General features: G+C 37.4%; 2 pseudogenes across 2 annotated transcripts; both read right to left on the bottom strand.

The window, feature by feature from the left end:
• Positions 1-14,185: 14,185 nt before the first annotated feature.
• LOC308266025 (heat shock factor protein 1-like) lies at positions 14,186-39,509 on the bottom strand (annotated as a pseudogene). The gene is made up of 2 exons: positions 39,424-39,509; positions 14,186-15,690 (listed from the first exon to the last, which is right to left on the bottom strand). The product of its transcript is annotated as a heat shock factor protein 1-like (transcript).
• A 17,876-nt stretch (positions 39,510-57,385) lies between these two features.
• Positions 57,386-59,087, bottom strand: LOC308266024 (annotated as a pseudogene). The gene is made up of 2 exons: positions 58,282-59,087; positions 57,386-58,061 (listed from the first exon to the last, which is right to left on the bottom strand). The product of its transcript is annotated as an uncharacterized misc_RNA (transcript).
• Positions 59,088-72,089: the final 13,002 nt, after the last annotated feature.

Here is a 72,089-nt window from a genome sequence, read left to right as displayed (position 1 = left end):
CTGGGGCCAACGAGGCCGGCATCGGAGCCTGCCTTGAGGCATGACCAGTGCTGGGGCCTCCGAGTCCGGGATTGGAGCCTACCGAGGGGTTAGGCCGGTGCTGGGGCCAGCGAGGCCGGCATCGGAGCCTGCCGTGAGGCAAGGCCGGTACTGGGGCCTCCGAGGCCAGGACAAGAGCCTGCCGAGTGGTTAGGCCGGTGCTGGGGCCAGCGAGGCCGGCATCGGAGCCTGCCATGAGGCAAGGCCGGTACTGGGGCCTCGAGGCCAGGATAAGAGCCTGCCGAGGGGTTAGGCCGGTGCTGGGGCCAGCGAGGCCGGCATCGGAGCCTGCCGTGAGTCAAGGCCGGTACTGGGGCCTCCGAGGCCAGGATAAGAGCCTGCCGAGGGGTTAGGCCGGTGCTGGGGCTGTTGAGGCCGGCATCGGAACCTGCCTTGAGGCATGACCAGTGCTGGGGCCTCCGAGGCCGGGATCGGAGCCTGCCGAGGGCTTAGGCCGGTGCTGGGGCCAGCGAGGCCGGCATCGGAGCCTGCCTTGAGGCATGACCAGTGCTGGGGCCTCGGAGGCCGGGATCGGAGCCTGCCGAGGGGTTAGGCCTGTGCTGGGGCCAGTGAGGCCGGCATCGGAGCCTGCCGTGAGGCAAGGCCGGTACTGGGTCCTCCGAGGCCAGAATAAGAGCCTGCCTAGGGGTTAGGCCGGTGCTGGGGCCAACGAGGCCGGCATCGGAGCCTGCCTTGAGGCATGACCAGTGCTGGGGCCTCGGAGGCCGGGATCGGAGCCTGCCGAGGGGTTAGGCCTGTGCTGGGGCCAGTGAGGCCGGCATCGGAGCCTGCCGTGAGGCAAGGCCGGTACTGGGGCCTCCGAGGCCAGAATAAGAGCCTGCCGAGGGGTTAGGCCGGTGCTAGGGCCAACGAGGCCGGCATCGGAGCCTGCCTTGAGGCATGACCAGTGCTGGGGCCTCCGAGTCCGGGATTGGAGCCTACCGAGGGGTTAGGCCGGTGCTGGGGCCAGCGAGGCCGGCATCGGAGCCTGCCGTGAGGCAAGGCCGGTACTGGGGCCTCCGAGGCCAGGATAAGAGCCTGCCGAGGGGTTAGGCCGGTGCTGGGGCCAACGAGGCCGGCATAGGAGCCTGCCGTGAGGCAAGGCCGGTACTGGGGCCTCCGAGGCCAGGACAAGAGCCTGCCGAGGGGTTAGGCCGGTGCTGGGGCCAGCGAGGCCTGCATCGGAGCCTGCCTTGAGGCAAGGCCGGTACTGGGGCCTCGAGGCCAGGATAAGAGCCTGCCGAGGGGTTAGGCCGGTGCTGGGGCCAGCAAGGCCGGCATCGGAGCCTGCCTTGAGGCATGACCAGTGCTGGGGCCTCCGAGGCCGGGATCGGAGCCTGCCGAGGGCTTAGGCCGGTGCTGGGGCCAGCGAGGCCGGCATCGGAGCCTGCCGTGAGGCAAGGCCGGTACTGGGGCCTCCGAGGCCAGGACAAGAGCCTGCCGAGGGGTTAGGCCGGTGCTGGGGCCAGCGAGGCCGGCATCGGAGCCTGCCGTGAGGCAAGGCCGGTACTGGGGCCTCCGAGGCCAGGATAAGAGCCTGCCGAGGGGTTAGGCCGGTGCTGGGGCCAGCGAGGCCTGCATCGGAGCCTGCCTTGAGGCATGACCAGTGCTGGGGCCTCCGAGGCCGGGATCGGAGCCTGCCGAGGGCTTAGGCCGGTGCTGGGGCCAGCGAGGCCGGCATCGGAGCCTGCCGTGAGGCAAGGCCGGTACTGGGGCCTCCGAGGCCAGGATAAAAGCCTGCCGAGGGGTTAGGCCGGTGCTCGGGCCAACGAGGCCGGCATCGGAGCCTGACTTGAGGCATGACCAGTGCTGGGGCCTCCGAGGCCGGGATCGGAGCATGCCGAGAGGTTAGGCTGATTCTGGGGCCAGCGAGGCCGGCATCGGAGCCTGCCTTGAGGCAAGGCCGGTACTGGGGCCTCCAAATCCGTGATCGGAGCCTGCCAAGGGGTTAGGCCGGTGCTGGGGCCAGCGAGGCCGGCATCGGAGCCTGCCGTGAGGCATGACCAGTGCTGGGGCCTCCGAGACCAGGATCGGAGCCTGCCGAGGGCTTAGGCCGGTGCTGGGGCCAGCGAGGCCGGCATCGGAGCCTGCCTTGAGGCAAGGCCGGTACTGGGGCCTCCGAGGCCAGGACAAGAGCCTGCCGAGGGGTTAGGCCGGTGCTGGGGCCAGCGAGGCCGGCATCGGAGCCTGCCTGAGGCAAGGCCGGTACTGGGGCCTCTGAGGCCAGGATAAGAGCCTGCCTAGGGGTTAGGCCGGGGCTGGGGCCAGCGAGTCCGGCATAGGAGCCTGCCGTGAGGCAAGGCCGGTACTGGGGCCTCAAGGCCAGGATAAGAGCCTGCCGAGGGGTTAGGCCGGTGCTGGGGCCAGCGAGGCCGGCATCGGAGCCTGCCGTGAGGCAAGGCCGGTACTGGGGCCTCCGAGGCCAGGATAAGAGCCTGCCGAGGGGTTAGGCCGGTGCTCGGGCCAACGAGGCCGGCATAGGAGCCTGCCGTGAGGCAAGGCCGGTACTGGGGCCTCCGAGGCCAGGACAAGAGCCTGCCGAGGGGTTAGGCCGGTGCTGGGGCCAGCGAGGCCGGCATCGGAGTCTGGCGTGAGGCAAGTTCACTCCTGCGGCCTCCAAGGTCGGGACCAAAGCCAGCTTAGGGGTTAGACCGGTTCAGGGGCCAGCGAGACCAGAACTGGGGCCTCCCATGAGGCAAGGCCGCTGCTTGAGCCAGCGAGATCTGGATCAGTCCACTGAGTAGCCAGGCCACTACTGGGACCATCAAGAGTGGGATTGGTACTTGCAACGCAGCATGCACAGAGAAATATCGCAGAAAATATAAATCAGACTCTTCTCTTAATCAGCAATAACTAGGAGGAAAAGGGCAACAGGAAGAGGTTGAGCTATAGAAAGGGCCCTATAGTGAAGCAACTAATGTGACCAATCAGAGGGTATGTAATACTGGAGGACGGAGCCTCTTTAAAACGCAGGAGGTACATAAACAAATGTATCAAAGTAAATCACCAAAGAAGTGTGGGATGGAGGGAGGGGGAGGGAATGGGATGGGGGCTGGAGGAGGGCTAATTGGATGATGTGTGCTTGTATATCCTCTCAAGTCTTGTACTCCAATGTGATTGATATATGACTACAATGCACCAATTTAAAAAATAAATTAATTAAAAAAAATTTATGAAAAGTTTTGATTTTACCAACATAATTAACAAATTTAAATGAATAAGATTAAAATAAATTTCATGGAATAAATATATTACAAATTATGAATTATGTATGTCTTTTTTAACAAATTTTTATTGAACATAAATGGTATACATTTAAACTATATTTGGTGCCCTCTCCCCCCCGCCCCCATTTTCCCTTCCCCCCTCCCACCAATGGTTGTCCAGGTTAACCATGTCATATTCATAATTTTACACATATTCAGATGTCAACACTCATTAATCAGGATCAGCCTTCCTCCTCTCCTATGTTTCCATTCAAACTTTGCTTATATTTCCCCTCCATTACTGGAGTCCCACTGGTATCCTCTGTGTTTCCTAGTTTGGGCATATTAGAGGAAACATATGTACCTTCTCCTTCTGTGCTTGGCTGATCTTACTTAACATAATGTTCTCCAGAGCTTTCCATCTTCTTGCAAATGATATAATTTTGTTCTTCTTTATGGCTGAATAGAATTCCATTGTGTGTATTTCCCACAGTTTTGCTATCCATTCATCTGTTGATGGAGATCTGGGTTGGTTCCATATTTTGGCTATTACGAATTGTGCTGCTATGAACATAGGTATGCATATGTTGCTGTATTTCTCTGAATTCAACCCCTTTGGAAAGATACCCAGGAGTGGTATAGCTGGATCATATGATGGATCTATTCCAAACTTTCTTAGGAATCTCCACACAGATCTCCATAGTGGCTGAACTAATTTGCACTCCCAACAACAGTGTAAAAGAGTTCTTCTTTCCCCACATCCTTGCCAGCATTTGTTGTTATTTGATTTCTTTATGCTTGCCACTCTGACTGGGGTTAGATGAAATCTCAGTGTAGTTTTGATTTGTATCTCCTTCATGGCCAGTGATGTAGAACATCTTTTCATTTATCTATTGGCCCTTTGTATCTCTTCTTTTGTGAAGTGTCTATTTAGTTCATTTGCCCATTTCTTGATTGGGTTGTTTGTTTTGCTAGTGTAGAGTCTTTTGAGCTCTTTGTATATTCTAGATAGTAGCCCCCTATCAGATTGGTGGCTGGTAAAGATCTTTTCCCATTCTGTAGGATTCCTCTTTAGGATATTAATAGTTTCCTTTGATGAGAAGAAACTTTTTAGTTTGATGTTATCCCACTTGTTTATTCTTGCTTTAATTTCCTGAGCTTTGGAGGTTTTGTTGAGAAAGTTACTGCCTGTGCCAATATGTTGTAGTGTTGAACCTATGCTCTCCTCTACTAACTTCACAGTCTCAGATCTAATTTCTAAGTCTTTGATCCATTTTGAGTTGATTCCTGTGAATAGTGAGATATAGGGATTTAGATTCATCTTTTTACAAATGGTTAGCCAGTTCTCTCAGCACCATTTGTTGAAAAGGCTGTCTTTTCTCCAGCATGTGAGTTTGGCCCCTTTGTCAAAGATTAATTGACTAAAGATGTGTGGGTTTGTTTCTGTATCTTCTATTCTAATCCACTGGTCAGTATATCTGTTATTGTGCCAGTACTATACTGTTTTTTACTACTATTGCTGTATAGTATAATTTGAAGTCTGGGATTGTGATGCCTCCTGCATGTTTCTTATTGCTGAGAATTGCTTTGGCTATTCTGGGTCTTTTCTTTCTCCATATAAAGTTCATGATTGATTTTTCTAGGTCTCTGAAGAATGTTGCTTGTATTTTAATGGGAATTGCATTGAATCTATAGATCAGTTTTGGCAGAATGGCCATTTTGATGATATTTATTCTGCCTATCCATGAGCACGGGAGATCTTTCCATCTTCCAAGATCTTTTTCAGTTTCTTTCTTTAATGTTTTATAGTTTTTGTTGTAGAGGTCTTTTACATCTTGGGTTAGGTTTATTCCTAGGTATTTTATTGGTTTTGAGGTTATAGTGAATGGAATTGTTGTTTTTGTTTCTTTCATTGTGGATTCATTGTTGGCGTAAAGAAAAGCCACTGATTTCTTTAGGTTGATTTTGCGACTTTGCTGAATTTGTCAATCAGCTCCAGAAGTCTTTTGGTTGAGTTCTTTGGGTCTTCCAGATAAAGGATCATGTCGTCTGCAAATAAGGATAATTTTAATTCCTCTCTTCCTATGTGAATTCCTTTGATTTCCTTCTCTTATCTTATTGCTGCAACAAGAGTCTCAAGGACTATATTGAAAAGGAGTGGTGATAGTGAGCATCCTTGTCTTGTTCCTGACTTTAGCGGAAATTCTTGCAGTTTTTCCCCATTCAATATAATGTTGGCTTTGGATTTACAGTATATTGCCTTAATGATGTTGAAGTACATTCCTTCTATCCCAATTGTTTGCAGTGTTTTTAACATAAATGGGTGTTGGATTTTGTCAAATGCTTTTTCAGCATCTATTGCTATGATGATGTGGTTTTTGTACTTGGTTCTATTTATGTGGTGAATAACATATATTAATTTGCATATGTTGAACCAGCCTTGTTTTTCTGGGATGAAACCGACTTGGTCATGATGTATTATTCTCTTGATATAGTTTTGAATGCGTATAGCTGGTATTTTGTTTAGAATTTTTGCATCTATGTCCATTAAGGATCTTGGTCTGTAGTTTTCCTTTCTTAGGTATCTTCATTTGGTTTGGGGATTAATGTGATACTGGCCTCATAGAAGGAATTTGGGAGAGTTCAATCTCTTTCAATTTCCCAGAACAAGTTCTGAAGTCTTTTTAAAATTTCTATTTTTAGCATCCTCACAATGTTTAACAAAATATCAATAAAATACTCAATTGACAATGAAAATTAAATTTTCTAGTTCTTATATTTTATTTTACTTTTAATTACAAGAATTCATTGCCTACAGCATATTTTCTTTTTGTGTGTGTGTGTGCTACTGTAGGTGGAACCCAGGGGCTTTTGTACCTTTGGGCTATACTCCCAGACATATTTTATACTTTATTTGGAAACAGGGTCTCACTAAGCTGCTAAGAGCCTCACTAAGTAGCTGAACCTGGCTTTGAACCTGTGCAATCCTACTGTCTCAGCCTCCCAAGCGCTGAGATTACAAGCATGCACCATCACGCCCAGTTTACCTGCAGCATTTTAATTTGTTGGTATTTTATCACAGTGGGAAAATAAAATATAATCTAAATAATAGTTTTCAGCTTGATTTATAAATTATAAATATAAAAGTTCACATATATATATATATATATATATATATATATATATATATGTGAACTTTTATACTTTGTGGTACTGCTATGAGATAGGTGAACTTTTATATTTTGCGGTACTGGGGATTGAATACAGGCACATTCTACCTCCAAGCTACAGCCTCAGTCCTTTTTTTATTCTTTATTTTAAAATTATTTTTAAAAATTATTTTTGTTGTTTTTATGCTTTTATTGGTAAATTTTAGTATCAAATCATAATGTAAGTCATATTGACAGTGGCATACACACACAGGGTCTCACTAAGTTGTGGAGGTCCTTGGTAAGTTACTGAGGATGACTGTGAATCTGGGATCCTCCTGTTTAGCCTCCTCAGTACTGAGATTACAAGCATGTACCATACACCTGGATTGTGTGCTTCTGTTTATACCTTGCACTGGGCTTGATGAAATGAGAGATAAATTGTACACTTTCTAAAGAACTGAACTCACTTCTTCTGAATCTTGAGTTATAAAGGTGTATGGGGTCTTGAGAAGTTACTATATAGGGGTAAATCCATAAATTCGTAGGCTGCATTTTATCTACTTTTGTGCTACCTGTGAACGACAGGTATGAACTCTACCAAGGCATGAGCTTTAGAAAGAAGCAAATGTTGGAGGCTGGACTTCCGGGAAGATGGTGACCGAGAAAAGCGGGGCTTAAGAGTCCCGCTAACAACCAATCTCCATTACCACAAAAAGAGCGCCTTTCAGAGCCAGAAAACACCATCACCAGAAAAACAAAAAAAACCACCAGGCTCCAGAGAGAAAGCGGACTGAGAACAGAGCTCAGGGCCACAGAGGAGACACACGAGCCCGAGGACGCGGCAGCAGCGCCATACTGCCGGCGGCAGCGGCGAACTCAACGGACGGCTACAGCAAGCCAGGTGAGCCGCTGTGGAACAGCCAGGCGGGATCTTTCGGCGCAGACAGCATTTAAAGCTCCCAGTGGCTGAGCTCAGCACACGCTGCAGGGATTCAGAGTGGAAATCAAAACCAGAGAAGAAAAAATATGCCAGCCTCATGGCCGAGGGCGTGGCAGAGGCGCCATATTGCCACCGGCGGCGGCAGCAGCAGTGAATTCACCGAGTCCAGTACAGCTACATCTGCGTACTCAAGAACAGTGAGTCAAATTGCAGGCCACAGAGGAGAAATCGCAGTATTGGGCCTCCTGGGACTTGACCCAGTGAGGGAGTGGTGGTGGCAGAGATATCACACCATAGGAGAACGTGCAACCTGGCACCCCCCATAGTTTAAAGCAGCCTCTATCGACTCCCTGGTTCGGAGACTCTGTGATACAACCCAGTAAAGGAGTAGTGGGGTCTGAGATAATACAGACTCGAGATCCAGAGCACCTTAAGTGAAGCCATAGTGACCCAAGGGAAGAACCCAGAGAAGGCACAAACCTCCGAAATCATGGGAAAGAGGAATAACACTGGAGTAATGAATGTGCACAACCCCACAACATCAGAACCTGATAAAACAGAAAATCAGAGATTTCTAGAAGATCAAATCAGGAAAATAACTGTAGAAATAATAGAGGTGCTTCGAAAAGAACTCAGAGAGAGCCAAAAAGAGATAAAGGATGCAATTAATGAAGTAAAGGCCTCAATTCAAAGCACAAACAACCGATTAGACCACATGGAGAACAGAATCTCGCTTTTAGAAGATGAGCAATCCAAAAATGAATGCATAGTTTCTAATCTAGAAAAAAATATCCAACAGCAGGAATCTGACATTGAAGAAATATGGGCCCATCTTAAGAGAGCTAACCTAAGAATAATTGGAATAGAGGAGGGAAAAGAAAGTGATACCAAAGGGATCAACAATCTCTTAAAGGAAGTAATAGCAGAAAATTTTCCAAATATAGAGCAAGAGGTTGATACACAGATCCAGGAAACTTATAGAACTCCCTTTAGACAGGATCGGAGAAGAGGATCCCCACACCATATAATTGTCAAAATGACCAATGTGGAAGCCAAGCAGAGAATCTTAAAGGCAACAAAAACAAAGGGCCAACTGACATTCAGAGGCAAACCAATTAGAATCACTCCAGACTTCCCAAACCAAGTCATGAGAGCCAGAAGGGCTTGGAGTAACATATTCCAAACTCTGAAAGAAAACAACTTCCAGCCAAAAATTTCCTATCCAGCAAAATTTTCTATCAAATTAGATGGAGAAATAAGAAGCTTCCATGACAAACAGAAACTGAAGGAATTTATGTCTTCAAAACCAGCGCTAGAGAAAATACTCAAAGAGATTAACTACATAGAAGAAATAGGTAACACACTCCAGAACTAGAGAAACAAGATTTTCCATCCAACAGACAACTAAGATTGGTTATCTGTGGAGATTCATTATTTATGTTAGTCTTTTACCTATCTCTAAGTTGTATTGTTTGCCTTTATTGTTGTTAATTTTTAGGATTTCTAGTTGGAATATTAATATACCTTCAGATATAGCATTTGGAAATATTTTATCCCATTCTATTAGTAACTATTAACTCTGTTTACATTGTCTTTGGATATACAATATTTTTTTTATTTTTTAGGGAGTTTGTATACTCTTCTGTTGCCTGTGCCATTGAAATCATATCCAAGAAATCACTGCCAATTTCAATGTTGTGAGGTTTTATGACCCAGATTTTCTCCTAAAAGTTTATAGTCTTAAGATTTATATTTAGGTCTTCATCTATTTTGAGTTAATACTTGTATATGGGATTAGGTAAAGGTCCAATTTTATTCTTTTCCATGTAATTATTATTTTTCAATAATATTTAGTTAAAAGATTATTATTTCCACCACCAAATGTTCGTGGAAACCTTGTCAAAAATAACTTGACAATATAGGGAAGAATTTAGCTCTAGGCTTGTATTTAACTCCAATGGTCTATATATCTGCCTTTAGAACAGTACTACACTGTTTCAATTATTGTAGCTTGAAATCAGAAAATATATATCTGCTAGCTTTGTTCTTTTTCAAGATCGTTGTGGGTATCTAGAATTCATATTCCATATTAGGATAGATTTTTTTCTGAAAAATAAATATATAAATATATGATAGTTTCACCTAAAAAACAGAAAAAAATATGCTCTAGTAAGAAAGAAAGCAAAAAGAAATATTGAAATGCTATCTTTAAATCATCAAACACTTGGTATCAGACAAATGAAACTGTTATGTGAGATTATCATTTTTAATTTTGGATAAATTGCTATAATACTAGATGTCAACCACTAAGCCAAGCATGGGAAGGAGGGATGGGGAGAGAATGGGGTGGGGATCGGGTGGGGGCTGACTGGGCGATGTGTGCATGTATGTCTACAAAAGTTTGTATCCCACTATGATGTATGAATACAGTGCACCAATAAAATAAAATTAAAAAAAAATAAATTGCTGAAAAAAAAAAAGAAGCAAATGTCACCACCACAAACGAGCCAATAAAATATTAGATATTTAGTGGGGAGAAGGAAACTGACATTCACTGAATACATCAAGCACAGCTCTCCTGTGAATTACTACGTAATTGGAAATTTTCTAAGTGCAATATGTGTGTCATCCAATTTAACCTACGAAGTAGAACTGACTGTTCTCTCTTTTAAGAAGAACACACTGAGGCCTAAAATGGCAAGTAATTTTGAACCTCATAACTCCAGGATACATTTTCTTTCCTTTCTTTCTATTCCACAGACCTTGGTGTCTCATTTGTTTCTCTCCTCTACGTAAATGTTTCACAAAAGAGATCATTCTATCAAGTCTCACTGTGTAAAATAGTGAAACTATGGAAATAGTAAGACATAGTATCTCAGACCTCCTACGTTTTTATCTATCTTTCCTCTAAGCAAAAGCCCACATTCTATTTATGTCAAGAGAATAACTAAATTGTTATGTAGAGATAAAAAAGTGGCAAAATGAATCAATGGGGAAAGTCTACAAAAATTATAAAGATTGTTCTGTTACTGTCATGAACCTGGCTGACAGTACTTGATTATTTTGCAAGGCACAAAATGTTAAATTTCTGTCTTCAGCTTTTTATTTTTTAATGCTTTTTCTGAAGGTGAACATCTACATTCAACATTCTTCACGGTCCTCTCACCCTTTAACCATTGCCTTGGGGGGAAAAATCATTGGATAATTTATCTTTGTAGTAGAACTTGTCACAGGGTATGCAAATTATCAAAGGAGACTTTGAAACAATTCCAACAGTAAAATCGGTGCTCCTACTGTCCATCTTGGGCTGCATGGGTTCAGTAAACCCCTGTAGTAGACCACTCCATATCCTCTGGCCCCCAGTCTTCTCCAGGAAGTGTGGGTGCCTCCAGGGCATTTCCTCACAGCCACTCAAAACACTAGTGGGCAGAGCTGAAGAGAATATTGGGCCACCAATCCCAAAAGCGATTTTATTTCTTCCATAACACCAGGGTCTCCTGTGCTTCTTCTCCCCAACCCTTCAGGCCAAGTCGGAGCCCATGGCCTTAGTCGAGAGTTGCCTGTCTCAATGTCAGTTCCTGGGCCTAAAATAGGAAACACACCAACACCAAAGCAACCTCACAAAGGGGCTTGGCAGTGTTCTTATTATACTGTGGTAAATACTTATGAATAATTGTAGGACTCCATGGAAAAGTCCATACCCTAAGTACAAAGAAAGTACAAACCCCTAATAGGAAAGAGCTACACTGAGAGAATAATATATTTTCTAGAGTAATCCAGATTTGCAATATTAACTCCAGTGCTGCCATATAGAGAAAGTGAAAGCTGGGGAGCTCCCACTGTGCTAAGGCTGCAGGGCTTAACCCTCTGAGGGTGATTGTTCCTAAAATAATTTTTCATTTGATTCCAAAATGAGATTGAGTAACAGTGGTAGCAGAGAGCGGTACTGTGACAAAAAGACAGAGCATGGCTCCAGGAATCAGCCAAGCAGCCTCCATCAGACTCACTGCACTGCCCCTTCTACCAGCCTGCTTCTCTAGGTTACCATGAGGCTGCTGTTGTGATTTGGATTTAGAGTCCCCCCATCCCTACAGAGACAAGGTCGCAATGCTGGAAGCCTCCCTCTCTCCCTCTCTCCACTTCCTGTCTTCTGAGCCTGGATTCACATGGACTGACCCCATCATCTCCAAATAAATGTGAGCGAATAAATCTTCCTTGTTCAAAGTTGTGTGGACAGTGAGAATGTTGATTGACATAGCGCACCTTGATAGGCTGAGCAGCGTAGTTCCTGTGGTCATGATGCCAATGAGCATTGTTAACAGAGGAATTCTGTAGAGGTGGTTCAAATGATGTAGAGGACAGGACTTGCTGATGATTGCATTAAATGCATTCTAGGTGCTTCAGAAATAAATAGGGGTGGGCCAGTCATATATTTTGTAGAAACATGTGAGGTTCCAAATAATTCACTGATGATAAATTTCAGTGAGAAGATCTTTCGTGTTTCTGAAAATTTTTTTTTCTATTGGTGCATTGTAATCATACATTTTGATTAAGTTCAGGTTAATAGAGATATATATGCACAGCACTCATTGAACCCTCCCCAGTTTCTGCTTAATTTCTTCCCTCTCCCCTCCTTCCTATGCTCAGCACAGTGACTTTCATTGATAAATTTGTGTATATACATCATGACCATTGAGGTGTTTCACTCTATTCCCCCCATCTCCCCAAGTTAGGTCACCTTCTTCACTTAACTGAACTTTCTTCTTCTTTGGAGTCCCTCCTGTGTTCTAATTTTTCTCTAGCATCCACATATGAGGGACAGCATCCAACTTTTTACATTCTGTAATTTATGAACCTCAATTAGCATAATATTCTCCAGTTTGATCTATTTCCCTGCAAATGACATAATTTTGTTCTTCTTTATGGCTGAGTAGAAAATATATATTATGGAAGATTATACACATATAATCTCCTTTAGTTTTGTAATCTATTCATCTCTTGGTAGACATCCCAGCTGATTCCATAGTTTGACAATTGTGAATTGTATAGCTATAAACATATAAACACTTGTATTATCAGAGTAGTTTGGTTTTCATTTTTGGGGTAGATACTCAGAAATGGTATAGCTGAATTATATGGCAGGTTCATTTCCATTCTTATGAGGATCCTCCATACTCTTTTACAAAGTAATTATACTAATTTTCAATCCCACCAATATTGTATCAGAATTGCTATTTCTCCACATCCTTTCCAACATTGTTATTGTTTGTGTTTTTAATGATTGCCATTCTAATTGAGATTAGGTGAAATCTTAAGGTAGTTTTGATTTGCATCTCTCTGATTGCTTAATGATGTGGGACATTTTTTATACATTTATTGGCCATTTGAATTTATTCTTTTGTGAAGTGTCTATTTAGTTCATTTTCCCTTTTTTTTTAATTGGGTTATTCAGTTTTTTGTTGGTGAGTTCTTGACTTGTGTTTTCTAGATACTAATCCTCTATCAGAAAAGTAGCTAGCAACAATCTTCTGTTGACTTTCTTTAGAGGTTCTTGATAGTTTGCTGCACAGAAGCTCTTTGGTTTAATGTAATCCCACATGTTTATCCTCATTTTAATTTCCTGTGTCTTTAGGGTATTATTGAGGTAGTTTATACTCATGCCTGTGTGTTGGAGTGTTGGATCATTGTCCTCCTCAAGTAACTGCAAGGTCTCTGGTCTAATAAATTCCAAGTGTTTTATCAATCTTAAATTGACATTTATATAGGATTAAAGTGGGGTTTATTTTCATTTTTATGCATATGGCTTACCAGTTTTGCCAACACCATTTGTTGAAAAGGTGATTTTTCAGTTTTTTGTTTTTTGTTTTTGTTTTTTGTGTTTTTGGTGGTACTGGGGTTCCTGGAAACCCTTCTAACTCTGGGCTACACACCAAGACCTATTTTTTATATAGTTTTTAAATTTGGAAACAGGGTCTCATAAGCTGGCTTTGAACCTGCATGATCCTCCTGTCTCTGCCTCCCAAGCGCTGGGATTACAATTGTGCACCACCACGCCTGGCCCTCAGTGTATGCTTTTGACCCCTTTCTCAAAAATCAACTGGCTGTTAGTGGATTTGTTTCAGATTCTTTTAGTCTGCTCCATTGGTCTTTGTGTCTGCTTTTGTGGCAATTTTATTTTGATAGCTCTGTATTATAGTTTGATATCAGGTACTATGATGCCTCCTGCATGGTTCTTATTGCTGAAAACTGTTTTGGCTATTCCGTTTTTCCGGTTTTTTGTGTTTTTTTTATTTTGCCCAAATAAATTTAAGAACTGATTTTTCTATATCTTTGAAGAATTCCCTTGATATTTTAATTGGTATTTCATTGAATCTGTAGATCACTTTTGGATGGATGGGCATTTTGATTATATTTATTTTGCCTAAACAAGAGCATGGGAGTTTTTCCACCCTCTTCAATTTCTTTTTTCAGTGTTTGATAATTTTCCTTTTAGAGTTCTTTTACCTCCTTGGTTAAGTTTATTCCTAATTATTTTATTGTTTAGGGGAGTTATTGTGAGTGTAAATGTTTTTGTTTTGTATTGTTTTGTTTTTAGAGCCTGTCCATTTAGAGATCTCTGCCTGTCCTTCCCATTCGTCTGTCCATCTACCTGTATTCATATAGTTCTCTGTGAAGGGGGAAGGAGGTCCTGCACATAAAACTCCAAAATACAATTCAATGAACAACCTATAGTCAGTCCAGTTACACCTGTGAGTCCCCAACCATGCCACTGGCTGCAGGGCTGGGGTGAAGATAGCAGGTGCACAGGCTCTGGGACCCTCATTAGAAACTGGAGGTGCCGCTCTGCCTCAGGCCTTAGCCTGTCCTGCCTGACCAAGACCTGCCCTGATGGTGGGGCAGGCCATAGGCCAGCCTGCTCTTCCTAAGCCCTCTTGGACAGTGGGGTCCTTAACTTTGGGGTCTCAGAGTCTGTCAGCAGGGAAATGTTGGGATCATCTGTATAGTCATCTCCCTTGGAGAAGTTGGAGCCCGCCCCAGCTCAAAGAGCACAGGCAGCTCACTGTTGCCTATGTTTGTGGTGTCTGGGTACAGCAGAACAGGGCTTGTATCTACTACTCCAGCTGCTCCAGAGGCCTGGGGGCTCCTGCAGAGACAGGAGATCTTGGATGCTCGCCAGGCTGCTGTCAAGGTCAGGCAGACTCATGTTGGGCATGGTCACCAAAGGGCTGAACAGGTCCAGAAGGGCTGGAGTCTATGCTGATGCAGTGTCTGGTCACAATGGTTTGCAGGTTGTCCAGGTTGGAGTTCATGGCATCCAAGTGGTAGCTGAGCTCATTTTTGTCCAGGCTGGTTATGCTGAGGCACTTCTAAGGGGTGGAGGGCAGCTGGAGTGAGAGGCATGGTTTCCAGCGTAGGTGGGGGCTGCAGCTGAGGTGGTGGGGGTGGGGGGAGGCAGGCTTTCTCTCCTTTCCTGCAGGATGGAGTCCAAAAGGGTGGTCAGGGACAAAGGAGTGTCAACAGAGGATGGGTGCCTGGGACTTGCTTCCTCCACCCAGAAGCTCTGAGGATCTCCTCCTTGACACCCACTCGAGGGCCTCTCATCTGTGCCTCTGCCTGGGAAGGCCAAGGGACTGGCAGGGGCCAACTCAGTGATGACAGAGATGATGGGACTGGAGCTGATGGTAGTGCTGGGGCAAACAGGCTAGAGCTGCTATGGCCAGGGATGGAGCTGAGTACTGGCCTGGGTCCTAGACATGCTCCAGAAGTGCTGCCAGTCATTCTTGGGCATGAATTGTGCAGAGCTGCTGTCACTCAGCAGCAGGGTGATCTTTCTCTTCATTACTAAGATCTGGTTTGACTGCACCAGTAAGATCAGCAATAGAAGAAGGAGCTTGTTGATGAATTTCTGTTGCCGGGCATGCTTCTGCTGCTGGGCATGCTTTTGCCGCAGGCTGGCCACTTCTCAACACAGGGCCTTGCTCTCCTGATTCGTGGCCAAAAGCTTGGAGTCCAAACACTCCTGCTTCCCCTTTGTTAACTGCATGTCTGTCAACAGCTTGGTGACACTACCCTGGCAGATCTTTATATCCTCACTCTTTAGGGTGGACATGCTGGTCACCTTTCTCTCATCTAGGAGGTGTTTCTGGCTGTGCAGAATGCATGAGTGCTGTAACTTGGTGTCATCTCTTTCAAGCTTGATCAAGCCACCTTGCTCAACGTGGACCACCTTCTGGAAGGTGCAGGTTGAGCTGCTTTATGATGTTGGCCATGTTATTGTGCTTGAAGTACTTGGGCAGCCCCCTTGGTGAAATGGCCCTGGTTGAACACATAGAAACAATTTCCATTCAGGCTCCTGGAGATGAGTGCATAGGTTCTGAGTCACTGAGCTCACTAGAGTTCAGAGCTTCGTTAGAAAAGCTGAGCCATTGCTAAGCCCCGGTCAGATTGGATGAGGCAGCAAAGGCAGAAGTGGCTCCAGTGAAGAGGCGCCAAGGCCAGGGTAACCATGATGGGGCCAGGGGCCACCCTGTGCACACAACTGCCCCAAGGCCTCACTGGCTCATGCAGGCACTGTGGCTCCTGTGGACACCAACCCCACCCTGATCTGGAAATGTTTTCTGGATTTCTTTCTCAGTGAATTTATGATTGGCAAATAGAAAATATTCTAATTGTTTAAGATTGATTTTTGTATTCAGACACTTGGCTGAATTTGTTGATCAGTTATAAAAAGCCTTTTGCTTGAGTTTATTGGGTTTTTAAAGTAGATAGCATGTCATGATTTCTCAAAAAAAATTAAAAAGATAGATAAACAATTAGCCAGTGTAATAAAAAGAAAGAGAATTTCCTGTTACTAAAAGAAGAGATAAAAAAGTGATATTACCACAGACAGGATAGACATTTGGAGGATTATCAGAAACTACTTTGAAAAACTATACTCCAACAAAATTGAAAACTTAAAGCTGGGCATGGTGGCGCACGTTTGTAATCCCAGCACTTGGGAGGGTGAAACAGGAGGATCGCACAGTTTTGAAGCCAGCCTCAGCTACTGAGTGAGGCTCTTAGCAACTTAGTAAGACCCTGTTTCCAAATAAAATATAAAATAGGTCTGGGAGTAAAGCCCTGAGTTAGAAAAAGCACCTGGATTCTACCCCCAGTACCACACACACACACACACACACACACACACACACACACTCGAATAAATTAACAAATATCTAGACACATAAACCTTTCCTAAATTGAATCATAAAGATATAAAAATGTAAACTAACCAGAAGCACTCAAAGAGTTTGAAACAGCAATGAAAGCTTACCATCAAAGCAAAGCCCAGGTCCAGATGGTTACCCAGTCAAATTCTATAAAATAGTTAGAGAAAATCTAAACAAAACATGTCTCAATCTATTCCAATAGAAATAGAAAAAGACAAGATTCTCCTATATACATTCTATGAAGACAACATCGCATTAATATAAAAACCAAATAAAGACAGTTCAAGAAAAAGAATACTAAAGACTAATATCATTGATGAACTAGGTGCAAATTTCTAAACAAAATACTAGCAACATGCATTTAAAATAATGGCCAAGTAGGGTTCATCTCAGAGATGCAATGTTCATCTCAGAGATTCAACATAGTTGAAAATATCCATGTAATTCACCACACAAATAGAACTAAGGACAAAAATTCCATGATCATTTCAATAGATGCTGAAAAAGCATTTGACAAAACCCAACATCCATTCATGCTAAAAGCACTGCAGAGAATTGGAAAGGAAAGAACATACCTCAACATGATAAAGGCAATATACAATAGGCCCACAGTCAATATCATAGTGAATGGGGAAAAATACAAGAATTCTCTTTAAAATCAGGAACAAGACAAGGATGCCCACTATCACCACTCCTTTTCAATATAGTACTTGAGACTCTAGTTAGAGCAATAAAGCAAGAAAAGGAAATTAAAGGTGTTTCTAAAAATTTGAATAATTGTAATTTATTAAAATTCCCATCTAAGCTAGGCATGATGGCACATGCTTATAATCCCAGGATTTGGGAAGCTGAGACAGGAGGTTGTTCATTCACTGACAGCCTCAGATACTTAGTGAGGCCCTTTGCAACTCAGTGAGACCCTGTTTCTAAATAAAGAATAAAAAATAGGGCTGAGGTGTAGCTCAAAGGTAGAATACCCCTGGGTTTAATGATCCCCAGTATCACAATAAAATAAAATAAAATACCAATTTAAAACACAGATTAAAGTCTTTTAATATATTTGTGGAAGATGTTGCCAGGGACACTATTGAGCTGCCAATCATATGAAGAAAGTGGAAGCTCTGATGACAGAAAGGACCTAATAAAGCAGCTAGCAGCCATCTTCCATTAGGATCTTCAAAAAAGACGAGATTTAAATTTGCATTCTTCATTCGTAAATATCAGCTTCTCAAGTATCTGGCCTGGCCCTATTGACCAAGGTTTTGAAGTTAGGCTATTTTGAAAACAGAAAAGATTGGGAGAGTGAAATTCAAAGCCTTTATCTATCTGTTTTGCCTAACCTCCCTTGGAGGTTACACTCTGTCTCAGTCAACATTCTCACTGCTATAATCCAAAATATCTGAATGCAAAACTTAGAGGACGCATGATTTATGTGCTCTACATTTGTTGGTGACTTGGGGTTCAGTTCTCGTGAGACCAATGCCTGTGAAACTCAGGGCATGGCAGCCAGAAGTAGAGAGAGGGAGAGCACAAGGACTCTGATCCTCACATCACAAAAGCCAGAAAGAGATAGAACAAGCAAGCAAGGGGATTCAAAGACACAAGCACAATCCCTATTACCACATCCCCAGTACCCGCCTTCTCCACCCACACCCCACCAGCCTAGTTAGTCACTCAGATAAACCTATCATAATAGATTTAACTATTGATGAAATTACAATGCTCATAGCTTAGCTATACCAACACTGAGTTCTTCATGGGATATGCTATACCTGACCATAATACACATTTATTAACCATATTCCCTTTGTACACATGACCTTGCTGTTGGAGTAATCCTGAGTTAATCCTCCTCTCTTCAACCTATTTCTGAACATTCCCTAATGAACATCTTCTAGCTTGCCTTCCATCACCAGTTGGCTTGCAGAACTTCTCATCCTCCTAATATAAGTCCTGCTTGCAAAATCCTCTGCTCTCTCTCCTGACTTGTGGCTGCCAAATCCTCCAGCTCTTGCTGAGGTTAACTTTTTGAATGATGATAGACCTCAAATGTGCTCACAGAAACCACAGCAGATACTGCCTGCAGTCTTTATATTCCGTCCCACTTGTAAGTTTTGAAATACACACACACACACACACACACACACACACACACACACACACACACACAATACCCAACAACAACAACAAAAAAATCAGCTCTGAGGTAATGTATTTTAAATATAAAAGTGAAGCTATTTAGAATAAACAGCCAACATGAAAGACAATTGTACTGGTGACATTGTTGAAGTGCCAACCTGTGGTGGTTCTCAGGGTTCTAGGTTTTCATGAACACATGGAACATGTAAGAGATTAATGGCTAAAATGATTCTGTTTTACTGAGTTGGCCTGAATTAATTGTGTTTTTGAACCATGTGTCACTGAAGGGCCTCAGGCACTAGTAAATACACAAACACTGAGGCCATTATGTGTGAGATAGTCATTAGCACTTTATGAGGTACTGAACAGAGTGCATTAGGCTTCAATTCATGCCCAGGCTTCAATGTGGTGAAATATAGATATCCCCTTTACAATATGGAATGTGCCATTATATTTATTTGTACATATTTAAAATAGTTTAAATTTAACTACAGCTGGCTTTGATTACATTATGCAAATTAAGAACTTTAGCTCGTATTCTTAATTCCCTTTGTAATGATCAAATAAAATCCAATTTATTTGATCATCATCCTAGGACAATAAATCCCTAAACTTAAACAGTCATTTTGTTATGCTAATTAAGGGCTTTAAATAGGAAATTGTACTGAGCTTAAATTAGTGCAATAAGTCACTCAGAGAAAATATCCAAAGCAGTAGAAGATTGATGCATGGCCAACAGAAGTGTATTTGGGGTTTATTTTAAGTACAAATCTGCTTTTAATAATAAGAAACTTATTTAAAATTAAACATTATAGACATCTGTACTATTCATCTAAACATTTAAACAGCCTTTTGTTGAAAAAAATCCCAGCCTAGTTACCATATCTATGCTTCTCTTTACTTATCTCATCCCAATACAGTAAAAGTTCATACTACTCCTTATTGGAGAAGTCTATAATCTAGCAATAAAACATGACTTCAGTGCAACAGCATTTTTAGTACCCAGTGAAATAAAATGAGGCATTTATGTTCCATGTGAAAAAGTCTTATTGGTAACCTCAGGACACTGCATTTAGAAGTTCCTCATTAATAGAGTCTTTAAAAATTCACTAGCTCTAATGAAGCAATGATTAGAGAAAATATATCTCATATACAAAACTTAAAAGCAGTTTATAAGGCAATTAAAATTGAGTTACTGGGTAAATATGTAACCAGTGCCTATACATGTGTTACAGTTTATTAAGGAACCAAAAGGAATCATAATTGTTGAAAATAAGTAAAAAGAGATTCTGAGATACTCTTTAGAACTTATGTATTTTCCACAATTAAAATCATTTTCCTTCTCCCATGATCAAAAGTAGAATAAATCTATCACATATCAGTAACACACTATAATTTTCTTTATTAATCAGAAACAACCTTTTATGACATAATGGATACAAAATTGCTAACAGGAGGAACAGATGAATAAGACATATAAAAAAGCTAAAATCTTGCCTATAGTAGACAGTATACAATATATTTTCTCTTGCTTATTCATTTCTCCATAAAAGTATTTTAAAATTATATTACCATGCATGTGTAACCTTGCCACAACTGATCTTGATTTTATCATCTAGAAGTTGTGTATTTCTAGATACTATAGTAAAATTAATTTTTATTAATTTATTCTTATGAAATTTGCTTTTGCATTTTTTAAAATGTTGATGTGGTTGCCCTTTGCATCAATAAATTGGCCTCATATAAAGTCATACTATTAAAAATTTTATTGGCATTTAGTACTTGGAAGAAAAATATTTGGAAAACCCTGAATCTCCTAGTTTCTGATGATGATATATCTTACTATATTTCTCTTTCTGCCTTAAAATCAAAGAAGCTGAGTCCATGTGAAGTTCCATCACAAAAACTGGCTAAAGCCGAATAACCCCTATGACCTCTCCCCCATTCTGATAGTCACTCCTATTTTATTTTATAAGCTAAGATGTGCTTTCCATTGAAGATCTCACCTCAAAATCTTTTTTAATTAAAGCAATATGAATAAACTAAACAGGAATAGATTTTAACAAAAAATAAACTAGAGTTTAACAGAAGAATACAGTAATCACATTCAAATTTAACTTAATGTCAAAAAATAAGAGAAAAGGGGAAGAACGAAAAGAGAAAATTGAGCCAGGCATAGTGGTGTGAGCTTGCAATTCCAGTACTTGGGAGGCTGATACAGGAGGATTGTAAGTTTGCAGCCAGCTTTGGCTACTTAGGCCCTCTGCAACTTAGTGAGGCCCTATTTCAAAATAAAGAATAAAAACTAAGGCTGTGGTTGTAGCTTGGAGGTAGAATGTCCCTGGGTTCCATCCCAGTACTGAAAAAAAAAAAAAATGAAATAAAAAGAAAATTGACAAATTTTCTCCAAAAAATAAAAAAATAAATATGTAATTTATAGTAGTTGATAAAATTATTTTTCAGTGCTTACTTTGGGGGAGGGAGGGACAAGTTATCAAATACTTTAACCAGCCAAACTATCTGAAATGCCACTTTTTAGAGGGTTCTAGTTTAAGGTCACGTGAGACATGGTATATAAAAATGTTTGATATTTAGATTGTGCTTTCTCGTGTGTTCTTCACAATCAAAGCTATAATGGAAGAGGGTGAAATTAAACTACTTTTTTAGAAAATTAAAGTGAAAACATTTGCAAAGCCTAACAGCTGCAATTAACATCAAGAACAAAACAAATTTACCTATTAGTCAAAAACAGCATTGGTGTGTGTAAAGTCACTTTCTTGGTTAAGAGCCTCACCATTACTAGTAGGAAAATCCCCAAATTCCTTAACTCGATACTTAACAGCATCTAAAATCTGACCTAGTCTGCACTCTGGTCTTCTTTTCTGTTCTCTTGCCACCTCCAACAGCCTTTCCTGAGACCTTTGGACTCTAGAAATACTCTGGGCTGCTCATTTCTCTGATCATATCAAATCCCAATTGATCTGTATTTTTTATTTATTGTCTTTCACTCTTAGGGCAAAATTCTTCCACATCGATTCCACCCCTGTTGAATTTGGGTCCCTCTGTACATCATTGGGGTCATCATCGGGATCCTCCATTAAGACTCATTAGAAGAGGATCAGCCTTCTTTCTATTGCAGAATAGAAAGATTTTAGATCCTTGCTCTTTGCCTTTGCATCACAAATATAGACACTCACAATAATCTTCCATGCTTGTACGGTACAAATGGTACTTAACAAATTTTAATTTTATTTTATTTTTGAACTGGGGATCGAACTCAGGAGCATTCCACCTTCCAGCTTCACCTGCAACCCTGTTTTATCTTTTATTTTGAAACAGGTCTTGCCAAATGAGGATCTCACTGAATTGACAAGGCTGGCATCGAACCTTCGATTCTCCTATCAGCCTCTCAAATTCTGGGATTATAGGCATGTGACACCACACCCAGCTATCGATTTTAATCTTGGAAAAATTATTTTATGATCCCATGCTTCAATTTTCTGCTTTAGAAAGGAGGCAAAGTAATGATATTTACTTCACAGGAATTTTGAAATAACCAGGCATTTTCATATAAATAAAATATTATTGCTCTAATAAGTAGTTTCAGGAGATTAAATATTTCATGCTTCTTAGCCAACATCACCACTGTGATCATGGTGCTTTACCTAATCTGACTCCTGTCTCATCTCCTTTGCCACTGTGACCCCAACAACCCCCCGGCCATGCATTCTCTTATCCTGTAATTCTGCTTTTCCAGAAGCTGCTGCAGCCTAGAGAGTTATATTCTCACTGTGCAACATTGGCTAGATACTGTTGGAGACCTAGATTGGTAATTTAACAGCCAATATTTGTACAAAAAGGACTCATGCTATAAAGCATTGATATAAAATTTCACTTTTTATAAATGCCAACTTTGTTTTCTGGTGTGTGGAGGTAAAGGATAGATGTGTGTGTAACTACAGACTGCAAACAAAGTTTGGATGAGCCATGAATGTGTTTCTCTTTGAAATAAAGTGGCACTTATGCAAAAGGAAAAGAGTGTCTAGCAAAATAATCTTTAAGATGCTCTAGGTGTTCTCAAAAAGAACCATTCCTTCCATTAAGTTAGTTTTGAAATAGTTTTGTGAAGTTGTTCATAAGAAGAAAGGCTAAACTTACTCTAGATACAAATCACAGAAAAGCATTATTTTCATAAAAGAATTCTATTTTTTCAAAAGAAAAGTGAAACAGCTGTTATTTCTACCATATTATGTGCAAAAGCATCTGTTAAACAAAATTAAAATGATTACTGACTTTTTGACAAATTTATGGCTATAAAATTCATTTTTTTGTTTTGAGCAAAATAATTTGGAAGTTATTTGGATGCCAGTTCCTGTATTTGCAGGACATTCCGTGAGGATCAATTACAAAAGGGCAAATAGTAACTTCTGCATTCCTTCTTATTTTACATCAACCCTTGGTTAACGATATTCAGTGACTTGCAAGCAATTTTTTCCCAAGTCTAAATTTAATTCTTAGTGTGCTGACAATGTTGCAGTCTGGTATCATTTATTGGATTATCTTTGATGCCCTAGATATGTTGCTCCCCACGTGAAAAGATATTTTGCTGGCATCACAAGCATTAAATCCTAATGCAACCACAGTAGGAGATTTGTATTTACTCCATTTAAATTTTTTAATCAAATCATTGACACTTAAATCAAGTTAATAACTGAGTTATATTAAAGAAAACCAATGTTTTTACAGAGAAAATCATTAATGTCTTGTGGTAAAAAATACCACAAGCAGAAACATTCAACTATTAATTTATATAAACACTTTAATTCCAGTATTAGTTAATAAATTTTAAGCAAAATTTTCCCTCAGTAACAATATCAATTTTTCTTTCTTTATCAACACCTATAATTGATGTGATATAGTTTTGGAATTTTACCTCTTTTTTTTGCATTAGGGCTTGAAAACAAGGGGCAGTCTACCTCCAATTTGTACCTCAAGCCATTTTTAATTTTAAACAGGATCTTGATAAGTTGCTGAGGGTCTCCGTAAATTGCTGAGGCTGGTCTCAAACCTGTTTTATCTTCCTAAGTACTACAATTACAAGCATGTGCCCAGCTTTCCCTCAGTGTTAGTAATTATGTGTAAAATAATTAAAATATCCAGCATAAACGTTGAACCAGAAATATTGCAAAGTAAATAAATACCCTCTAGACCAAAAGTTAAATATTCACCATACAATTAACAAGTAATATTAATTAACAATTACTTAACATAATTCCTTGTAGGGAATATAATGGAAAGGAAAGAAATATGTATGGTACATCCAGTGTTTTAGGAGTTTTGCATATGTTATTTTATTTTATCTTTGTCAAAATCCTTAGTTGGCATTATTTTTTATTTTAAAATAATTGGGAAATATAAAAAGGAAAGAGAAAAAACAAAGAAAGAAAGAAAATGGCATGGGATGTAGCTCAGTGTTACCTAGCATATATAAGGTCCTCAGTTTGATATCAGAGAAGGAAGGAAGGAAGAAAGGAAGGAAAGAAGGAAGGAAGGGAGGGAGGGAAAGATTTAGCTAAAGTTATGAAAGAGATTTACAAATTTTCTATTGCACTCAGTAATTGGCAGAGATGATAATGTCCTAGAAATATGCATAACTGGAAATCCAAACATATATTCTCTGCTTTGTTTCATTTTAAAAGCAGAGAAAATGAACCTTACTTAATTGTCTGATACATTGCCCTGTGTGAATTGCCCTTATCTACATCAACAGTGTGAGGAAAAAAAAACATTTTGGCAAGAGTAGTAATATCAGTGACTTTAAACACCCCATGTGGACGAACTACATAAATTCTAGCACAAAAGCAGATACTTTAATGAAGAAAAAACTATTTTTTTGTTTGCTTTTGCTACCATTGTTTAAATCAATTATATAATTAATAGTAACATTATAGACACAAAGATTATTTCCCTATGTACCATATTTTCAATTTTGACATATTCTAAATACTCTTCTTTTGATCTATTTAATGATAGATATAAGAGGAAATTATTTCAAGATTACAGACACTGAAAAGAAGAAGAAAGGGTAGGAATTGGGTTAGCTAATTGGGTGATGTGTGCATGTTTGTCTCCACCATCTTTTATCCCATTAAAATATATGACTACAATGCACCAAAGCCAGGTGTTGTGGTGCACGCTTGTAATCCCCGTGCTTGGGAGGCGGAGACAGGAGGACCACGCAGGTTCAAAGCCAGCTATGCTGGCTTAAGAGACCCTGTTTCAAAATAAAATATAAAATAGGTCTGGGATTGTAGCCCAGAGGTAGAAGGGGTCCATCCCCAGTACCACAAAAAAATAATAAATAAAATAAAATAAAAAATAAAAAAGAAGGAAAATGTCACTGATGGCAATACTGTTGGGTATATAATGTTTCTGTGAAGTCTGGAATGGAGAAATAGGCTCTGCCCTTTGTAATTTTAATATAAATAACTAAAGAAATTGTTCCCAAATCCTTCCTTAGATCTCATCCCACAGTTGAAACACTACCAATATGGCAGAGAAATGGTCCTGATAGCCCTCTTGGTTAATGATGATTAAGAAGATCTTATCTGGTTTAATTCTGTGGTTATAGCATACCCATTTGAAATACAGCTATCACAGAGTAATTATCTAAAAAAATAATTTAGCCATCAAAGAGAAAATTCAGGGAGAGTATATCAGTTCATTATCATTAACTCCCATTAATTCCAAACAAAGAATAAATGAATAACAAATTAATTGTGATACTTACACATACACCTGCCATTTGGGGGTTGGCAATTTTGAGATTACCATTTTAAATTATAGGATTTAACTACCCAACCTCTGATAGGTTGGGTAGGTAAGAAAGAAAGCTGAAACTGACTTGGTGCTTTTTGCAGAGGCTTAAAAAAATAGGCAAAGAGATCAAGGTGCCAGCACCTCCTGAGGCTTCCCAAGGAAAAAGGTCAGAACCCACACCTACCAAACAGTGTGATCTCCAGTGGCTTTACCATGTCAGATAAATTCAGACAACATGACAAACTCTTGGTTTTGACTCCCAGAAACCTGTCAATTGATTCATTTCATTCACCTTTAATAAGAGCACTCCATTTGTCCTGTTCACAAAGTTAATTTTATACCTGGCTACTTTGCTAAGCTTTGGTATTGGCTCCAGAAGTCTTTTGATATTTTTGCATCTTCAAAAATCATGTCATCTGCAACAGGAGGTAATTTGTTCTTTTTCTATGCATATTCCTTTAATTTCCTTATCTTGCTTAATTGCTCTGGCTAAGATTTCAAGTACTATATTGGATAGGATTGTTGAGAGTGGACATCCTTCTCTAATTCCTGATTTCCGAGGAAATACTTTCAGTTTTTCCTCATTCATTTATGATCTTGGCTTTGGTTTTTTCATATATTGCTTTTATGATGTTGAGGTAAGCTCCTTCTATTTCTATCAAAGTTATACAGAAGCTCAAGAAGCATTTATTAAATTTTACAAAACTTTTAGCAGATTTTGAAGGCTACATATCATCATAAGATTCACTTAAATAGTAGGTTCAAACAAAAGAGACTTTGGAAGTGAGAATATTCTAGTAAAATAGATGATTTAGGACTTCTGGGAAGATGTAAAGTGGCGTTTACAAATCCCGCTAACAATCGATCTTTATTACTAAAAAATCAGTGCTTTTCATACCCAGAAAACACCACCAGCAAAGAAATAAAAGCTGTAAGTACAAGGGGCAGAGAGAAGGAAGGTTAGAAGATCAGCCAGAAGCCAGAGAGGAAACCAGCCCGCACATGCCGTCATCTTCTCTCACATTGCTGGGCTCCAGAGAGGAGGGGGACTCAGAATGGAGCTCAGAACCGAAGAGGAGATACGCCGGCCTCACGGCCTGGACGCAGCAGCAATGCCATACTGACGGCGGTGGCAGCAGTTAACTCACTGGATGGCTCCAGACCAATGCACTCAACATCCCACCAGGCTCCAGAGAGGAGCAGCAGACAGCGAGCTGAGGTGAGCAACTGCAGAACAGCTGGGTGTAATTCACCAGTTTTTTCGGTGCAAGGAGCGTCTAAAGCTCCCAGGGGCCAAGCTCAGTACACCCTTCAGGGACTCAGATTGGAGCTCAAAACCAGAAAAGAAGTATGCCAGTCTCATGGCTGAGGGTGTGGCAGCGGCACCATATTGCCTTCGGTGGTGGCAGTGAGTTCACCAAGTCCGTGACAGCACTTTCAACAACTGTTGGCATTGGCTACTGTTTATTGTCATTTTGTGAAGCAGAGAAACAAAATTTTGGTGTTCATGGTTCCTGACTTCTGACCCCTGCTACTCCACCATCACCCAACCCTCACCACTCAAAAAAGTACTGCTTACCTGTTAACTCTTCTAAATCCCCACTACTAAGACTGGTCTATACACAATACCCACAATCAATGGGAAGACATCAGAAGAACAGGCCTGAGAACATTGAAAACATGAGAACCAGGAATAGTGGAGAAACGACAGAAGTCACCAATACTGACCTACAAGAAATGCAAGAGGGAGAGTTCTGAATCCTGATTTACAATATGATGAAAGGATTTAAAACAAGTCTAGAGGAGATGAAAGATGAGTTGGAAACACTAAGAATAAGAAAGAGGTCTGGAATGAAATGAAAGAGGCAATAAGTGAAATGAAGACAGCAATAGAAAGAAATTCTGGACGATTAGATGAAATGGAAAACAGAATTTCAATGTTAGAAGACAGTACATCCAAAACCGAAAACACAGTCATCAATATACAGAAATCTTTACAGCAACAAAACCTAAACATCCAGCAAATATGTAATAATATGAAGTGTCCTAATTTACGGATAATAGGCATTGAAGAAGGGATAAAGATACAGACTAAGGGCATCCGTAATCTCTTCAAAGAAATAATTTTAGAGAATTTTCCAAACATGGAAAGAGACTTGGATCTTCATGTCCAGGAGGCATACAGAACTCCATTGAGACAGGACCAAAGAAAGACCACTCCATGCCACATAATAGCCAAAATGACCAACATAGAGGCCAAGGAAGGAATCTTAAAAGCAGTGAGAACAAAAGGACAGGTGACATATAGAGGCAAAACAGTAAGAATCACCCCAGACTATACAACCCAGGTCATGGATGCTAGGAGAGACTGGTACGATGTGATTCAGACCCTGGAAGAAAATAAGTTCCAACCAAAACTACGCTATCCAGCAAAACTACTTTTCAAAATCAATGGGGAAATAAAAGTATTTCAGGATAAAAAGAATTTTAAAAAATTCATGAATTCAAAGCCAACACTAGAGAAAATTCTTAAAGAAATAAACCATAAAGAAGAAAAAAGAAGCAGACTTCAGAACCAGAGAAGAGAGGAAGTCCATAAGTAGAATTAGGATTACAGTTAGCGTTAGGACTAGTATAACATTTAGTTTAATTTCTTACATGCATTAGTTTTAGCTATGTTTAAAAGCTTGGAAAAGTGTTTTCATATCATATATATGTGCAATTATGTTCAATTTCAGTGTATTGTAAGAGTTTCACATTGGTTTAGAATTAGAATTACAGTTAGTGTTAGGGCAAATATAACATTTAGTTTAGTTTCCTATATGCATTAGTTTCAGCTATGTTTAAAAGCTCAGAAAAGTGTTTTACATGTCATATATATGTGCAATTATGTTCAATTTCAGTGTATTATGAGACTTTCACATACTTTTAGAATTAGGATTACAGTTATCATTAGGACGAATATAACATTTACTTTAGTTTCTTATATGTGTTAGTTTCATCTATGTTCAGAACTCGGAAAAGTTTTTTACATATCACGTATATGTGAAATCATGTTCAGTTTCAGTGTATTGTAAGAGTTTCACATATGTTTAGACTTAGGAGTACAGTTAGCATTAGGACAAATATAACATTTAGTTTAGTGTCTTATATGCATTAGTTTCAACTATGTTTAAAAGCACGGAAAAGGGTTTTTCATATCATATATATGTGAAATCATGTTCAATTTCAGTGTATTGTAAGAGCGTAACATTTGTTCAGAATTAGGATTGCAGTTAGCTTTAGGACGAATATAACATTTAGTTTCTTATATGCGTTAGTTTCCACTCTGTTTAAAAGCTCGGAAAAGTGTTTTACATGTCATATATATGTGCAATTATGTTTAATTTCAGTGTATTATAAGATTTTCCCATATGTTTAGAATTAGTATTACAATTAGCATTAGGACGAATATAACATTTAGTTTAGTTTCTTATATGCATTAGTTTCAGCTATGTTTAAAAGCTTGGAAAAGTGTTTTATATATCATATATATGTACAAATAAATAAATAAATAAATTTTCTGAGAAAAAAAATTAAAAAATAAAATACATGATTTACAGAAAAGTTAACCTTACCTAAGATATCTTCTTTCTACACTTTTTTTTTACCCTAAGCATCTGATTATTTGTAGTATATATAAGAGAAAAAATAATAAATGTACTATAAAAAGGCACTCATATAGCTTAGTTGCCTTTTAACTAAACAGAAGAGCAGAGGGGCAATTCAGAGAAAGCTTGGTGGTAGATATCAAGAAACACACAATAGAAAGTAAAGTCCCAGCCATCTGCGCTAATCCTGAATTGAGTGAACCTGAGCAAGAGAGAAGGGAACACAGAGTGTGTTACACAGGGGAAGCAGTGTGGTCAAAGTCCCTTCAGAAAACAAGTACAGAAGTGTGTGGGACACTGTGTTTGAAGATTTGTTGAAGATGAGTTTAGAAAGGTGAGCTGAGGTGAGCGGTGTGGGTTAAAGTCATTAGAGTTTAATCTGGAGAAATGGGAAGGACTCACTGAATAATTTTAATCAGAGGAGGGTTCTGCATTAGAAATATCACTGGCAAATAGGTGAAGCTTGGATTGGAAGTAAAAATACTGAAAGCTGGTTAGGAAATTACTGTAGTGTTCCCAACTCTTCTGTCATTCTTCCCAAAGAGTGGTGGCTTTTAAAATAAGATAGCTTCACCTAGACTACTGTTGTCCAATAGAAACACAGTAAGAATCACACAAATATTCTAGTAACTTTAGGAAGAAAAAGTGAAGTGATGAAACTGAATTTTAATGATATATTTTATATAATCATATATATCCAAAATAGTCTTACTTAAATATTAATATTTTTCATTTCTTCTTTCATACATGGTCATCAAAATTTATTGTGTATTTTACACTTGGAACACATTTCAATTCCTACATTAAAGTTTTTCAGAGTTGATACTCATTAACTTGTATCTTGACCTATCTAGAACACGATTTTTGCGTATGGAAGGTGTACTAGGGATTGAACCCAAGGGTATTCTACCTCTGAGATATACTCCCAACCCATTTTGTTTATTTTTTTATTTGTGTGTGTGTGTGTGTGTGTGTGTGTGTGTGTGTGTATGTTTGTATGTGCATAGTACTGGGGACTGAACCTAGGGGCATTCTACCTATGAGCTATAGCCCCAACCTTATTTTTTTGTCTTTCTTTTTTATTGTGTGTGGTACTGGGGACTGAACCCATGGTTATTCTACCTCTGAGCTATACCCCCAACCCATTTTATTTATTTATTTAATGTGTGTGTGTGTGTCTGTGTGTGTGTGTGTGTGTGTGTGTGTGTGTGTGTGTGTGCATAGTACTGGGGACTGAACCTAGGAGTATTTTACCTATGAGCTATAGCCCCAACTTTATTTTTTTGTCCTTTTTTATTGTGTGTGGTACTGGGGACTGAACCCATGGACATTCTACTTCTGAGCTACACCCTCAACCCTAATTTGTATTCTTTTTTTTAAAACAGGGTCTAGCTAAATTCTGGAGAGCCTCACTAAGTAGCTGAAGCTTGCTACAATCCTGTGATCCTCATATCTCAGCCTCTCAAGTACTGGGATTACAAAAATGTACGCCCCGCCAGCTTGTTCTTAATTTTGAAACAAGGTCTCAATAAATTGTGGAGAACCTCACTAAATTGCTTAGGTTGGCTGTAAATCTGCCATCCTTTTGTTTCAGTGTCTCAAATACTGGAATTATAGGTGTGTGTCACTATGTCCAGCTTAGAGGCTCCCTTTGATTTAAGTTTCATGAAATTTATAGTTAAAAACAAGGAGAATCACACCTGAAAATAGGGGTACTTGCCTATAATCACAGTACTTGAAAGGCTTAAACAGGAAGGTCCCAAGTTCAAAGCCTGCAGTGCATGGTAATTGAGTGAGAAACTGTTTCAAAATAAAAGAAAAATAATAATAAAAATAGGACTGGGAATGTAGCTCAGAGGTAAAAGGTCCCTGGGCTCAACCTCCAGTACCACAAAAAAGTAAATTCACAAACCTAAATTGTTATGAACATATTTTAAAGTTTTCAAAATCTAGATAAAGATTAGTTTATGACTTACATTTAAAGGAAAATAAATAAAATTTTAGTTCCTTAGTCACACTAGTCACATTTAGAGCCCAGAGTGCAGCATGTGACTATTAGATGGATAGAACAATAGCTGAAAATGTAAAGTTAAGGGTTTGGGGCATTGAATTAAAAAAGAGAAAGATTATATAAATATATATATATATATATTTGTTGGATCTGACAAGAGATTCTTTATTGTCCTATTTACTGAGAGAAAAAAATATGAGAAATCTTACCATTTTTCATACTTTCATTAAGTTGAATACTATCTGAGCTCTGAGCTAGTCTTGTATTTCTGGATTAATCTCTGAATGGCTTAGCCTTGGTCGTGGGCCACACATTTTCAGTACCAATGCTGTGAGTGTGTGTGTGTGTGTGTGTGTGTGTGTGTGTGTGTGTGTGTACATGCACCTACAAGCATTCACACTTGTTCTTGTAGATATATTAAAAATTCATTTTTATTCTCAGATGTTCTCAAAAGAACTATATCTAAATAAGTTTTTACATCAGTTTTAAGTACTTCTAAAGGACGTACAAATCAAATTGAAAAAATGGAAAAGCTGGACTTTGAAAAGAACAAATAATAGCCATAAATTTTTGAGATAAATTTTTAGAACAAATTAATTAATACATTGGTTTTTCTATAATTAAAAATAATTATACCAATGACTGCTCTAATTCGTAGAACAACCCAAGATGAAGGTTCTTTTATTATCATGATCATCATTCCTACTTTAAATAGGAGACGAGTGAAAAAAAGAGAAGGTACGTAGCAAAGGCCAGCTCCATAGCCAGCAGGCCCCAGCGCGTGGGCAGTGCGTGGAGGTGAAACCCTTACCTCCATGCCATCTGTGTCAACTTTGCTCTGCTGCTAGGTTTGCAATCATCTGATGAGTCCTCCAGGAAGTTGTTTGGATTTGACTGGCCATATTCAAAGTATGGCAACTAGTGTAGAGATGAAGATCTTTCTTAGTAGGCCACAGGGATTCTATACACACATAGAACTCATTCTCTATTTTGTTTCATTAGGTCATTTTTAACATTGTGCCAGTGAATTTTATAAAAATATGGTGGCCCATGTCTATAATTTCAATACTTGAAAAATTGAGACAGGAGGATTACAGGCTGGAGACCAGCTTCAGCAACTTAGCAAGTCTCTCAGAATCTTAGTGAGATCCTGTTCTCAAACAAAAAAATAAAGGGATGGGGCTGTAGCTTGGAATAGAATGCTTCTGGGTTCAATCCCCAGCACCACACACACACACACACACACACACACACACACACAGACACACACAATTGAATGAATTAATGGATAAATAAATAAATAAGAAAATAAATTGCAGAACTCCAAGCACACAAGAGAGTTAAGATCTTAAATGGTCATGATATAACTCAAATTGTGCTCAATAATCTCTTATCCAGAGGTCAAAGGGACAAAAAAAATAAATAAATATGCACAAAACAGAATGAAAGAGACTATCTTACAGAAGTTCACTTGAAAAAGAGATTAAATGTGCTACAGATTCCAGAAATGAAGCAAAAATGATGCCACCTAACAACAGCCACCATCATCTAAGCCTTCCTCCACAGGACAATCACAGGCTTCCACACTGCATTAATAGAGGCACACTTTTCAAATCAACCAAGATCTTCACTAGTATTGCATTTAGCACCACTCAGACCACATCTAGAACAGTGGCTGTAATTCCAGATACCATCATTTGAGACCAAGTAGAGAGAATTCAGAATTTTAAAAATTGAAGTAGTACAGAATCTGGTTTGAGCATCCTGCCATAAAACAAGGGAAGATTTAATTGAAAATGTAGTAGAATTCTCAATATGGGGATTTGTGGGGGATCATCAAGTACAGGAAGGAATAGACTTATTCTGTTTATTATGTTTAATATTTTACAGGAAAAATATGAGATCAATGGGTAGAAGAAGCCGGCAGGTATACAACAATCAAGTTCAAAAATATAAATTCTTACCATGTGAGCACAAGTGACTTCATCTCCTGAAGAAAGCAAACAAAGAATGAACAGATCCTGGCTCTATTTGTGGAAAGGCCTCCTGATAGAGAAGAGGTTGCATTTAATGACCACTGAGATGCTATTCCAAATTAGATTTTATTAATAAGACTCTTTTATGACATCTTTATTTTATTCTCTACCTGAAATTTCATGAAACATCCCTCCACCTTAATGAAGCAAACTAAGTATTTTTAAAATATAGTGCCTTTTAATCAATAATTTTAAAGTCAAGCACAAACACGATTAGAGAAGATTTAAGTGAAATAATTACTGTTCAAAAATACTTGTATTTTTGATTAAAGTTTTGTGAAAACATTCAAATTTATTTTATAAATCAGAACACAGTAGAACCTATTATAATACAAGTTGAATGAATTGGTATAAAAACCTAATTAATGGAACTTGAGTGTGCCTTTGCAGCTCTGAGGATTTTGTCATTAGTCAAAGAATCCATTTAATAAAACAACTGACAATTTATACTCAGAAAAGTTTTACATTTGACCAGAACTGAACACTCTGCACCACATCTTTGAAAAACAGACACTAAGAATCTGCAGCTCTCAATGTAGTAGGATAATTATAGCTTCAAATAAAGAAGTCAGGCTGTAGCATAGTGGCTGTACCACAACTTTCAACATTTACTTTTGAATAAAATTACTGGCACCTTATTTTTTTGAAGTCCTTATTTAATTTTAGTTATGAAAGTTTTGCTGGGTTGAAACTGCCATTTGATCTTTGCTAAAGAGACTAAAGGCTCTGGAAACAAATGCCAGCCAACTTAATTATTTTAAATGCAAATATTTCACTGAATCTATATCTCAGACCTGACAGGTAACACATGAGTTTTTGAACAAAGCTTAGAGTGCTGAAGGAAAAAAAAATACACTATAGAGATTTTCTCAAAATTCAGAAGGTGACTGTTGCATAATGCAGTTTTGATTTAGCTTAGTTTCTGCATTTTGACTCTCCTGTATCTTAGAGTGATGAAAGAGTTAGGACATCCCCCCCCCCCCCCGGAATCAAAGAACAGCATCAGGTAAGCAAAAAGAAGGGGAAAAACTTTCAAACCTGATCTTCATAATGTCTTGACCACCTAATAAAGAAAATAAAACCACTGTAAATAGTGGCACATGATGACATTTCCACATTTAAGTTCAAACTCGTTAAAAGTATAATGTGTTCATTGGTTCTAGACACCTGTAGAATGTTTTAATTTATCTTATTTATAAGTCTGTACTTTGCTGAATAGTATGGTAATGTCCAAGACACATGGAATTATTTTCAGGGATAAAAAAATTGTATACCAGACATCTTAGTAGTTATCAAGCCACTAATGTTTTGTTTGGTTTTAATTATATTTTTCTAAATTGTGATGCCACATTTAATTCAGAATGATGGATCATGACTGACAAATGACAACAGGCCCATCTCAGCACAGGGCTGAGAGAGCACTTGATCCTCTCTCCTCTTCGCCTTTCTCATTTCTCTTTATTCCCATCTTTCTCTTGCCCTTTTTCTAATCTTTTTTTTATTCTTCCACTACTCCATTTTTGGTTTTAAAAAGATGCATACTATAAAAGTTGAATACCAAAATATTTGTCTTTTATAGTATTTTTTCCTGGCCCCACTCAGAAAATATTCTTAGGAGGATGCAGTGTTAAATGCAGACCAAGTACCAAAGCAAACAAAAGATTTTATACTTTATATACTATTTATGTTCCTACATCATCACAGGTTGTATATTACTATGCATGTAAATAAAAACTTTAATGTGAAGAGATGAAGTATAAAAATTTAAAAATAATTATGAAATACTTCCAATTTTATACTCTTAATTTTAAAACTTAACCTTCTTTTGAAAAATTGTAATTCTTAACCACCTTAGACTCTGGTATAAGTTCTTGTTCTATGCCTCACTCTGCATTTATTTTGTTTGTATCTATGTCTATGTGTGGGCGTGTCTCCGTAAATATGTTCAGCAAATATGAAGTAATAGAAATTTTGTCCAAGCTTACCTGACCACAATTTTGATAATTTTTAAATCCTCAAGGTTTTGATTGAAAATGTGCATTGGCAGAAATGGATGATTCCTAATTAGAGATTTCGACATGACAGTATTCATTATGCTGTGGCAAAATAGAATAAAAGATTTGGAACACAGCAAGGAGAGAGAACTGAGCCACAGCCATCTGAAATAGTTTGCTAGGGACTTATCCAAATGGGATCTTTCTCAGTTTTCCTTTGGGGTTGTTCCATGGCAGGAAAAAGGGAAAAAGAAAAATTCTGTCATAGCAAAGTTTATGTGTGAGGAAGGCCTATCCTGCCAAAAAGGTCACAGACCAATGCCGCCTTGATTTCCATTTTAGTGGCCTATTCAGTCTTTCCTTTTAAAGAACCTTCCAAGAACTGGTGGAGAGGCCTGAGGAGGAGGAGAAGAAACCCAGAGCACAAGCAGGAAGATTTTTAACTAAAGATTGATACTAAAATTTTCTCAGCCAGCATGTGTTTTAGCTCTTTTATAATTCCATTTTTTCTTTCATTTTTCAGTAAGGTGCTCAAGGAATAGCCAAACCATCATGAGACTGCCCTGCGGCCAGAAGAAATAGCTGGGAGGCTGGCCATGAATGTGTCTGCTTTTGTCAATCCAGAACAAGGGGCTATCTTTCCTGTGGCTAACCATCCCCTTAAGACCAGTCCTCTAATCAGGATATTGACTGACAGGTGGAAATCTTTAGAATGAAATCATCTCAACAGTCTACAGGAAGGGTAAGAACAGAAGTAAATAATGTAGAAATCCTGACACATATGAGTTTCCAAATAAAGGTCTCACCCTTCCAAACAAATATTACAAAGTTCTTCTTACCAGCCAGTTAATGCATAAGGAAGAAGTCTGTCCTTAGCACCCACACATCATTTTATTGGTAGTTATATACCGAGAAAATAGAACCTATGCAATAATGCAGAAGAAATTATTGTGGGGTTAAGCAATAATAAGATCCCTTTTCTGATATCTACACCAATTATTTTGCTTGATTTTATAATACTGAACACTATAATTTTCTCAAAAGAGGTGAAATTCCTCTCTAATATTCAAAATAAAATTATATATAATTTGCTTTAACAAAGAACAAAATATGGAATATGGAATGTTTCTAATGTGGTGAGTGTGGGAAGGAGTTGGTGTAGTATTCAAGCAATTGTGTATTGTTTCTGGACTTAAGGTTAACAGTGTCTACTGGGAGGGTCATGTCACAAGTGGGTCTTATGGTTCTATGGCAACTTCTGTTATTTTAATGTGTTGCGGGGCTGTGTACTGTGGACTTAACTGAGGGGTATTCTAACCTTTGAGTTATACTCCTAACCCTATTTTATGTTTTAATTTTGAAAGAGAGTTAAAGTTGCAAGGGGCATTACTAAATTGCAGAGGCTGGTTTTCAACTTGGGTTCCTCCTATCTCAGCCTCCCAAGTACTGAGATTATAGCAATAAGTCACCATTCTCCTAGGTAACTTCTACCTGCAAAGACAAAAAAAACCATGTCTTTGCCACCCAGAGCAATTGCTTCAACAATACAATCATTCTATTTAAAGTATAAAAGATACATTTAACACAAATACAGAATAAAATAGTGGTGTTTACCTATAATTATAGGTCACTTTTGGTTTCCCTAAAAGCCATAAAATACACAAAGCTACACTGTGAGTGCTGAAGGAAAATTATGTGGTTCTTTGTGGGTGGTATCACAACTAAGTCTGAAATAAGTAACAGAGTTTTCTGCATTTTATTTTTTTTTAAGGTAAGTATACTTGTAGGAAAAACTCTACATAATGGCAGAGAAAGTGGTTGCTTTATGTGGTAAGGTTTGAAAGACATCTACAACTTTCCAAAAATACTTCTGCCACTAGCCTGTGGTGTCACCAGAAAAATTTGCACCATTCCTTTGGAAAATTATCTCAAAAATGTTCAGTAAAATGCAAACATACCCTAGGCCATTTACCTACTAATTTGTTATTATTTATTATCATATTAAAAGGACTTTGTTTATTTGCTATACAAGACAATGTGGGCTGAGGCTGAAAAAAACAGACATCAGGAACAAATGAATCTGGAAGCATGACACACATTGTGGAAAAGCCTTGGAGGTCCATAAGGGCTAAATTCAAAGAAGACAAGAGAGTCAGAGCAGGTGAGCCAGGCCAGACAGATGCTATATGGTCACCAGTAGACTTTATCATATTAGGCTTCACATTCTCATACTAAAGCATGAGTTACTCCTCTTTACAACTTCCAAAACACTTTGTACTTTGTACCCATGAGACAGGCCTCCTACACCTCCTTGCCTTGGTGATTACATGTCTCTTTGTCCTCTGCCTTCTTTTAATGCCACGTTCTTTCTTTAAAATTTCAGTCTTCCAATGACTTCCAGCTGGTGGCCTTTTAGCTAAGTGCCACACTAGTACTTGAATGAAGAAAACAATGCAGTGGTTATGGTTACACGAAGAGTATGTTAAATATAAACTCAATGTTTTCTCATTTTCAGACACTCAGGGCAAAGGTTTAAGACTGGTTATCTAATTATTTACATGACTAGTTATCATAACATACTTTATATACTCATAGGCTATTATTATTTTATGTACAGATTTTTCTTTATTTGTTTTATATCTCTTTCACTGATTTACCTTTGTATTTGGGATGAATGAGACAAAAATTTATCCTTCTAGTATCTATTATATCATCTTTATTATCATTCTCACTGTCTTTTCCTCCATTTTCTACCTCTCACCAGATGTTCCAAATCACTTCATCTTTTCTTCTATCTGACATGTTGTATAAATCAAGGTTAAGTTGAAGAAGGAAAGGAAAAGGAAGGAAGGGAGAAAAGAGAAAAAGGAAGGGTGGGGCTATAAGAAAAATATTTCCAATCACTTTACTTTTTTCTGAGCTTCACAGGTTAGTGGCGTTTTTGTTGAGTTGACATTTAGTGAGAAGGGGGTGTGGCCTAGAGTCCTTTAGCTGAGTTGAGCTGGTTGGGGGTTGGTAGCAACAGTGACACAGGATAGTTGCAGGGTCATGTCAGCAGTTTAAGTCTCTTTCATCTCATTATCACTCTTCCAGAATGGAATTCTTATATGATTGTATCATGCCAACTAATTCTTTTTTTAGGTTAAACAGCTTGAGTGTTATGATTCCCTTCTCCTGTGGTGCCAAAGATTATTAAGAATTAGAGCTCCATTTCACAAAAGTCTTCATTCATGCTGCCCAAATAATGCTATTCCACCTCAAATTCTGTTTTCAGCTACAGAGGTTGTTGAACAAGTTTATCTAGTCTTTTGGAGATCTTGTTGAAAAACTGTTTATTTTGTCAAGGTCCATGATTTCATGGGTCATTTGCCATGCATTCAGCTACTAATCAAAAACCATCCAGGCAGCAATTTTTCTAAACAGATCTCTGGAACAGTCCCATGGTCCCCTGGTCTTTTACAGCAGCACCATTTCACTTGCTCTTTTATGCAGGGCCTAGAAGTCTATGTTTTGACTATGAGAGACATCAAGCTTCTGTGTACAAGGCCACTTTGTCAGACTTATTTTTTGCCTATAAAAGCACACAAAGTTGTATGTATTAGATAGAGTCTTTTTCTTGTTCATTTTTCTATTTTCCAGTACACAAAGCCTATATGCAATAGGTCAATAAATGTTGAATGGATGTGCTTGCTACAGTGGTATACTTAACCCAGCAGAGGTTTACCTAAGGAGTCTCATAGAGTTAGCAAGCATGGGCTCCAAGTTACACTTGTAAAAGGCTCAGCAAGAGGGAACTGAGGGTTCACAAGTCAACCTCAGTATAATATCAGTACGAAGGGACTCAGAGTCTAGAAAAACCTTAGAATTATGAGGTGAACTGGTTGTTCCTGATTTTTTTAAAGTGTGTTATGGTTCTTTGAAGACTTCTGTGAGCAGATCAGAGCCATTAAATGATTGAGAGGCATAATGTGGGGGGAGAAAGAAATGTGGGACACATTTTTTAACATGACCTTGGCTCTAGTACCTTTGGAGAAGTATAATTTTACCATTTATAAAACCTGTATTGCTTGTGCCCTACATCCTAAGAAAACAGAGAGAAATTAAATTACAAATGGAAAATAAACAAAAATAGTCTAAGTTTATTGAAAAAAAATTTTGACTTGTTTTTTTTCAAATATGCCTTTGAAATTTTACAAGATTTATATAAATGCAGAAAGAATGTTCCTACCTTGGCAGCAAAGATTCATGTGATGATTTAGCAGGTTTTTCTGGCTCCAGTAAAACCAACACTTTACAGCCTTTGACAGTGCTCATGATTATAATGCATAAGAAAGAAGAAAAATAAATACAGTATGATATAGTGATAAAAGACTAAGATTTCCTATCAGGTCCTGGAGAATGAGAAGTCTCCTAGAGTTGGAAAAAGTAGAATTCTGTTGTCGAAATAAATTCTATTGTTGAAATAAATTCTGTTATCTCAGAAAATCTTGAGACACTTCAGTTTTAATAAATAATTGAATGAAACTGTTTTCTTTTTTCAACCTGAAAAACTATGGTCATTTTTTGCCTCTTAATTAGTTGTCCAACAAATGAAGTAAAAATGTAGTAAAAGTATGATTATGAAAGAGGATAATATAATTATATGACTAATTTCAGAGTAAAGCAGTTGTCACAAGAAGAAAGTGCCTTAAATATTACAAAAGCCCCATTTTGGATAGTAAAAGTCATGAACTCCACAGAAGAACCCCGTACATTACTCCCTGAAGGAATATACTAGGCATCTTCTAGTAACAAGTTTTGTAAAGAGCCTATGAGAGTCTTCTGATACATTAAGAGTCATGATTCTTAGAGAGCTCTCAGAAGATGCTTAGGATAAAGTAGATAACTGGTTCGGGTGAGATTTTGGAATACGTTTTATTGCTTTTGATACATTTACATGAAAACAGGGTCTTATTTTCCTCCATGGGAGTCATTAGTTCTCAACTTACAAAGCCTAATTTTTAGACATGTGATTCAAGAACTCAAAAAAATAATTATAACATTGATACCTACACACACACACACACACACACACACACACACACACACACACACACCTAAAGAGATATAACAAAAAGAAAAAGAAAAAAGGAACATTACACAAAATAAATACAATCTAAATAGGATCGTTGTCAACTGAAGTTATTACTTTGTAATGTAAAAGTAGGACAACAAAACCTGACAGAAACAAAAATATTCAATCTCTTAAAAGAGTTCAGTAAAATATTAAGATAAAATTAGTTTTTATACCAGCATATCTGGAAAAATACACTCAAAAGTGTTAATAGTTTTATCATTTCGTGTTATATATGATTATCATCTATACAGAAGCAATAAAATATAAAATGCTTAGGACTATATTTGACCAAAAATTAAATATGAAAAAACAGCACCTATGTTTCAAAATAAGTTTAAAAATGTAAAGTAGAATTAAACTTATTGACAGGAATACTAGTTAACATAAAGATGTCACTTTTTCCCAGGGTAATTTATCAGCTTCATGAAATTAAATTCAAAAAACACAGGAAGGGCAAATTATAAGCTAATATATTTTTAAAAAGAAAAGTAATTACTGTATCCTATTCCTGCTGCTATCAAGTATAATACAAACCATGATAATAAAATATAGTTTTAGTAGAAGAACTAAGATCTATATAAAATTGTAATAAGTAAAGCAGAAAATAACCTATTAAAGACAACAAATTTAATATGTAATAAAGGTGAGATCACATGCAGAGGGAAAAATTATTTAGTGTTTGGAAAGATGATTTGTTATTTAAGATAAAAACAGAATATAAATGTTTATCTAATTTATGCACAAAACATATTAAATAATAGTATATTTACCTCTATTTTATTGATTCATTAGTCTTGAAATAAAATATTAAAAATGAATAAGTTGTTTTGCTGCATATGAGTATGTTGGGGTGAGCTCTCAGCTCAGGAACTCAGGATCTGCAGGGTCCTTGGCTAACATGACAGAAAAGAATTTCACCAGTGCCAGTTAGAGACATGGACAGAGGTTTATTTGGGGAAAAGGGGAGGAAATTTACATTCAAGAGAGAATGTGGGCCACCTCAAGATGAGGAAGGCATTTTGGGGAGTTCAGCGTTTCCTTCATATAGGGGACTTTCGTGAGGGGTGGGCTAGTGAAGGTATGCAAGGATGAGCTCAGTCCAGAAGTCTCAAGGCAGTGTATGATGGGCAGGTGGTCTAGTCAGCCTTAGGGTAGATGATCTCAGTCCAGTAGTCCCGAGGCACTTCCTAATGGTCTGGTGGTCTGGTCAGCCTTATGGTCTTCAGGCTGATTGGGGTCCTCATTAGCTGATTGAAAGATAAACTGGAATATCCTAAATTATAGGTTTTCTCAAAAATATTGTTAACTCTAGGATCAACAGGTTTCCCAGGAATTTTGGGGAGAGTCAGGCCTAGGAAAGAGAACTGGTTTGTGGATTAGAGGTCGAAGCACTCAGCTCCAGGTTCTTACATTAAAGTTATCTTTTACTTTTCCTTCCTGTCTGTCTCCTTTCTGTCTACTAATTTCTTCTATCTTACATCAGGTAGAGAAATGAATTTGCCCTCTACTTTATAAACAACAACAATTAAAGGTTATTCTTGACAAATACTAAGGTCTGAATCCCCAAATTCATATATTGAAGTTTAATTATTTCTAATGTGATAATATTATCAGGGATAGCCTTAGAGAACATGATTAAATCATAAGGACTCTACCTTGATAAATGGAATTAATACCTTACTAAAGACTACACCGTATTTGCCTTTTTTCTTCATTCCATCTTCTTCCTGTCTTCACACAGCATTCATGATGCAGTCTCAAAGCAAAGTTGGGGCCTTCAGCAGACACTGGCCCTTCTGGTCCCTTTATTTTGGATTTCTAGTCTTCATAATGGTAAGCTATGTACATATGCTTTTTATACATTACTCAGTATCAAACATTTTATTATAGTAGCAAAAATGGCCTAATACCAGCTCTATTAATAACTCACTTTTTACTAAAGTTTTCCAATGAAAAATGCCACAGTTCTCCTCAAGATAGTACCTGTTTTACTTTTGACTCAAAAATAACTTTTAAAAACATCTTAGGTAGGTGGATATATTGTTGTTGCCTTTTTGAGTTAAGAGATTCCATTTTATCTTGATCCAGAATGATACAGAGCCAAAAACAATTGATGTCTGCAAGCCAAAGATAAACATCAATGAGATAAACATTTTCAAGTCTGTTACACATTGTCTGACCTTTTTTTCAAACCTAGGATGAAGAATAAATAGTCTCAGAAATTAATTAAAAATTACTTTAGGATTGCAAAGATATTTTCAAGGATCATCTGTAAAGGTTCATACCCCACCCAAGAAATAGACATAAGCAAATCAAGACTGTTCAGCTTAAAGTATTTATAGAGTAAGCCGATTTTGTGAAGAAAGTCTGAAGTTTCAGAGGGGTTATGCTAAATTATTTTCTCTTTTTCTTTGGTATTAAAAGAGAATTCAATAGTGTCTACCAATTTTATCGCCAATAATCCTCCATTACCTTTTTAAATATGAATCTGACAACTCGAGTGCATTGTATTCTCATTCTTTAGAGAACATCTTCAAAAACCTCAGCTTTTAAAAAATGATGCTATTAATCCAACCTAACCTCTTCAGTTGGCTAAAGACCAGTATTTATGTGCATGGAGATTTTTACATGAGTCACATTCAATAAAAATATGCAACTCCGCTCTTTAAGAATAGTGAGCATTCATTCAGAATTGAAATACTGATGATTGACCTGTGTACACAGTAAATAACTTTTGTATAATCAATTGTAATTTCTATCTCCAGTAGAAATTAATACATTTCAATTCGTAAAGTTACTTAATCAGTTAAACAAGATATATAAGAAGCAAGACACACACTGAAACACCACAAGGGTTTCTGATGATGAATAGGCTTGGGAAAAAGTTGGAATTTTACTGGATATTCTAGCCAGGGAAGTTAGCAAAAAAGTAAATAAATAAAACACTTATAGATTTAAAAGGAAGAAATAAACTATTTATATCTGCAGATAACAATATTTTACATACAGAAAATCCTGATTAGTGATTTGTATCCAGAATATATGAAGAACTCTTAATGACAAAAAGACAAATGACCTAATTAAAAATGAGCTAAGGAGCCAAATAGGTTCACTAAGAAAAGATGCATACCATTAGTAATCATTAGGTAAATGCAAATCAAAATCACAAAATTACACCACTTCACATGCACAGAGATGGCTATAATAAAAAAAAGACAAGGAAAAATGGGAACTTTCAATATGGAGCTAGTGGGAATGCAGATAGTGCAGCCAATTTGCCAAATAACATGGCTTTTCCACAAAGGAATAAGTTTAAGTTACCACATGATCCAGTACTTTCAAAATAAATGGCCTCTATGTATTGACTCCTAGGCTGTTTATTATCACTCATAGGCTAAGACCAATTAGCTACAAGGCCTATCTGTGCCAATCTCCAAACTTTATTCATTCAGTTATTTTAAAAATATTTTAGATAAGCAAACTTTTAACCACTCAGGCCTGACTACATTGTATTTCCAACTACAGATCACATGTATAATGAAAATCTCAAGAGAGATGAGAATGGAGCTGAAAAACTTCTGCCACTATTTCCATTGTACCTTTTCTTTGTTTATTCATACAGATACTTGCCATGAGTTGAAACGCCTGCAGTATTTAGTACAGGAGAATGGCTATGCAAGAATTCCTACAGCCCTTGCTTTGCTTTTAGTCACTGTCTCTTATGGCTTGCCCAAGTGCCCCACCTACTCTTACAGAGAGTTTCCTGCATTGTTCTTCACAGTGAAATGTATAAAGTCTCTCTTTATAGTTTAAAAACATCTTTTTATTTTTCTACTTTTTATAGAAAAATATATATTCAGAATACAACACCACTTAAAATTATCTATGGTACATTGAAGCAACATAGATTAAACATACAATTTGTGCTCAAATCAGGGCATTGTAGAGTGCCAGTAGAATCCAGTAAAAATAATAATAAGAAGAAGAAGATGATGTACAACCCAAGCTTGTTCTGGACGGCTTTGATTATGTCAGATGTGTTGACTTTTTTTTTATAATAGAATATTCAAAGCTCTTCACAATCTTGTCCTCACATCTCCTCTTGATAGTATTCCCTTCTCAGGACTGCTACCTAATTTGCAAGTCAAAATGAATATAAGTCAGGGCTCTTGTTGAAACGTTAGAATTTCAACTTGATCACAGCAAGGTGTTAAACCAAGCACCAGGTCCTTCTGCGCACAGTGCCTTATACTACTATACAGTTCACAGATCCATAAAGCTGCAAATTCTTAATTATTTTCAGATACATAATACCATTCCATTACTTACCTACTTACTCTCTTTTTACAATTTATTCCATCTTAAAATTTCTTTTCTTATTTATTACCCACATGACAGTCCTGAAATGATACATGTAGAATAAAAATTTCCTTTTATTTCTCTACCATTTTAGTTGTTTTATTTCATACATTGTCATATTTGTATATTCCAATAGTTGCCATCTTTGAGTATAATAGGTTGTCTTTCATTGTATTTTCCTCAAAATATTTTATTATATTTTTAGTAGTCTCATCCTAGTTATTTGAAAGGACCGGTCTGGTATCTTCAAGATCTGAACCATCTCTGTCTGCTGCTTTTGACTTTTTCTTTTTAGTGGTCCTTGTGGTTTTTCATTGTATACAAGACACATTGTATAAAATCATTATAAAGAATAAAGTACGTGATAAATAATATCCAGATTATGTTATGCCTTTTCTTTTATGTGGATGAAAGTGCAATTTTTAACTGCATGATACACAGTTGAGTTAGTTTTACTTTTACTGCAGTTTAAGTTATCTTCAATTCACCAGTCGTGTGTTTTGCCTTAAAGCCCTACACTTTTCCCTTCCCTGTGGCTTAGCATCTGAGCACTAACAACTGAACCACTTCCTCTGACCATGTATAATATTTCTGTTTTATCATTCAATTGTTAACTTTCTGATTCACTGGAAGAAATCTAGTGTCATCCATGGCTTTCAATGCTGAAGATCTTATTTCATAGATTTGCATTCTCCAACTTTTCTTTTCTGCTGTCTCAAAGCTTTTCTCCTGCTCTGCCCCAGCCTGCATAGCTGAGAGACCAGTGGGCCTCACCTCTTCTCCTTACCATCTCTCTCCCCTGTACTACTATGCTCAGGGGAGGTCCATATACCTCAGGGGCCATCTCTCTGCCTGGTCTCCAGCCTTCTGGCACAGTACCCTCAAGCACTAGGTGGAGACTTGTGGGGAAGATTTGGTGGGAGGTTGTAGATTTGCTCTGTGGTTTAGCCTTGGGAATCTATCTCTCATGCCAACCTACACACAGCCATTAGAAGTTCATCCCAAGTTCAGCTAGTTTCTCCTTACCCTATTCTATGGCAAACACCTCCTCCACCACCACTTCACATAAAATGTGAACAGCTGTGGAACTCTTTCCTTCTGTAGAGTGCTTGTCATTTGTCTGGAAATCGGTTTATTTAGGTTCCATTGGGTTCTCAGTTCTCTAAGGATTTTAAAAAACCAGCTATGTGATTTTGAAGGTTATCCAGTTTCTTTTCATTGTGAGGATGAAAGCAATGGTTTCTTGTGTCTTTCTATATCCTAAACAGAAGTAGAAATACCATCTAACCTTTCATAATTTGAAAGCCTGGGATGTAAAAGTTACCATACAATAAAGAGTTCCCTTCATGTTAACTGCTTCCTTGCACAGTCACTTTCTCAAGTAGCAAGTTGATTATTTTTTAGTTTGAAAAGTTATGGTGAAAAAATAATAGGTAAGTTGAAGTGAATTTTTCAGATTTTCTATTTATCTGATCCATGTTTGGCCCTCAAATAAATACCCAAGTCATCATGATCTTCAGAGTGTAAGTTGACCTAACTTAAAATGTTAAAGAACACATTGTGAATCTTTCTTCTTAGGGTTGGCTTGATAATCACAATGGTATTTTTAGAGGCAAAAGGGTTGAGAGTTAAAATGAATGCTACTTCCATTAAAGAGAATAACTTTTTAACAAATTGATATTCAAACAAAGCATTTGCATTTCTGTTGATAACTCTAACAAGACTAAGAGTGTTCACATACAGTATCTTCAGGGTACCCTACAATCACTCTCTACAGTATACAGGACTGACATAGGCAATATAATATCACTGTCTCTACAGATTAATAAATTAAGGCTAAAAGACATGCCAGAAGTTGCAAAATTGCCTTAGGTCTTTGAGCTCTAAGTTTATACTTATTCAACTTACTTTTCCATCATTCTTTGTGAGAAATTTTAATAATCTGAGCACATTTTTCAAGGTGTACTAGCTTTTAGACCTTAGTCTTTATAAAGAGACTTAGAGAAAAAAAACCTAAATTTACATAATTACATGTCTTTTTTATTTTCTAAATATAATCTTGACTAGTTTTAAACCTGCTTAGACATGATACTGTTATGTATTTATATTATGAATAGGTGTGAATGGGAGATATCAAAGTTATTTTCAAATTTTAACATTTTTAAATTAAGTTGACTTGTTTTTCAGTTCTTTTAGCTTAATTTTTATATAGAAATATCCCAAGTAACAGGAACTGACATTGCTAATCCATCCATACTATTACCTTGGGAAAGAATTGGCCCAACATTACATGCTGTCAGTGAATAAATACATCTTGAAATACTCAGTAGTTTAGCTTAGAAATCTAATTGTTTAAATTTATTTTAATAAAATACCATATGAGATTTGTTTCCTGCTGGTTTTGATATTAACAAACTGCAATGAAAGCATTTTTAAAAATTAACTTCTCAAGCTCAATTGTGCTTTTGAAAAAAAGACATGAAGAGAGGCATTTGATTTTACTTATAAGAACAGTTGGTTCATGATAACACCTGGATTAGAGAACTTCTCAACAAATTTCCATATTTAGGGACGAAATACAAGCTGTGTTGCCAGAAGCGTCTTATACTTTAGCCTCACTGAGAAAGTAGCTAGACCATTTGTCAACAAAGGACAGATTTTCTGTTGAGGTAATTCACTAACCAGACGCTGTGATGGGACCCCATGCCAGGGTGTATTCTGCAGCCAGAGACTACACCTTCTATTTCAGGTTTTATGACAAGTGTTCTATGTTTTCAGAGCAACTCCAGACATTGACATTAGTGAGTGAGCCGCTGTTTTTAAATAGATAATATATCTGGATTAGTTAAGCTCAAAATAAGCCCAGGAGACACCCTACCTACTTCAACCAGCCACTAAATCTAATGCAGGTTTCCTCTTTGGAAACTTTGTTTTTAGCTTGACCTTTTTCCATCAATGACAATTGAATGACTTCAGTTAATTTCTGCAAGTAAATACAAAAGAAATATTACTGAAAATGTAACTGAATAGAGAGTAATTTTTTTTTAAAAAATGCTTTCCTAGGGTTAAGAATTTGTGGTTTTCTTGATGAGACATTAAACACTTTATCTTAACTTCTGCTTTCCTATAATTCTTTGGTGTCTTGGCTATAGTAATGGTTTCAGATCCATGAATATGTATCTTATTGAAGCTGTCATTGGCTGAAGACAACAAGTAGTCAAATCATGTTTCTGAAACATATGTTATCCATTAACATAACCACAGTCATTTAGAAGTATAGGCATCGACAAAATTGTGGATTTCATCAATTTTACTGGAAATAAAAAGAAAAAAATGAAATTATTATTTTTGAATAAGAACCTTCAATATATATATATATATATATATATATATTGCACATCCTTAAAATCAGTCTCACAATACTAGTCTTGTGAGGTAGAGAAAATTATTCACCTCTTATAAACAATCAATACAAGGTGAGAGAAGATGGTGATGAATTACAAAACTATGAGGTATGTACACAATGCAATTTTACTCAGCCATAAAGAAGAAACAAAATTATGTCATTTACAGGGAAATGGATCAAACTGGAGAACATTATGCTAAGTGAGATTATTCAGTCACAAAAGTAAAAAATCAGATGCTCTCCCTAATATGTGGAAGCTAAAGAGAAAAGGGGTCATAGGAGGAACTCTAGACAAGAAAGGAGAAAACATAAATGAGCAAATAAGGTGGCCTCACTGAGGGGGGGGACTCAAAAACAAAATGAAAAGTACCCAGCTCCTATCCAAGCATCCAAGCTAGATCAAGCCTGATCTGTATGGTTCTAGTATTTTTAGGACACCTTATTGACTCCATTTTACATATTTTTGACCCTTAAAAGTTTGTTTTAATTATTTTTTAAAATCAACTAGTTTTATATGAGAGTTGGGGAAGGGGGTGTGTGATAACTTAGACTCATCTCTAGGGAAAAAAACCTTCCAAGACATCAAATGTCTTTCATTAAATGTATTGAGATTTAACCGGGCGTGGTGGCTCATGCTTGTAAAACCCACACTTGGGAGGCAGAAACAGGAGGATCATGCTGGTTTGAAGCCAGCCACGCTGGCTTAAGAGACCCTGTTTCCAAATAAATATAAAATAGGTCTGGGAGTGTAGCCCGGAGGTATAAGGGTTCCATTCCCAGATATATATTACTGACAGAGAGAGAGACAGAGAGACAGAGAGAGACAGAGACAGAGAGAGAGACAGAGAGAGAGAAAGAGAGAGAGAGAGACAGAGAGAGAGAGAGATAGAAGAAGGAAAAAACATAAATGAGCAAGTAAGGTGACCTAACTGATGTGGGGGAAGAGACTCAAAAAGTACCCAGCTCCTATCCAAGCTAGATCAAGCCTAAACTGTATGGATATATATATATATATATATATATATATATATATATATATAGAGAGAGAGAGAGAGAGAGATGATAGATAGATAGATTTAAACATAATTTTAATCAAACAAATATTTTAAATTTCATAAAACTTGAAGTGAGAGGAAGAAAGCTTTTTTTTTTTTTTTTGCGCGGGTTTGCGGGTGGAACCCAGGGGCATTGACCTTCGAGCTACACCCCCTGCCCTATTTTTTTTTTTTCTTTATTGTGAAACCGAGTCTCACTGAGTTGCAGAGGGCCTCACTAAGTAGCTGAGGCTGTCCGCGAACCGCGATCCTCCAGGTCTCAGCCTCCCAAATGCTGGGATTACAAGCGTGCGCCACCACGCCAGGCAGGAAAGCATCTTTTAAATTTAAATAAAATAGCAAAGATACATAAACAGTTACTGAAGTTGTAAAGTGAAATATATTTGTTCACTCTTATTTTCTACAGTTCTATTTTTTTTAGCACAATTTTCTTTTAGCAAAGGAAGGGAAAACAAAGGGCAAATATTATCTAAGCAAAAATGGTATGGTTCATAAATGGAATTTTAAAACTTTTACTGTCTCACAGATGGCATTAATGCAAAAATCAATTGACCTTATTTTGTTTTGAGGTATGTATAACAATCCTAAATAAATTTAGTGAATATATTGTATTTATTTTATTTTTATGTATTTGCATATAAATATTGGTCCCCAAAATTAAAAAAAACCTTCGCAGAAGAGATAATTTCATTTGTTAACAATCAAATTTATGATAATGTGAACTTATGTCATGGGACTTAGCAGAAAAAAGAACATTATTTTTGTCCCCCTGAATTAATCAAAACTCATTTTTAAAAGTCAGAACCAAAGTGACACAAAGATAATAAATAGATAGGAATGAATAAAAAATAAGTTATATAATTTTTTAGCAGGACATGTTGGCACATACATGCAATTCTATTACTTGAGAGGCTGAGACAGCAGGTTCACAAAGGTTCAAAGCCAGCCTCAGCTACTTAGACTTTCAGCAACTGAGTGAGACCCTGCTACCAAATAAATTATAAAATAGGTCTGGGAGTGTAACCAGGAGGTGGAAAGTCCCTGGGTTCCACCCCTAGTACCACATACACACAAAAAAGTTATAAGAATTTCTTAAATGCATCAGACTTTTCCCCTCTCTGATGAAATGTGGCAGTACAGCACTTCAATTCTTTTTACAACCTGAATATACCCTAGTTTCAGGTTGTGATATAAAACTGGAAGCTTCCCAGAACTTGTGAGTGCATGGATATATGGACAATAGGGAGGCATGCTGATGGTTCATTATTCATTCAAGTGCCACTACCATTTTATATTATATAAAATATTTATTTTTAAAATTGTTTAATGGTGCACTGTAGTCATATATCTTAATAGAATAAAAGACTTGTGTAGACATATATGCACACATCACTCAATCAGCCCTTACCCAATCCCCATTTCACTCCCTCCCCATCCCTCCTTCCCATGCTTGGCTTAGTGATTGAGTTTAAAATGTTTGTTTATGTACATCATGTGCTTTAGAGAGTTTTTCTCTTTGCCCCTCCCATCCCCTCTGTTAGGTTGCCTTATTTGTTCCTCTGTAGGATCTCCTTTTACATATAGAGTTCTTCCTGTTACCCATTTATCCTTATCTTTCACATATTAGAGAAAACATTCTATTTCTTACTTTTTTTGACTGACTAATCTCACTTAGCATAATGTCCTCCAGTTCCATCCATTTCCCTGTAAATGATGTAATTGTGTTTTCCTTTATGGCTGAGTAAACTTCCATTGTGTACATATCCCATATTTTTAAAATCCATTCATCTGTTGATGGACATCTTGGCTGGTTCCATAGTTTGGCAATGGTGAATTGTCTATTAACATCGTCAGGGTCATTATTTACTGGGTGGTACATAAGAGGTCAGTTTTTTTTCTCCAACCAATTCCACACAGTCAGGCATTTGGAACAGTTCATTTCAATAAACAAGCAAAGGCCCAAGTGTTACTAAACAGAGACAGTGTAACTGTAGAAATAAATTGAGTCATCACTGTAAGTCTTCTCATCTATTTCATTACCATAAAGAGAAGAAGAAAAATGCTATCCTTTGAGCCATGCTACTATAAACAATAATATATTGTGAGCTACAGATTGCTGACTAAATTTTTCTTTCTAGAAATGTTTTTGTATATATATATACAATTTCTTCTATGTAAAGAATTTAGAGATTGAAGAATTTCTGTAAAATGAATTCTATGTTCTATGTTTGTTCTCTATATATGGTAAATTATAACCAACTACTGAATATCCTATAGTAATAAATTTAAAATCAATACACATACAAATGAATTACTTTGCATTATTTTGTGGGGTTATTTTGTAAGTCATTAGTAATCTTTATTGTTTATTGGTAATGAACAAGTGTCAAATAAAAATTCCAATGTCATTTATATCTAATGTAACAAGACATTTTAGTTTCTTTCTTAATTGGGCTCTAGTTTTACTCATTTACTAATGCTTGGTAGGTTTTAATAGTTACAATGAAAAAGATATTTTATTCATGATATAGCAGTAACAAAAAAAATACAAGATAACCTTACATTTACATCAGAAAAATCCAGATTACTTTGCATTATTAAACATGATATGGCTTTCTTGATTTCAATTGCATTTGTGCAAAATATTTTTTTCATTTTTACAATCATGGAAGAACTGGGTGATGTGTGACAACCAGAAAGAGCTGACTAGTCTACTTTACAATTTTTTTTTTTAATATACAAATTGTTATTCAAATATAATTCAAGAAAGACGTGTTTTGGTCATTTTAAGGTGGGATTAATTGAAGATCTTATGAAAACTGTATTTGATCAACACACATGGCTACTCACAGAAAGCTCTCTCTTCTGTTAATAGCAGCTAAATTTATCCACACAGAAAAAATTCTTTTTTTATTTTATTTATATGTGGAACATATTAAAAATGGTATACATTTGGACTGTTCTTGGTGCCCTCTCCCATGCAACACTCCTCTTTTCCCCCTCCCAATAATGAGTGTCCAGCTTAGCTATATGCAATATTCATACTTTTATACATATTCAAACGTATCTCCTCTATTAATCAACCTCAGCCTTCTTCCTCTCCTATTCTTCCATTCTAGCTTTTCTGAGGTTTCCCCTCCATTATCTGGAGTCCCTCTGATATACCCAGTGCTCCCTAGATTGGCCATATTAGAGAAAACATATGTCCCTTCTCTTTCTGCACTTGGCTGATCTCACTTAACATAATGTTCTCCAGATCCTTCCATCTTCTTTCAAATGGCATAATTTTGTTCTTCTTTATAGCTGAAAATAATTCCATTGTGTGTATTTCCAATAACTTTACAATCCAGTCAACTGTTGATGGAGACCTAGGTTGGTTTCATATTTTGGCTATTATGAATTGTGCTGCTGTGAACATAGGCATGCATATGTTACTGTAGTTCTCTGATTTCAACACCTTTGGACAAATACCATGGAGTAGTATAGCTGGATCATATGGTGGATCTATTCCCAGTTTTCTAAGGAATCTCCACATGGATATCCACAGCAGCTGAAAAGTTTGCACTCCCACCAACAGTGTAAAAGAGTGTCTCTTTCCCCACATCCTCACCAGCACTTGCTGTTATTTGTTATGATTGCCACTATGATTGAGGTTAGATGGAATCTCAGCATAGTTTTGATTTGCCCTATTGGCTAATGATGTTGAACATTTTTTTGTGTGTATCTATTGGCCATTTTCATCTCTTCTTTTGTGAAGTGTTTATTAAGTTCAGTTGCCCATTTCTTGATTAGGTTATTGTTTCGCTCGTGTACAGTCTTTTGAGCTCTTTGTATATTCTGGATTATTAGCCCTCTATCAGAGTGGTGGCTGGTAAAGATCTTCTCCCATTCTGTAGGCTTTCTCTTTAGGTACTTGGTGGTTTCCTTTGATGAGAAGAAACTTTTTAGTTTGATGCCATCCCACTTGTTAATTCTTGTTTTAATTTCCTGAACTTGGAGATCTTGTTGAGAAAGTTACTGCCTGTATCTATTGTTGGAGTGTTGAGCCTATGCCCTCCTCTAATAACTTCAGAGTGTCTAGTCTAATTTCTAAGTCTTTGACCCATCTTGAGTTGATTCTTGTGAAGGGTGAGAGGTAAGAATTTAGTTCCAGCTTTCTACAAATGGATAGCCAGTCCTCCCAGCACCATTTCTTAAAAAAGCTGTCTTTTCTCCAGAGTATGAGTTTGGCCTCTTCTTCAAAGATTAATTGACTCTAGGCATGTAGGTTTGTTTCTGTATCTTCTATTCTGTTACACAGGTCAGTATGCCTGTAATCGTGCCGATATCATGCTGTTTTTATTACTCTGGCTCTATAGTATAATTTGAAGTCCAGAATAATGATGCCTCCTGCATGGTTCTTATTGCTGAGAATTGCTTTGGTTATTCTGGGTCTTTTTTTCTCCATATAAAATTTATGATGGGATTTTCTAGGTCTATGAAGAATGTTGCTGGTATTTTAATGTTAATTGCATTAAATTTATAGATCACTTTTGAGCAAGGGATATCATTCCATCTTCCAAGATCTCCTTCAATTTCTTTCTTTAATATTTTATACTTTTCTTTGTAGACGTCTTTTACATCTTTGGTTAGGATTATTCCTAGGTATTTTATTGGTTTTGAGGTTATAGTGAATGGAATTGTTTTATTTATTTCTTCCATTATGAATTCATTGTTGGCACAAAGAAAAGCAATTGAATTCTTTAGTTGATAGTTGATTTTGTATCCTGCAACTTTGCTGAATTGGTTAATCTTCCGATATTATTGAAAAGTCTCCCAATATTATTGTAATTTAATATTATTAAATTACATAATTTTACAAAATATTTAAAATATTTTACAAATATACAAGCATATTTTACGAAAAAAATACAAAATATTATTGTAATTTAATTGGTAAGTCTCCCAATATTATTGTATTTGAGTCTATTTGAGATCTAATGTCCAGGAGGGTTTATTTTACAAATTTGGGTGCACCCACATTTGAAGCATAAATATTTACTATCATTATATATTCTTGGTGAATTGTTCCTTTTAATAAAAGGAAGTGCCCTGCTTTATATCTTCTGATATGTTTTAGCTTAAAGTCTGTTTTGTTGGATATCAGCATTGCTACCCCTGCCTATTTTTAGTCTCCATTACCATGATATATCTTTTTCCATCCTTTCCCTTTCAGTGTGTAAATGTCTTTGGATGTAAGGTGAGTTTCTTGCAAACAACATATATTTGGGTTATGTTTTTTAATCTACATTATCTAGGTCATTTGATTGGTGAGTTAAAATTTTTGTCAGACAGAGCTATTATTGAAATATGATTTTTGTTTTCTGTTATTGTTTTTTCTATCTTCTGTTTGGTATAGTGTTATGTCTTCTGTACTTAGATGCCTTGCTGATCAACTTCATCTCTTCTCTGTTCTAAAACTTGTTCTTTTTTCTTCTTTATTGTTACTTAAGTATTTTCTCTAGTGTTGGCTTTGTATTCACAAATTTTTAAAATTCTTCTTATCTTGAAACACTTTTCTTTTTCTATCAATTTTGAATAATAACTTTGCTGGATATAGCAATTTTGGTTGGAAGTTTTTTCTTCCAAGGTCTGGATCACATCATACCAGTCTCTTCTGGCATTCATGACTTGGGTTGTATAGTCTGGGGTGATTTTTATTGTTTTGCCCCTATATGTCACCTGTTTTTTTTTTTTTTCCTAACTGCTTTTAAGATTCTTTCCTTGGCCCTCTATGTTGGTCATTTTGATGATTACATGACATGGGGAGGTTCTTCTTTGATCTTGCCTTAATGGTGTTCTGTATGTCTCCTGAATGTGTAAATCCAAGCCTCTTTCCATGTTTGGAAAATTCTCTAAGATTATTTCTCTGAAGAGATTACAAATACCCTTGGTCTGTACCTATATCCCTTCTTCAATGCCTTTTATCCTTAAATTAGGTCTTTTCATGTTGTCCCATATTTTTTGGATGCTGTAATGACTTCTGTATTCTGTTGACTATGCTTTCAGTTTTCAATGAACTGTCTTCTAACAGTGATATTCTGTTTTTCATTTCATCTAATCTTCTAAATTTCTTTCACTTGCTGTCTTCATTTCACTTATTGACTCTTTCATTTTATTTCAGACCTCTTTCTGATTCTTTCTTAGTGTCTCTACTTCCTCTTTCATTTTTTGTACACTTTCTTTGAGGCCTTTCATCATATTGAAGATCAGAATTTGGAATTCTCCTTGCATTTCTTGTAGGTCAGTTTTCATGATTTCCATTATTTTTTCACTGTTCCTAGTTCTCCTATTTTCAGGATTCTCAGGCTTGTTTTTCTGATGTTTGGGCATCTCGTCATTTGTGGATATTCTGTTGATCCAATCTTAGTAGTAGAAATTTAGAGGTGTCAGCAGGTAAGCAGAGGAGTCTCTGTTATCCACAGCTAAAGCTGGGCTTGTTTCACTTCTCCCCATTTACCACTATTTGGAGGTTTTTAATGATCCTACTTTTTGGGTCTAGTGTTAAATATAGGTCTTCCCTCACACTTTCCACTGATCACAGCCTGAATCTGTTTGAGTCCCTGGTATGTCCAATAGCAAACTCTACTCCCACCTTTCCAGGTTATAATACAAAATCTCAGATCTGGGGAGTTTATTGGGATTGCGGGAGACCCTGCGGGTACTAGGCTGGGTGATTTCCCATGGAATTGTGACTTCACTTATGGTGTTATTGAGAGCCACTCTGGATTTCTGGAGAGTGTTGTACTCTCAACCTCCACTACTCCTCCACTGAGTTGAACCACAAAATCTCAGACCCAGGGAGTTTTTTGTGGCTGCATGAGTCCCCGGGGGTGCAGCAATGTGAATTCTTCTGTGAGGACCTCAGTTTCCCCTACGATTTTGGTGCTCACTGGTCTGGATCTTTGGCAGGCATGGTGAGCTTGGCTGGCGCTAAGATGGAACTGCCACAGTGCCCTTGGCCATGAGGAGTGTGGGTTTATTTTCTGGTGTTGAGCTTGGCTTGGATCTCTGTAAGACTTAATGGTCTCAGCCGCTGGAAGTTGTAGCTGGTATATGTGTATTAATAACTGATGACTTACAACCCATAGATCTGTAGCTGCTTACTTCAGGTCCTTTTTTTCCCCTTTTTCTCCAGCCCTACTTTTTATTCTTTATTTTTTGAAACAGGATCTCACTGAGTTGCAAAGGGTCTCGTTAAGTAGCCGAGGTGGTCCCCAGATCATGTCCTCCTGTCTCAGCCTCCCAAATGCCGGGATTATAAGCATGTGCCACCACACATGGCTGAAAATACAGTTTTTCAGAAAAAATTTTTAAGACCATGCAATTCAGTTGAGTTCCATGCATTCATTGTATTCATTGAATAACTGCAGTTATGTTCATGCCAAAGTGATACTCTAAGAAAAAAAATAAAAAATACACACCAAAACACGACAAAGGTAATAAATAAGCATAATTTATATTTTATTTTAAAAATTTTGCATCACACATATTCAAGTGTGTTATGCCATGTTCATTCCTAAAAGTAGTATTTTAAAGTGTTTAGCATTGTTTAATATAAAAAACTACAACTCTGTTTTACAATGTGGTACTGGCATAATTCAAAGTACTATGCCAATTATAAATAGTATAATCAAGGTTCAAGCATCTTTTCAGACATGTTTAAAGGAAAGCATATAGATACACATTTATATACACACAACTTATTATATTCATGTAATCAAAGATATTTATAAAAGCTAATAGTTTTATCCTTCAGTTACTTCGTATACTTATGTAGATTTTAATATAATGGTTCAAAGATTTTTAGTTTCTGGATATACAGATATCCAGAAGAAGGAATGATGATAAAACTTAATTTTATAAGAACACACAATAACTTTATCTTTTTTCACAAAGTTAATCCATAGTCACTCCCAGTTGATAAGAACTAGTCTTTATGAAAGCAACTGTTGACTAAAGACTACAGAAGAAGGACTGCAGTCCGGGTTTCTTATTAAAATTCAGTCAGCAGCTGCTCATTGCAGAAAAAGCCTATGTAGTGCTTCTACCAAAAATAATCTTCAGTATCTGAGACCTAGAAAGGCAGATTATCTTTCTTCTGCTGATACATAAAGTGCAGCTACAAGTGGAGAAGTACAAGCTTCTCAGTCACTTCAGAAATATTTGTTGAAGCCTGTTTCTCATATATATATACCAAAAATGCCCTTTAGGCTCATAATGGTTTATTGATAACTGTGACCCCTGCATAACTTCTCCTTGTGCTCATACAAGATGACACAACTGTCCATTTATTTGTTGTTGGGTTTTAATACTCTACCAATGCCAAGTTATAGGAACCATCATCTTCTCCAACAACATATAACAGACCATTAACTGCACAAACACCTGCATTTCTTCTGCACATGTTCATATCTGTAACCTGTCTCCATGTGTTTTAGGTGGGATCATATACTTCAATGCTTTTTTTGTACTAAAGGGCCATTGTGACCTCCTACAGCATATAATAAGTTGTTTAACACACCAACACCTGCTCTACTCTGTCTGGTGCTCATTTCCACTATATAATTCCAAACATTTCATGCAGAATTATAGCATTCTAATGTGCTAAGGCACTGCCGTGAAGCTCCATCATAACCCCCCCACAGCACAGAGCAAACCTTTCACGATGCCCACGCCCACGTTGCTCCTCCTTGCATTCATCTGAGTGACATGAAACCACTCATTAGACTTTATGGTATATGCTTACACAGAGGATAAACCTGTAATCCCACCAAAGTGTCCCACACGTACAACAATCCATTCAACACAGCAGCTCCCAAAGCGCTTCTCCAGTCTCACATGTTAGCGACACTGGTCCTTCACAGGGTCATAGGAATCTACAGTGCGAACTCTTTTTTTTTTTTTTTTTTTTTTTTTTGCGGGTCTGGGGATGGAACCCAGAGGCATTTGATCTCCAAGCTACACCCTCTGCCCTATTTTTTTATTTTTTTATTTTGAAACAGGGTCTCACTGAGTTCTGAAGGGCCTCACTAAGTAGCTGAGGTTGTCCACAAACCACAATACTCCGGTCTCAGCCTTCCGAATACTGGGATTACAAGCGTGCGCCACCATGCCTGGCAGTGAGAACTCTTAATGAGCCATTAAAGCCACGAAAAGCAAAGAGAAGCCCAGCCATATAGACCATCCCTGCCCTGAATCTCTAGGATGGCAACTCTGCCACCTGGTGCCATTGATCTTCTTTGAAGTCGTAGCACTCCACACTTCAGATGGCCTTCGGTGCTTGGCCCTCGACCACCATCAATTTGGGAAGGTTGATGGGTATCTGTAGTTTGAGTCTGGACATTCTTTATCAGAATCTGCTGCTCTGTGGGCAGCAAGTGATATTTCATAGCTTTGATGAGGTAATCTTTGCAAGCACTGCTCTTCTTGACCAAGGCTTCCTCTTCAATCCTCTGAACTAAGTACTACCAAGGAAGCAGCAGTCGCCCTACATGATCCATCAGCTGAGCCAGAAACTCTTGCCTCACATCCTTGCCATGGTTTACCCATGCTATTACTGCCTCAAACACCTTCTCCTCTGAGGAAATGCTAAGTTTGTCACTTGAGACAAGCTGCACACTTGTTCAGTGCCAAGGTTGAGAAATTCTTCACTAACTACAACATCTGCAAATTGATGCTTTGCATAGGTGTTGGCCTTGTTCAGGACTTCTGTGCAGCACTCCTAGGCAGTTGACAGGGTGAAGCTGGGATTCCAAGAATTCAAAGCAAGTCTTCTTCACATCCTGTAACTGTAACAGGCCAGCTGCTGAAAGACGTACCTGGACAGCAGCCAGACAGCGTGACTGGATAGATGGTCCAGGAGCATCTTTCAAGGATGGAAAATAGATAATGCAAAGCTTTGTTCGTACTTTCATGGCTGTGGAGCCAGAGAAGAGTTTTGACAGGATTTGTCTTTTCTTTTCAATGAACCACTGGTGTCACTGTGCTGAGGACTGAATACAAAGCACATGGAAAGAGTAGAACAGTTAGTCTATTATAAAACTCTGAGGTGGGATGTCTTCTCTGAAAATCTCCTGGAAGTAAAAGGAAAGGAATGTATCTCCTTACCAACGAGCTCCAAGAGGGCTTCATACCATCATATGAATCTTCAAATAACAAGCAGAAATAGAGCATCTTGGAACAAAAAGTAGGACTTACCTCAAAAAAAAAAAAAAGGTAAAACACAAGCACAACTGTGGTAGTGGGTTTAGGAGTGGGTAACTGTTTGCTAGAGTGCGGCATCAGTTTAAATAGAGGGCAAAGGGCTCTGTGCACTACACTGAGTAGTTTGGATTTTTATCATATAAGCATTGAAGAAGCAACAAAGGGCTTTAGGTAATCTGAAATACACACCAATTACATGGTTTTTGCCATAGTCACATCCTATTGGAGAATGTAAATAAGTACTTACAATTATGATGAAAGGACTATAATAGTAGTGTTTACAGGGTACCGTTGGGATTGAGGAAGAGGAAGAAATGGAAACAAAATAGAAGCATCGAGAATGACACCATTGCTGGTGATGATGTGAAGAAATGGGAACTTTAATATATTGTTGGTGGGATTGCAAATTAGTGCAACCACTTTGGAAAACTGTATGGAGAATCCTCAGAATAATGGAAACAAACTTACCATATGATATGATCCAGCAATACCACTTCTGAGTATCTACCCAAAAGAATGGAAACCAAACTAATGCATATGTATTTATGTTCATAGCTGCACACTTCATAATTGCCCTATTATGGAACCAGCCAAGATGTCCATCAATAGATGAATGGATTAGAAAACTGTGGGATATGTACACAATGAAATTTTACTCAGCCATAAAGAATAACAAAATTATGCCACTTCAGAGAAATGGATGGAACTGGATAACGTTATGCTAAGTGAGATTAGTCAGTCCAAAAAATAAGAAATCAGATGTTCTCTCTAATATGCAGAAGCAAGGGAGAAATGGTTCATAGGAGGTACTCTAGACAAAGAAGGAGAAACTATAAATGAGTAAATAAAGTGGCCTGAGGGGGAGATGGGAGGAAGAAAGAGGGAAATTCCCTAATATTACATGATGTGCATTCACAAACATATCAAAGTCAATCACTAAGCCAAACATGAGAAGGGGGGAGATTGGAGGGAATGGGGTGGGAATTGGGGAAGGGCTAATTAAGCGATGTACGTATATATGCCTCTACCATATTGTACTCCATTAAGATGTATGACTACAATGCACCAATAAAAAAATTTAAAAAAAAAATGACACCATTGCTGCCAAGTGTGGCAGTACACATCTATAATCCTAGTACTTGTGAGGCTGAGACAGGAGGATTGCAGGGTGAAGGCCAGCTTCAGCAACTTAGCAAGAGTCACAGCAAATTAGAAAGATCCTGTTTCAAAGTAAAAACTAAAATAGGGTTGGGAGTGTACCTTAGAGGTTGAACGCCTCGGGGTTCAGTTTCCATTACCAAAAAGAAAAAAGTAAAAAACAACAGGCGCCATTGAAAAATAATCTTTTTGTGTGTATAGTACTGGGGATTGAAGTTCTACCTCTGAGGTATGCCCCAAGACCTATTTTATTATATTTTTATTTATTTTACTTTATTTTCTTGAAACAGGGTCTTGTTAAGTTACTGAGACTGGCCATGATCTAGTCAGTGATTGTTGAGGAAGTAGTCTTTAAACTCATTTTGCAAAACTAGAAAAATATTTTTTCAGTCACAAAAGATGAATCCCAGGAAGGGAGAGAATCACTGACACAGCAATTTGAAATAGCATGATAACTTAGAACACTTAAATGGCTTGTTTGAGCAACGTGGGCAACGTGGATTGAATGAAATACATTAAGTATAATCATAAATTCTGCCTTTGAGAAAGATGATCTGTGACAGTGCTCAGAGATAATTGAGATTTGGTAATACTAGAGGAAGAATGGTCAGTAGACTATTTGAGTATTCAAGAAACAAATTACAAAATTGTGTTTAACCTGGAGCATTATAATACAGATTAGCAGAAGAACTCAAGAGTTATATCAGAGACGAAGTCCATTGAATCTGGTGATGTTATATTAAGGAATTAAGGGAAAGCAAAGAATCTCAGTGGCATGTAGGTTTCTATCTTGGGCTTCTGCAGGTTTAGGACTGGACATTATTTAATAGGAGAAGTACAAAAAAAAAGAGTAGGTTAGAAGATGAGGTTGGGAATGATTCAGTTTAGTTCTGAACATACTGATTTCTAGATGGACCTCCTTGCTTTAAATGTCTCATATGCAGATTAAAATATGTGTTGAGATCAAAACCTGGCATAAAATAGAAATTCCATAAATATTTTCCCCATTTTGAAATATAGCAGTTTAAGTGAAATGAAATTAGGCCCCCTAATCTGCCCACTTGGAATATATTCCAACATTTTAAATATATTTTTACACTGATATCACATATTGTTATTGTGTTGGTAGTTCTTCTTTCTGCTAGCCCACCTGCCAGTGATGAATTCTACACTCCATAACACACTTGAAGTCCAAAACCAAAATCAGCAATGCTATGTGAGAGGAAATGGTTCTGAATCACCTTTTTGATGGAATCCCTACTGGGTGGCAACTTTTCTTTGATGCAATTTTACAAATGTACTTTTATTTTATTTTTATAAATGTTTACCTACTATACTTGAGTTGGAAAATATTTAATTCTAATGTAATCCCCAAATCACTATACCTAAAAGAAAGAGATGTGATGATGAAAAATCCATTCAACCACAGACCTGAGAGACAGTTTTACTTATTCTAATATTCTGTTATGGGTCTAATGATATTGCAGAGCTACTCTGTAAGATTAATGGAGAAAGGTATTTATCCATAGATTTTTTATTATGACAAAATATAATTCTGTTCATTCTACTTACTAATAGGTATATTAAATAATGCACACAAAATAAATACCTTTCTGTATTTATAAGGTTATATTGAAAGAAACTCCATGAAAAATTGTGATGTGAATGAAATTGTTTTCTATCAAGAAACTCTCTACTCTTTGAACTAATAACAAAGAAATTTATTTTTAGGAGTCGTAAAGTAATTCATTATACCTGTGTATTTTGAAAGTCTTCTGTGACTGATGAGTATTTGTAAAAGAATAATACATTTTATATGAAGTTTCATTATAAAATAATAGAATTTAAAGTGTTTTTCTTCCCATTTACACAGATCTATTGCTTTGCCACCAATGTCTCATTAAATAATATAAACATAATTATAGCTCAAATAATTGTATGTCTAAGTTGCCTGTCAAAGGAAGAAAATCAAGGCATATATCTGAGGATACTTAATTCTGCTATCTACAGTCTATGCATCTATTTTAGTATGTTTACCTTGAAAGATCTAAGAGTCTCAGTCTATTTGCTATCACTGTTAATACTAACAACCATGGAGAACCTTACAGAGGAAGACATCATTGATAGCAGCAGAACTCACTAATAAAACACTTAAGAGAGGCCATTTATTTCATTAATCCTGAAAATCCCACAGAGTGGTAATATTGACTATGTTAAGAAAGAAAAATAAGGCTTGGAAAAAATGAATGCTTTACCTCAACATGATATATTTAATAAGTGGAAGAGTATCTTTACCCTGACCTTGCATATTAATTCAACATTTAAATCAATATTTGCTTTTTACTACAAGGTAGAGTTGAGAAAATAGAACACTCATTTAGACTAATCATTATTTTAATCTTCTCTCAGAAGGACGTGCTCTTCGTGCTCTATCACATGAATGAGAATTACCTTTCAGCAACCTATGTTCAGTCTCAGCCTAATTCCTGCTAGAAACTAGCCATTCTGAGAGCCAAAGTTGGAGGTGGTCCCTGAACCATCAGTGTTGAAGTCAACTATGAACTTATTAAAAATGCGAACTATCAAGCCCTTCCTGAAGTTGTCAGAATCAGAATCTACCAGATCATTTTATGCATATTAATATTTGAGAAATACTGAACTATAATTCGTGCTCATTGTAACACAGGTAGAAGAAAGATGTCAGAGAAAGAAAAATATGATTTAGAAAAATTAGGAACTGGCCCAGACATGTGTCTAGTAAGAGGAAGAACTAAAACAAGAATCTAGTTACTTCCAAGTTCTACCTTTTGTTCTCAACCTGAACAAAATCACTAACTTTCCTCAAGAGAGAAAAGACTAATAATGCTATGGGTGACGGAACTGCAGGGCAGTCATACTGAAAAACAAACTTTTCTTAACAGGAAACACCTGGCCACAGAGCAAAGTGTCAGCGTAGATTGTAATGAGGTCTCCTTCCTGAACATCAGGATAGTGAGCGTTGTATCCCCAAGGCAAGAGTATTCCCTCAATTAGGGAAAATCCTCAGAGGGCTGTCACTGCAGAGGGTACTACTGAATCTGACGTGGGCATTTCTTTCATCTCATAGGAAACGGAGGCATGGATATTCTCTTTTCAATATTTCTAAGCAAGCATATCACTTCATAGAAAATAATATCATATAGATTATAACAAAGGTAGGATGATGTAGTGTAGATAAAGTTTTTGAATCCCCTCTTTACATAAAAATAGTGCTTTTAACAATTTTATTTTGTTTTAGGGAATAGAAAAGGGTTTATTCTTGATGTCCTGGAGCTAGAAAGTTGAACCTGCCTCAGAAAAATTAGAAAGTTGTAAAAGCATGCCACCAAGGAACAACAATTTGTTCACCCAAATGGGGCCAATAGAGAATTTTTTTCCCCCTCAAACGGTGACTTGGTCATACTTTAGAAGCTTGGCTATGGATTTTAACAGATTCTTCCAGGTTCCCAATGGCGGGTGAGCTAGAAACACCATTGGTAAGAGTTAAAACTTAATTTAAAAGATTGAAGCCAGGTGTGGTGGTACAGGCCTATAATCCCAGTACTTGGGAAACTAAGACAAGAGGACTGCGGGTTAAACAACAGCCTCAGCAGTTCCATGAGGTTCTCATCAATTTAGTGAGATTCTGTTTAAAAAAGTAAAATAAAAGCTGGGTGTGGTGGCACATGCTTGTAACCCCAGTACTTGGGAAGCTGAGACAAAAGAATCACAGGTTCGCGGCTAGCCTCAGAAACTTGTGAGGCCCGCCGCAACTTAGTGAGAACCTGTTTCAAAATAAAAAATGAAATAGGGCTGGAGTTGCAGCCTAAAGTTAGAATGACCCTGGGTTCAATTCCTAGTACTGCAAAAAATAAATATATAAAAATAAAAAAATTCAAATGGGACTAGGGTATAGTTTAGAGTTACAATGCCCCAGAGGGTTCAATAAACAGATGTCTGTCTAATAAGGAATCACAACACATAAATCATATAAAAAGGTTAGTTGTGTAGCACCTACCTGTGAAACAATATCTGAGAAAACTAAAGCTCTTTGATCCCATATTGTTCAATATATTCATAACCAAGACACAACCTTCACCTGCTGAAAAATCTTGGAACAGTGAATATTAAAGGTTCCAGAAATTAGCAATTTACACAAGGAGCCATCACCAAATCTATAAGATAATGAACGATGTCATTTTTATTACTCTCTACCACAAAAAACATAAAGATGTTTTAAATGTTTTATTTTTAAGCTCATAAAAATATCAGAATTTCTATAAACAAACACCTAGATGAATTTATCTATCTGAGTTTTCTATCTAATAAAGAATTACAACACATAATCTATATGAAAAACTTTCATAATAAAATTGGAACTCAGCCTAAGTAATGCAGCATAATTCTTCAATTTGAGTAAAATAAGAAAAAAATGTAAGAATATCTTAACTTCTATTTCTCTCCCCCCCCACAGGCGTGAGCGCGCGCGTGCACACACACACACACACACACACACACACACACACACACACACATTTAGACCCTAGTGCAATTTTTTGAAGTCCTTATTCTTTTTTTCCATAGTATGTGCAGTCTAACACTTCACTTATAGGAAAAGGCATTAAGAAAAAGGAAGTTACTTTACTTTCCTTTGAGACTAGTCTGACTTTTCCTAGGATAGTATGTTCAATCAGGCTCATATTCTATTTTTTTAAATAGAATATGTTCTGGACTGTGAGTTCATGAAGACTTAAGAGTAAGAATTTTTATGCATTGTAATAGAGATAACAAATCTCCAAGTAAAATAACAGAACTACTTCTTGGTCGTGTCTTTCAATAAAATCTCAGTGGTAAGGGAAGCAAACTTTGAAAACGACAAATCAATGCAGCACCTAAAAATATTTGAGTTTGTTTAGCATATAACTCTGTCACACACATGAAAATAACTGCTTATATTTTTTAAAGTTTGAAATACCTCCAAAACATCACAGTTCAACTCTTTTATAACTTTTATTCTACTTTACATATTTTTCTAAAAAGATATATATATGTATATGCATAAAGTTATATAACTCTATATAATAAAATTATATATTTTATATATAACTTTAAATTTTAAATAAAAGTTATATAACTATATATAATATATATTAAAGTATGTTAAGTCTATAGGTAATATACATCTAATAGCAGACAAAACAGCACTGAAATTGCAATCCAAGACACACAGGGAGCCAAAAGGAAAAGGCTTAGGTCCTGAAATTCTAAATAAGCTCAAGCAAAAGTTATGGCCCTACTTGTTTCCAATTGGAAATGCTTTATTATTAATGGGAAGAAAGTGACTATAAATTATCCAATATTTCAAATACAAAAACATGACAAAATATTTTAATTGTAAACTCAGTATGCATCACTTACATTTATTAAAGAAGTCAAACTGCAATGTTATATTTGCCTTATGAATTTTCCTTTTGGTATTTAAACCCAGGGATAGTATGATATTTCCACTTTGACTGCAAATTCAGTAGTGCTGAGGGCTCCTTAATAGGTGCTTGTGGTGGTTTCAGGGCACATATACAGAACGTAGAAGTCTTGGATGAGTCACAAAGCTAACATGTTTAAGTACAATGGAAAATGCTTTGCATATGGTGTACAGTTTTTCCTATCAGAGGATAGATATCTCAAAGTTCAGAGATAGAGATATGTAGAACTGATCCACCTGCAGCTATAGATCAGTAGTCAATTACCCTGCATCTAAAATAATATCCTGTTACAAGCATCAGGTACATAGTAAATGAAGCTTAAAGGTTATCACAACAGTCTAGGTCTAATTTGGAAAGTACATATTTTGCAATGGTTGTATTACTTTCTAATTCTCAGAGTAATGAATGATAAGAGAAGGAATTGTTCCTTTAGTCATTTGTTTCATTTCTTTTCTTTTCTTTTTCTTCTCATTCCTTCTTTTTTTCTATTTGGTATTAAGGACAAGAACAATGGATTTACAACCAAATTTTGCTCTACTCTAGGATTTCATGTGGTACTTCAGAGAACCTGCAAGCATGTCTACACACATACATGCATGCCTCAATATATAACAATTGACAAAAGAAAGCAATGTGCCTAGTATGTCTTTAACATACTTTTAAAATTATAAAGCCGGGCGTGGTGGCGCACACTTTTAATCTCAGCATTTGGGAGGCTGAGAGGAAGATTGTGTTTTGCGGCCTTAGCTACTACTTAGTGAGGCCCTCTGCAACTCAGTGAGACCCTGTTTCAAAATAAAGAATAAAAAAGGGATGGGGGTGTTTCTCAGAGGTAGAATGCCCCTGGGTTCCATCCCCAGTGCTGTAAATAAATAAATGAATGAATAAATAAATAAGTAAATAAATAAATAAAATAATACTTTAGAGGTTTTCCATACATTGACAGTTCTACCAAATCACAAATTTGGCAGATAAAGAAACATTCAGAAAGCGTGGTGATTGTCACTTCCTGAAGAGTGCTGCATTAGGAGCATTTCAGGTTGTGCTCTTGTAGAAGAGGCAACCACTGCTAGTAAGGAGCCTTTCTGTGACTGTACCATCAGCACCCGTGGCCCTACATTGGGGATTTTTCTCCATGAAGCCTGAGAACTCTCCAAGGTGACTAATACCAAGGAATCCTGTGCAATAGGGAAGAAACATGATGAAGTAATGCCCCAAATGCTTGTTAGTCTTAGTATCTTACTTTAGAAAGAATTCATTTAGAATTTTAAAAGCTGCTTATTCTGAAATTTTCAATGAGATACTTGTTTTTAAAAGTTATTTGTTAAGCCAGTTCAGTAGCTTAATAAGAAGTAATTTCTTTGAGCCAAGCATGGTGGCACCTGCTTGTAATCCCAGTACTTGGGAGGCTGGATAGGAGGATCAAAGATTTGAGACCAGCCTCAGCAATTTAATGAGACTCTTGGCTATCTAGTGAGTCTGTGTTTCAAAGCAAAGAAAATAACAAAGGGCCTAGGGTGTAGCACAGGGGTAGACCATCTCTGGGTTCAATTCCCAGTAAACACACACACACACACACACACACACACACACACACACACACACACACAGTTTCCTTGATTTCTCTGGGATTGAGGTTGGAAGGTGATTTCAGTCTTTGATCCATTCTTGTAAATGTCAAGCACAGCAAAACAGCAAATCAGTTTCTCCGAGACAAATGGAGGCAACAGTAAACCCCAGAAGCATCAGGTTGGCTTATTCAGTCTGCTCTCTTTGACACTACCTTTAGTGACTGGAGTCAAGCTGAAGGTCTGGTTGAAGTATTTAAAAGATTTCCTTCTCTGACTTAAAGACTTAACATGAAGAAAATAATGATTATTAACTGAGATGTTGTCATCAGGGGTTTTGTGCACACAAGAATTAAAGAAAAGAGGAAAATTACCTATAGGATCTTGCATTATTAAATATTGCTACAACACTAAAAGTTGAGGGCAAGTGAGCCAATACCTATCAAAACCCACAGATGCAATCAGTGCAGAAAAGCTTCAGCAAACCTGCTGTGATCTCTTGCCTCCTGATATCTTCTGTTTTCGTAGCTCACCTGTTAGCACTGGGGCAGGATATGGCTTGAATAGCAGTATGTCCACTTGTGCTAGGAAGGCTGGCAGTGCAGGAGCAAGGATAATGGCCTGTCATTCCAGCTTATAAATGTTATCTCTTGAAAAAATTGCAGTCATTTTGCTGTGACTTCTTACATAGAAATTTGACATTCAAACCCTAAGTAAGCTCTGTAACTCTTTTCTAATTTTATTGAAGTTTGCAATTTAATACTGTTCTACTTTCCATTTCTCAGCACCAAATAATTTTTATATATAGTAGTCCACAAGGCAGGTTTTAGACGCTTTATTCTTCCCCATCCCCCCTCCACACATGCACACATACTTAACAATTGTCATAGCCAGAGTCTTGTGCCTTGGTTCTCAGTTCTAAGAGAGACACCTGAAAATTATAAAGATTTGTCACCTTTGCTTAAGCCAGCAGTTGCTTCCAATGTGCAGTCTGTGAACTGTGTGCCTGAACTTCACCTAAAAGACAGATTTATAGCCAGAAGTGTTAGCATAGGACTATAAGTGCTTGGGAGGCTGAGACAGGGGGATCACAGATTCAAAACCAGACTCAACAATTTAGCAATACTCTCAGCAACCTAGTAAGACCCTGTTTCAAAACGAAAAATAAAAAAGGCTGAGGGTATAGCTGGGAGGTAGAATGCCCCTGGTTTAAATCCCTAATGCAACACACACACACACACACACACACACACACACACACACACACACACGGTAAATTTGCCAAGTCCTTGCAGTGGTATTGGGAAATCTTCAACTTTCAATGAACTAAAACTACATAAACTACATTTTGAAAGACACTGAAGGACATAAACATACAATCTTGTATCTGAGTTTTCCACATACCTATTTATGAAACTAATTGAGGTTGCCCAGCAATATTAAACATCCCACTTTCCTGCTTCCTGAAGTCCAGTCAAAGGATCTCTCCATCAGTGCTCCCTACTGACACAGGAGTGTCTCCTCTTATAGCATTCATGTCCAGGGGATTTTGATGGAGGAAGTCCAAGGACTAAAGAAGGGTATACAAATATGAACTTAGCCAGGCATGGTGGTGCATACTTGTAATCCCCGTGCTTGGGAGGTGGAGACAAAAGGATCACGCTGGTTCAAAGCCAGCTGCACTGGCTTAGGAGACCCTGTTTCCAAATAAAAAAAATAATAAAACATAGGTCTGGGAGTGTAGCCGGAGGTAGAAGGGCTTTCAGGAACCCCAGTAACCACAAAATAAATGAACTCTTAAGTCAAGGGAAGATAGAAGACAAAAACAGCTCCTTCCACATGGGAAGAAGAGGTTCCCAAAAGAGTACCTGCTGAAGCTTACACCTAATTGAGGAACCCCATCTGCTCTTTTATGATTGGTCAGAATTGGGTCTTGAGGGACCAATGTCTTTTGACCAGTTTCAATTCTTAATTTGAACTGTTATCCTGTGGGCTGATGGGCCCTGAAATCCTGGAGCCCACCAGTCTCTCACCTCCCTGCTCTCTTTCCCACATTTCACAGAAGGTGAAGCAAGTGACCTTTTTCAGTTCCTCCCATTCCCAGGTCCTCTACCTTGCCTCAGTACCCCTCCTACCATCACAGTCTTGGTGTAGCTATTAAGCTATTAGAGGTGTCCTTTTCTGGGTCCACTGGAACTTTGAGCTGTGTAGTACAAAGTGATTCCTACCCCCAATACTCCCAATACTCATCACTGACAGGTGACTCAAAAAGATTCCATGTGACTCATGGCTGCTTGATCACCAGAAATTCATGATTACCAGCAATTCATTCTGCTGGCCCAATTCAGATGATCAGTTGGTGACCCGCATGACTTCTGTAAAGTATGGCAGAAAGCTAAAGGCTGAGGAGTCTCCCTAATAACAGAGGGAGTTGACAGTATGTGTTTCCCTTTCATTACCATTTTTATTCTCTTCTTATTTGAGTTACAGGCCATCAAGATTATTGCCCGTTTATAGTAAAGACAGTAAAAGTAAAGATAAACTCAGTATCCCCTCATGGGTAGAAGAAAATTCTAAAATATTATGATATAGGCAGGAGTTAAAGGAGAACACCCATGATGTTTAATAGAAACCACTTATGGCTCAAAGGATTCATTATGTAAGCTATTCAGTCAATTTTAAAACACTGTAGTTAAAAAAATTTCCTAGATAATTAAAGTTCTTCTATTACTTTTTTTCTGTCTTTGAAGATCTCAGGGTTCATGATGCTCATTATATTAAAAAACATTTCATTCCAAAAGTTTGATTATTTTGCTAGAAAGCTATTTCCAAGGATGAGTCAAGTTCTTCCAACTCTAAGTAGCTTCTTCTGGATCAGTTTACTGATGCCCATTATCAATACCAGCTTTGGATCTAGTGAGATCATCTCTTTGTATGATTGAAGACAGTCGTCTTGTCACATTCTTAGAGCATAAGTAGACCTTTTAGTCCCTCTGATGTTTCCACCTTCCTTGTGTCCTCACTGTATTAACCTCTGGAGAAGCACATGCTTATCTGTGCCTCTTTCGAATGTAGGAATCTGAATTGAACAGAACATTGTAGATGCAGTGAAAAGTTAGTTTATCATCTAATATGTTCTAGACTCTGTTTTTAATGTACAACCTATGACATCATTAGCCTTTATTTCCAGTATAATATTCACATAGAATTTGAAGTCAGCTATAATTTGTCTCTCTTTTCACCACATGTCAACACTATGTGATATTTAGCCAAACCACCCACATTCTAATTCCTTTTTTTATTTAAAAAATATAGAACTAAATGCATTTGACAAAAATTGTATCTTTGTTTTCAATAATTTAGTTTGTAGAATGGATAGTGATCCTTTTGTCCAGTCTATAAACTTTCTCTCCAAGAACCAGGTCAAGCTTAAAGATAAATTTGGTGGAAATATTATGTAAAGTATGCATTTTAGCAAGTGTTTATACTTTAATATCTACTTATTACTAAAAATACAAACAGACCATGTTTTTGTTTGCCAAATAATTTCTGCTTATTTTAAATATATATGGCATATAACATATATGTACATATATATACGTATATATGTATATATGTACATATATATGTACGTATATATATACACACATATATATCAAGTGAATATATTCCTTGTCTTAGAATACATCCAGAGAGCAAAGGTTGGTAATTCCATTTAAATAATTAGAACTGGACATTTATCAATTGCTTATAATTTATTTATTTATTTATTTATTTAATATTTTATTTATTGGTACTAGATAGTGAGCCCAAGGGCATTCTATTTCTGAGCTACACCCCAACCCTATTTTACTTTTAATTATAAAACAAAGTCTTACTAGGTTTCTGAGGGCCTTGATAAGTTACTCAGGCTGGCCTCAACCCTTCAGTCCCCTTGTCTCAGCCTCCTAAGTATTAAGATTACAGGCATATACCACCATGCTTGACTCTAACTAGGTATATTTAAAAGATGTTTATGCAGTACCTAAATCAGAGATAAATAATAGTGTCAAGCATTACTGGTGAATGAAATAGTCATGATAGTTGGTCTTATGTAGACATTTAAGTTTTATTTCAGTGCTGAAGACAGAAGAACATCCTGCATGCAAACAAATATAATTACAGTGTAAAATGAATGTGATAATGGAAAATAGAATGTATGACCTATTTTGGTAGGGTGGTCTGTATAATTTTTATAAACTTCAACCCCATACAAAGTATTCATTACCAATAAAAGAAATCAATTCCATTACTGTCATAGTTTTTAATGCCCATTTCAAATTATGCATCTGTTCAGAGATTTTTGTGGCTCTTTGAGCAAGACTTAAAACACCATTATTATATAGTTTTGAGATACACAACATATTTTGTCTAAAATATGGAAAAAATGATAGTTGAAATTATTCTATTACTTTAAATAAGGTTCTTACTCTTCACTTTTTCTGTG

This window comes from Muscardinus avellanarius (assembly GCF_963383645.1).
Source record: "Muscardinus avellanarius genome assembly, chromosome: 8".
NCBI lineage: Eukaryota > Metazoa > Chordata > Mammalia > Rodentia > Gliridae > Muscardinus > Muscardinus avellanarius.
The sequence above is the reverse complement of the archived record's forward strand: the minus strand, read 5'-3'. Positions and strand labels throughout refer to the sequence as shown.